This window comes from Fringilla coelebs (genome assembly GCF_963513975.1).
Source record: "Fringilla coelebs genome assembly, chromosome: 5".
NCBI classification, from domain to species: domain Eukaryota; kingdom Metazoa; phylum Chordata; class Aves; order Passeriformes; family Fringillidae; genus Fringilla; species Fringilla coelebs.
In genome coordinates this window covers 34,133,568-34,205,656 of record NC_140033.1, presented here as the reverse complement: position 1 = coordinate 34,205,656, position 72,089 = coordinate 34,133,568, and the positions used below count along the sequence as shown (strand labels likewise).

At 41.9% G+C, this 72,089-nt stretch overlaps 1 protein-coding gene across 1 annotated transcript; it reads right to left on the bottom strand.

The window, feature by feature from the left end:
* Positions 1–30,390: 30,390 nt before the first annotated feature.
* DYRK2 (dual specificity tyrosine phosphorylation regulated kinase 2) lies at positions 30,391–45,527 on the bottom strand. The gene is made up of 3 exons (XM_084206467.1): positions 45,243–45,527; positions 44,364–44,500; positions 30,391–36,135 (listed from the first exon to the last, which is right to left on the bottom strand). Exons 1-3 carry the CDS (start codon positions 45,295–45,297, stop codon positions 34,534–34,536), a joined length of 1,794 nt encoding a protein of 597 aa, XP_084062593.1. The 5' UTR covers positions 45,298–45,527; the 3' UTR covers positions 30,391–34,533.
* Between the last annotated feature and the right edge of the window lie 26,562 nt (positions 45,528–72,089).

Genomic DNA, 72,089 nt, shown 5'->3' with positions numbered 1-72,089 from the left:
CACAGCAGCCAAACCACAGCTGCCATGTGAGCAGGAGCTGTGACAGAGTGGGTCTGCTGGGACGTACCTCCAAGTTTACTGACAAGGGAAAAACTGAGCTAATGATCAATTCTTGCCAGATCCTGTCAGTAGAGGAATTGTGACTCTCTGATCAGCTTCATTCAAAGTTGTTGGTAGATGAAGCAAAGTCAGCAATGCATTTTGACTTAATCTATCATTTGTAGCAAGAAGACCTGCTCAGAGAGCAGTAACACCTCCAAGTCCTTACTGTGATGGGGGGAGTACAGAAGCAGTAGCTGAGCAGCTGAGCCCTGAGCACTGCTCTGGTTTCACAGCCACTCTGGAGCAGGAAGCCTTGTGCTGAGGCAAGAGAGCAATTAGGGACTGATCAAGACATTTTAAGCAGAGGTCGAGAGAGGGGTTGCTTAAGCATCCTTCTGTAGACATCTGCAGTTCTCACCCACAGCAGACCAAGCTGTTCACAGCTATCTCTTTGTCCCTAATGTACTCACCTACAGGCCCCAGCTCCCCTCCCACCTCCATATCCAACATGAAGCAGATCTTGGCCCCAGCACAGACAGAGGAGCACACAGATTGGCACAACCTAAACACCTGATGTTTTACCCACCTTCCCAAGCTCTACAGCCTGTGACATCAGGCTTGGGTTGGGAAGCTCTCCATGAGGCCATTGCAAGAAAGATGAGCACTGGGCTGTTGTTATTGAAACTGATGAATATTTTGACCTTTTAATTCCATTTCATCTCTACATCTGAGACATAAAAGGCATCCTGCAGAGGAGTTCCTGGTGGATAAAAGAATTGAATACACGCACTCCTACATTTGTGCATTTGAATGTACTGGCTGGCTTTTTCCACACCAGAGACATGCTGTCCTTGAAAATTACGGTGATTCATCTCAATTCAATTTACACATAGACATTTTAAACCCACTCATTTGCCCTCCATCATGCAGACACTTGCAATCACATTATAATTCTTCAAAACATAGAGTGGTCCTTGGTTCTTTCTGGCTTCCTGGCTTACCTCTTGGAAATTTTATGTTCTCTAATATTAGGTGAATGGTATATTTGGTCCCTTTCTCTTTTAAATCCTGAAGTCCAATTACAGCAATATAATATAATATTTAAAAAAAAGATTTGTATGGATTTTCCTACACTGCCACAGAAAGCACACTTGCTCAGTCTTGGATGTGAGAAAGGGTCCTGCCACACAGATGCGGAGCTTGGCAAATAACTTTTATAGACTGACAGGGAGTGTAAGGGCAGGTGAGCCACATTGGATATAAAGTCATCTGTTGTTCCAGACAAGAAAGATTTGACCATTATCAGCCTGCATAATCTCCCAGGGATATATGTTTAGGAAGCCTTAGTCCCTCAGCTATTCTGAGTCTGGAAGATTTTCAGGTTTTTTTAAAAAAAGCTTCTTCTACCCCTTCATATTACCTGAGACTTCTCACAACCATAGAAAAGCACATCAATACTGGGATAAAATTCCTCAGCTTATCCATGAGGCAGGATACTGCGATCCTCATCATCTCAGCTCTGTGATGTCTGGAGGACCATGGAGCACAAGGAAGGCTGTGGAACTTGCCCAGGGTGATGGCCAGGCTCCTTCTGTGGCAGCCCTTGCAGAACACTCCCTCTCAGGGCACCAGGCCCACCTGGACATACACAATGAGACCCCACACCAGAGCTGGCAATGTGATGAACAGGGATGGGTGCTTGGAGGGTCACTGGGAAGGTGGGACCAAAGCCCTTCAGTAAGAGCCAGGCCTTGCTGCTCTCACAAGGAAAAGGTTTCATGCTAGGCAGAGATGACATCTTGCTCTCTCTAGAGCTGCCTCACAAGATTTGCCTTCCTGAAATATAAAGGTTAGGCATATTTTTGAACAAGGAGGACAATTACACCAGGTAAAGGAAATGCACATGCTGCCAGATGGCTCAAATATTGTGCAAACAAAGAGTGGAGCTTATCCACGCGTTATTTATAATCTGCAGACTGTAATGAGAGGCTGCTCAGTCTGGCCAGTGAAAGGCACGGAGAAATCCAGTTGGAGTCCTGAAAAGATGAGTTCAGGTGAAGATTCATGAGGTAGCAAGACAAGAGAAAGGAGATCGTACAGCGGCTAAGGAGGCTTTAGGCTGCAGGTTCATTATGTGATGGCAGAGAGGGGAAAGGAAGGGCTTTACCCAGTTCTCAGCACTATTCCAACACAGGTTTTACTGCCTTCCCCAAAACTATTTGGACCAAAAATGAACTTTCTGTTAACTACAACATCTCTTGTTCCTTCCACTCTCAAATCCCTGAAGTTCATTGACAGCCATGAATGTTACTTTGATTGTACCTCCATTTCTGAGTAATGCCTACCCTAATGTGTTCTAGTGACTTTAGTTGCTCCACCATGTCTCTGCCCTCCCTGTAGTATCTGGTTTCACATCCTTCTCAAGCAGATCAGGTTCCTTTGTTTTGTTTCCAAGGTGCCTGGTGTTTATGTGTGCAAATATTTCCGTTGGTTCTTTGTGATCAGCACTGAATTTGGGCAACGAAAACTCAGTTGACATGGAAAACTGTTAATTTAATTTTCAAGTATGAGATGTGATTGATGAGGATAGATAATCCTGCTAGGAAAAAAAGGTGCCACTTTGTCTTGTTACCATCTTAGGGATAAGCACTTTCCTACACTTACAGCTGGCGGCTGGCAGTCTCGCTTCTGGATGTCACAAATGTACAGAAATCCAATGTATTTACTTCAAGGCTCAGCTGGGGGAGGCTGAGCTGACAAGCACAAAACCTTACACCAAATTACCTCAATTTCAGGCTTCAGGGCCATGAATGGAGTTGTTTGGGGAGCTGTATATAAGGTACACATATGAGGAACTGACCTGTGAGTGCATGTCTGTGGGCAGTGCTGTATCTTCACTCTTTTAACAACTCACAAACCTTTCAGAGGTTGAAGTCTGCCAGTTTGCACTTAGCTAAACAGAAATGTAAGCCTAAGCAGGTCCATTCTGGTCTGTCTTTATAGATAACGACAAAATGAAACCTTTCTCTCTTTTACTGTCACTAATAAAACACTACAATCATCAGGCTATTTTTTATGCATGTGCTCATTTTACAGCTGTATGACATTTTTATGAGAGGACTCAGGGACACCCACACGTTGATCCAAGGTAGGGAAAGCATGCCACCAAGCAGTGCACACTTTCTTTTCCATGCCTGCAAACAGACCTCATTTTTGTAATGGAAAAATCAGTCATGGAGATCAGGAAGCAACAACCTGACCTGCTCAGACTTTCACCTTCTGGACTCCAGCCCAAACTGTAAGACATTCATTACTGAGCTGGGGCAGGTGCCCTTCCCCCACGCCCACAGTGCCATCCGTTCAAAGCCTTCCTGGTGCTGACGCCTATCACAGCAGCTGGCTGGACAAGGCACCTTCCACACTGGAGCGACTAATAATGTTATTCTGTGACAAAAAGCAGCAGATCAGGCTTGTCTCTCTCATGGATTTTGGTGCACACTGTGGACCCTGCAGAAGTGTATTCTTTTTGCTGTAAGAACTCCTTTCTGCATTCCTGTGGTTAGAGGGAACACAGGTAGCAGCTGTTACGTATGGCTGAGATGATGCATGGTTATTTGTATGAGGAGCTGAGACTCAGGCAATTTACTTACTGTTTGTTTGAAGATAGGAAAGGTGAATTAAAGTTGTTCCCCTTTTGTAATCAAGCCAGCCACCTTTGTCATCAAAAACTATAACAGGAGCCTGCTGCAAAAGTTTGGATTTGCATACATACGTTACTTAAATCCAATCCCGGTGAAAACCTATCGTATATTACACATGAACTTAAAGACCTAACTGGTTTGCCTCAACCCATAAGCAAAAGTCTCCTCCCTCTCAGCAGGTTGAATATGTTTTTCTTACTTACGGCAAGCTTTTCTCTGTGAAATTTAATTTTCAGACTTTTTAAAGTCCTCATCAAAAGAAAACCTTATCATGGCTGTTGATATATATAAAAAAGATAAATATATAAAATTTTGGCTTATGCTCCCAGACCTATACGACTTTCATGACCATCACAACTAACTTTTGCTTCAGAAGTAAAGTAAATAATACAACTGACATTTATTAGGGTGAGCTTGAAAGTGACTTTAATAAAAGTGACTTTGAGATAAGCTTTAGGCATTGGTATAAATGCCAGTGATGCAACTGAATGAAAAATAAAGCAATTTGGGATTTTTGCTTATTTTATTCTTCTCCCTGAAAAGAGGAGAATACAGAGCTCTTCAATAGTAAGACAGAGACATGATATTTATCAGATGCCATAATAATTACCTCTTACCATAAGTAAAAATCTCAAGGCAACTAAGGCTCTAAGAATATTATTTTTAACCTGTGTTTTAATAGATGAATTAGTATAAATACATGGCAGTTAGGGTGAATTGTTTCTTTAGGCAGCAAAGGTAAATTGTTTCTTAAACCAGAAATTTTAGCTTTATTTGGTTCCATTTCAAATTTACATCCTCGTGTGCTTTTTACAAACCTATTAAAACTGTCCAGACTACAGTTTGTTAGATACAAACCTATTCAAATTGTTCTCCACAGACCACGTAACCTTTCCATTTTACACAAAAAAATGGGAAAAAGCAACTTATATTGCTACTACATCTACTAGCTGCCAGAACAAAAAAAAAAAAAAAAAAAAAAAAAAAAAAAAAAAGCAGCTAGTCAATGAAGATTGCCTCAGGAGGTGACAGGTGGAGTGGAAAAACTGTATTGCAGGAGGCATCTTCTAGATGGCAAAAGGTCAAACTCTTAAATTAAAACTTAGTTAAACATAAACCAGAGTCCAGGAACAAATAGGAGAAGAAAAAGGAGAGTATTAGTCTAGAAGGTTTTAACTATATTTTAGCCAGACTAAGATGACATGAAGGTGAAAATGCAAGGACTGATTGAAGAGATGGATAACTGTGATAACTGTGGATATGTGATAGTATAAAACTAGGAACAGTCAGTGAAGGATAACAATATTCAAATATGCTTGAGAATGTCACAAAACCAGCTGGAACATGTGCCACACCCTAGGCCAGGACATCTGAGGGGTCCTCACCAATCACTCAGTCCCAGACTTCATGTGGACTCCAGGCTCCTCAAACCTGTGCATCACAATCACCCAGGTCTTTGGGGAAGGAGGATATGGACCCACATGTACAAAATGGATTCTTCTATTAGTACAATTCTCTTCCAGATTTCATAAAGAGCTTTTAGGATGCTGATAGATATTCCTGAGACCCTAGCAAAGTGAGCACACAGACACAGTGCTTTGAACCAGTCCTGTTTCTTGGACCAGTCCTTAACTTCTCGGACACCTGGTTTCCCTAAAACCAGGGAATTTCCCTAAATGCAGGGAAATAACCTTTCCTCTCCTATTTTGCAGGGCTGTCCTTTCAGCAAACTGCTTTGGGACACAAGATTTCAGATACAGCAGCATGTGTTGAAGATGTGCATCCACACACCCACACACCCACCAGCACTTTAAACTCAAACTTTTAAGGTTTGGGTTTCCTTCTGATAGCACCATCCCAGAAGAAAACAGTGCTTTGTTTGGTAAGGAGCAAATACTAGCACAAGGGTAGAGAGCTCTAGGGAAAAACTCCCAAACAATCCCATTTTGGAATATTGTTATAGAACAATTTGAACACGCAGTAATTTTGGAATGTGATTTGCCTCTTTGTGAGAATGATCACATAGAGTCTTGGGCAGACAGTCCTTGAAATTTTTTGGCTGTCTAGATGCTTTTGCATCAGAGTAAAGGGAAAACAGTGAAGAGAAGCTTCTGAATACTTAAGGACATACAGGCACTCAGAGACAGGTTCCTCCTACCTGCATCCTCCATGCACTAGGCATTGACACAGGGCTAGCCTACTGTACCTACAGGGTTGTACAGGGCAATTAAAATGATCTCTCCCTGCACATGGTCTGGAAATCTGCTTGCCCTGCAGACTTGTTATGCCCTCAGCCATCATCTCCCAGTGCCCCTCCACAATCCCCTGCCACAAGAAGGGCAGATAAGTTTGGTGCATCAAGAGGGGCTCACTGAGCAGGGAGGTGGAGGGATGAGCACAGTGGCACAGCTGGCACTCCAGAGAGTCCGTAAAGCAAAAGTCAGGTCACTCACAGTGCTCAGGGCTTGGATTCTCAGCACTTTGGTTTTTAAATCTCAGAGCAAAACCTGTGACTCCTGTCCCTTGCTAATGGATACTTTACACTGGAATATGGTGTTCTGTATTCCTGCTTCTTTGCACCATGCTGCCATTCTCTGGGTTGAAAGAAAAGGTAGTCCTCTCTACACAAACGAAGCAGATTTAAAACAATTTAAAAGGAAATCACGATTATAAAACAAGAAAGAACTTATCTGTTCCTCTGTACAGCCTGGGATAATATGACTGAAGGGACGTGGACACAGGTCTGGGAATGTTTTTAGCAGAAATACTTGCTAGGATGTCAAAAAAAGAATAGCCCAAAATGGCAAGTGTTTGATGGTTTTTGTTTTGCTTTGTTTTATTTTTCCAAAGGGTTCCTCTTAAAAAGAAAATGGTTTGAAGAAAATCTGCAATTCCCCCACTCAACCTTTCAATTTTTGTCAGCTTTCTCACATACAACATAATTCTTTTTGTTGTCCATGTTTAGTCATTTTTGCTCTAAAGTGAAGCAAGCTCAGACCAAGCTACCTGCAGACAGAACAATCCAGTCTTCAGCAATCTCAACCTTGACATGGATTTTCAGCCTAAAGTACTCCCTTCAGCATTTATTTCACTCAGCCTTTAGCAAGGTGCAGTTTTAGCTGGTGTAGTGCTTCCTTTCCAAAGCATACAGTTGTAAAAGACTGAGTACCACTGAGCTGGTAGTTTTTGCTCCCTAGAAACTGAGCATCTCTTTTTGTGGCAGCACACAAGTCACTTCAGCAGTATTCAAAGCAGCAAAAAAATCAGCAGGAAATTCTTGCTGTGTTTCTCTCATCATTGATCCTCAGTGGCTAAACAGGCCCCCCCACCCATTTTTTTTTTTAGCACTATTTCTACTCAGTTGCAGGATAGTGCATTTGAGGACTTCTCATCATGGCCCACATATGCCCTTCCTTTCCTTCTCCTGTCTCCACAGTCTTCTGGTATTCCTGATGGTAGTCCTGTATCAGAGATGGTGATGCCCCCTCCACAAACCCATTTCCCCCTTCCCTTTGTTCTCTCTGATGCCTCTCTGAAGGGTGTTGTACTCACAGCTGACAGGTTTGGGAGATGTTTAGACACATGGTCTTTTGTAGAACTCATAGAGTGGCTTGGATTGGAAGCCTCCTTTTAAAGATTATTTAATTCCAATTCCCCAGTTGTCATGGAAACCCATGGAGGGGCGTCCTCCTGCAACATCCCAAAAAGAAAGGCTGCAGAAATAGGAATCGCTCCCATTTCTTCCTCTCACACTTTCCTGCAAAGAACCATCATGAAAGAATAGAGAACAAGCCAACAGCACTTTTATGCAAGCACTGGTATAGCTTGTTTGGGGGCTGGCTTCTATGCCAGCCCCTGCACTTCACTGAGTTCACGTGCATTCAGTGATTTATGGCAAACTTCAAGTTAAGATTATAAATGCAAGATGAGAGAGCAGTCACCCTTTCAATGGGTAACAAATCACACAGTATTCATTTTTTGTCCCTTTATCCCTTAACCCAAGATTAGTAGTAAAACAACACTCAGAAAGGCATTTAACTGGGTGCCTTTATTTAACAGCTCACAGGAGATGAACAACCACTAAACAAAAAGTTTGTGGCACTGTTCAGCGACAGCTGTCAGAAAGGAGGGGAAAACCCTTGAGACTCTTCCCCTGCAAGTTGCTATTTGTAGCCCACTCTGTGTTTGGTCTTGCAAGGCTGTGATTAAATGTTGTGAAAGACAGGCAGTGCTAAGCAACAGGGGACAACACACAGGGAGCCAGCCCCCAGGTTGGAACAGACTCTGAGCTGTGAACTCAACATTTCCAGCTTTCGAGGAGCTTTGAATTTTCTCAGACAAAGATTAGTAACCAAGCATGCTTCTTAAAATGGCTTAAAGCTAGCAAGGCTGAATCATAAAGATCTTTGATGCCTAAACAGAGCCTTCCTTCCCATCCACAGCTGTGCATGCAAAAGATGATAAATTAAATTAGCTATTGTTTCTCCAACTGCCCTGACTAAGAGTATGATTTTGGGAAAAAAACCAAACCAAAACAACACCGGAATCAAACAATTAAACAAAACCAGTCCCATTTTTATATTTGTATACATACACTGAAAAGAAAAATTCCTTTCTATTTGTTCATTGTTCCTTCCCTACTCCCATAACAATTAATGAATATACATCAACTAGCTGAATAATCTGTTCTCCAATATTTTTTGATTTTTGGCTTAGTGCTGATATACTTGGCATGAATCACACTAATTTAGAAGTTATTTGGATGTTCTAGCTTGCCATTATTCCATTACTTTTTAAAGTGAAATCCCAAAAAAATTATTAGTGCTCCAAGGAGAGGCTCTGTTGCAAACAGTGAGACTGTTACATTCTAAAAGAATAGCTCACAATGCCCTTGCCCAGAGAAAACATGCAGATTGAAGCTGGATGGTTCATTCCTCCTTGCCAGATTCTTGGGCTACCACTAAAGTACAAAGAAGGAAGCATCAGCTTTGCTATTTCAGAAGGAGGCATCAGCTTTGCATTTGAGGATTTCTCATAAGTAGCCCCCAAATCCCAGTAAATTACTATTACAAGTCAAAGGGATCTCCTGGGGAACAGAAATGGAGCCGGAAAATCAAAATGCAAAGGTTCTTCAGCGAGGACAAAGAGCAAGGTAGCCAAAGGCTGCAGAGGAAAGGTGCTGATGGGTTCAGTGTTCACCATTTCAGCAACAACCTTCTGCAGAAGAAGGGCTGCAAAGCAGATGAAAGCTGCTCTGAATTGTGAGAGGGCGGAGGAGAGTCCCTTCCCCAGAGGGCTGGCCATAGAGCTACAATTCCCCACCCTTCTCCAGGAGGATTTCACACCTCTCAGGAACCTTAGATACATCTCCCAGATCAGTTTTCTTTTGCTGGGATACAAGCAGTCCTTCACTTATATTCTTGGCAGGAAGGCTTGCTTCATTAACAAGTGTTTAAAAAGAAGCAGCAGATGCTCTCCTCCTTCAGCACATAACAACAGCAAATAGCATAATCAGGGGCTAATTACAAGACTGATTTCCACTGTCTAATTTAAGACATGGAGCAGGTAATGGCATGTACTGCAAAACATGTGCCATAGTTTGTGTGCTGATCATTCCATGCCATAAACTCCTGCAAGGCAAACCTTTTTCAACAGCATTTCTCAATCCTGAAAGGCTGTGAGAGACAAAATAATATCCTTATTTTGCCTGGAACAAAATCCAAGTTCTGAACACATAATCCACAGTCCACAGGCTGAGAAGAGCAGAAAAGCAAGAGGACTAGTCAAACTTGCAGGATTCATTGTGAAAATGTCAGCAACCACACAGTTTGTTCCAATGGCAACAAGCTCAAACAGGGCATTTAAACATTGTGATTTTACCCTCATTTTGTGGTGTAAACTGTGTCACAAATTAAACTATGGCAGAAACAGAAAGGGTATCACAAAAGGAAGGCAACCAAAGCTGTCCTTTAAATACTGCTCTGAATGAAGAAATGTGGAAGACAAGGAGCAGTTTCAATGGGAAGTATCTGAGGTTGCTGAATAGAAATGGACAATGAAATAATAAACAAAATAAAACCTGAGCATAAGACATTTCTGGTACAATGAATCAAATAGGGGCAAGGAGGCACAACATTTTTGAAGCTTATCAGGCCACACTGAACAGCCAGCTCATCCCTGGATTGATACCAGCATGCCCAACACCACCAAGCAGAGGGATCTGCATAAAATGCATGGGATCTGCTGCAAGAAACAGAAATTCATTGCTTGCAACCTAGCAGAGAAGCTGAGGGATGGTAACTTCACTGTGGAAGTTGAAGGGTGTGCAAAAATAAATAAATGCTACTTAGAAAGGAAAGCTTTGAGGTCTTGTTTTATTCTTAAACAATACAGTGTTTCAATAGTTTGGGGCCTATTCCTCTGAACTTTAGCTTAATTTCAGCTTCTTCCACAGAAAACTTTTTGTCCTACCTCTCAAACCCCCTTGGGATACAATTCCTGTCTTGTCATCATATTTAAAGCTTACTGTCACTCCACCACCAGGAGCATCCTCAGTCACCTGAATCTCCACTTCTCCATGAGCCCATGTTTTCCCTCTCTGCTTCTCCCCCTACCATCAGAAAAACCTGCTTCATGATTTATGAAAGCTACTTTCATTCAGCCACCTCAAAGCATGCTTTCCTCACAAACTACCCAGAATGAGCAATCTGAGGAAGGATGGTCATGCAGCAAGATGGTCCTTCCACTCCCACACTGCCCCTCCTCCTGTTTCCTTTTGTTTTGCACATCACATGTCCTTGAAGACCAAGACTGTGACTTTCTACATGTGACACTGCATGGGACTCTGCCATGAGTGGCTTAATTAAGTGCCCTTGAATGAAAATACTAGTAGCAGTACATTTCTAAAAATGAGACTTATGGAAAAACTCCCCTTGCCTTTTACAATCACTTTACTACCTGGATCTAAATATATTAAGAATTTATATTTTCTTTCACTAGAGTTTGTGAAAAACTTTAGAATTTGGAATCACAACAAAGTATGTGCCCATGACGTGTGTGTATGTTCCTATACAGTCTCAAAATGCTTAGGTTTGCAGATTCTCTTATTAAAAACTAAGACCAGTTTTTAATAAAGATTTCTCATCAGAATTCACCAATATCATGCATTGATTTTAATATTTATTTAGAACAACTGTGACCTTTCAGAGGCTCATTCAAGAGCTTATTACATTTTTCTAACCAAAATGAAATTGCTTTCATTTTAAGGCTTTATTGTTGCTACAAAGATGAGGAATGGTAGGGTACAGTCAACTGAAGTATGGCAGAATGCAATAAATATGGCTTAGTGTAGAGGCTGACTGAAGGGACCCACGATGCACAGCACTGAATGAAAGCAAGCATTTTCAAATGGGAAGAATAACTAGCAAAGGTCTTCCAGCAAGTGAAAGAACCAGGGAAGGTGTGCTCTGGGTACTGAACTTGCCTCCATCACCTTCCAAAAGCTAAGAAGGGAGAGGAAGGGCAAAAGCTTTCTTCTGAGGATCTGCTGTGGAAGCAGAATGAGAGGATGCACATGCCACCAGTTTGAGCAAGCTTTATGGACACCCTGGTGTCAGCATGTCCCGGGTAGGTTTGTGCCAGCATTGCTTAATTAGTGTTCGCAATGAGGGGTTTCTTTCGATGTTTTTGAAAAATTCAATTTGATTTCCTCTTTCTTTCAAAATGCAATATCCTAGGAGATCTGAGGCAGCCTGGCAGAAAGGCTGCCAGCTTTCTGGCTCTGTTTTGGCAGAGGTTTGCTGACACATTTATTCAAAACCTTTTAGTTTTCCTGCAACAGTGCTGGGTGGCTCTAACAAAGAAATCCAGCTTTCCTTGCTACTCTCCAGTGATATGCAGATCTCTATGGAAATACAGAGGGAACATACACTTATTCAAGAGCAGAGACTGTGATTCTTTTTTCTGAACACTTTTTAAGGAATCTTTTCTGGAAAAAAAGCTTTTGTCCCTGGAGAAGTTTTTGTTGTTGTGGGAAGCAGGCGATACCTTGACCTCACCTCTGGCTCATTCTGTCAGTGCAGCAGCTGGAGCCTCCTTCAGCCAGAGGGAACTGTTTCACTCCTGGCCTGGCCTGGGGAACTGCAAGCATATTTATTTACTGAATACGAATAATCTCCGTGTGTTATGCAGTTTGACTATCTAATGTCAGTACTCACTCGGCACAGAAGGTAATAACTTGAAGAGACCCATCCCTGCCAAATCTAACAATCAAAAATTCACTTCCTCTTCCATATTACAAACTAAATCCTGGATTTTAAAAAGCTCATCTGTCTATCAGGATATTTACCACATTCTGTATTCATCCCAATGGCCGCTGTGCAGTTACTTATCAAAGCATTAGTCTGTAAAATGGTAAAGAAAAATCCATTTAATTTTGACCTTTAAAGAAAGGGGGGAATGCTTAAGTGGCAGACTGGATTGCAAAAGGGACAGAGAGCCTTCGCCCTTTGGACTGCCATCTGAAATGAGTAGCTTGTGGAGGTCTTGGTGAGCTCAATCAAATCTGCAGCAGACAGCTGTCTAGACTGCACCAGGCAGATTGCTACGAGGGCTGTGAGGGTTACAGTCCATCTCTCCCTGGCTCCTTCCTGGGGACTGACTGCTCCAGTCTGAGATGAGGCTCTTTGGCTTAGCTGGGCTGCACTTCTACTGCAAGGGAGCAGGGTGGATTTACTGAGAAGCTGTAAGGTATCAGCCTCTGAAAAAATGCAGAGCTGGGGCTACTGCACTTACTTTCCAGGGCTCAGCCTAGGGATCAAGAAAGATCACAAGGAGAGCCTATGTGAAGGGACATAGTGAGAGGTTATTGCCAGAATTGTTATTACCTTCTTCCATTTCAAAGCATGAGACTTAATTTCCTCCTTACACCTCTGATACAATTTTTCAGTGTTCAGCACTCTGTGGGGACTGTTGATATATAAATAACTAATTAGATAAGGCTCCATTTATCCAAGAAAGCCACAGCCTCCTGAAGGCAGGCTCACATCAGAGCAGAGCCTGCATGAGCCGTATAATGCACTCCTGAAAGAAAGCCAGGCCAAGCCCTGTATCACTTTGTTGACTGAAGGCATACTTTTCCAAAAAAATCAAAGCTGAAGTTGGATTCCCGAGCCTGTGTTTGAGCTTCAGAAGTGCAGCTGGATTTTCAGCCTACCAATACCCTTGAAGTTAGCGTGTGTTCCAAGTGTGCTGGAAGTCAGAGGAGTTATGTAGGAGCCAAGGTCTGGCAGCATGGCCAAAATGTCCAGAATGCTCTTCAGTGTTTCAGAGGTATGCAGGAAGCCTTAGCTAAAAATCCCAGCCAAGACACGGGTGTTTTTCTTGCCTTCCCCAATACATGAAGGATTTTGGTGAAAACAATCCTCAGACTTTCTTGTGCCCATGTTGCCCTGAAAATTGTCCACCATGCTGGTGAATTGAGTATAGAGTTTGGCCTCTATTTCAGGCTTGATTATGTTTCAGACTCAGCCCCGGGACTTTAGGCACAGAGGGTGGGAAAGGAGAGAGACAGGAAAGCATTAACTAAAGCAAAGAATTAGAAGAAAACTCTGGCAGCTACCAAGCTAGATTTGCCATATATTTCTCTGTCAGAGAAGGGATTAAAAACATAAAAACAACCAAAATCTACAAAATCAGCCTTGAGAAAGCCTGTCTCCAATTATGCCCTCTCTGTTGCCAGAAAACATTACAGTGAGTGAGAGGAAAAAATTCCCTAGCCCTAAAATGAGAAAAAAAATGGCTCTGATCATTTGTGAGGATTGAAGGTTGACAAGGAAGCAGCAGAGTCTTTCTTAGATCTTTAAGACAGGTCTATGACACAGGAATATCTGAAATCAAGGACAATTTCTGTCTCTGTCTCAGTCCTCAGCAACGAACACAAATCAAATGGTATTAGACTCAAACAACGTCTGCCCAGAGAGGTTTTTAAAAGGATCCGGAGGTGGGAGAGTGTCTCCAGACAACCTACAAAGACCACCTTTCAGAGAAGTTTTGGGAAAGAAGGGACATGCTTTGGTTTGCAGAAGGACCAACAGCAGAGAGACATCCTGTGCCTTCAGTACAAAAACCCCTGTGCTGTCACAGCTTACCCAAAGCAGCTGCCCAGGATCAGGGCTTATGGGTGAGAGCTTTATAGATGAGCAGACGAAGATCCTTCTGCTGACTCTCAATTTATTCTGGTTAAGAAGGTTATCTCTGATAGATACACTCTTTTCTGCATAGGCACTGAACATTTACTCAGCTATGAATAGCCCCCACATGCCTAGTGTACTGCAGTGGCTCTTGGCACACTGCATTCTCATATCCCTTGAATATCCTCTACACATTTTTTAATTCACTTTATTCACCATAATGAGGATGTTTCCTCATCAAGACAAAGAGCAAGGAAGTTAAAGGCCGAAGAAATGTAAACCAACTCTGTCATAGCAAAATAAAAATAAATTGTGTCTAGAGCTGGACACAGCTGGACTGCAGACTCTGCACTGGGAGCTGTCACAGGGGAATCTGTAGGGATCCCATGTGTCCACTTGGTATACTGAACTAAAGTCAGCCCCAAGAAGGCAGGTCTACCCTCCAGTGATCTGTAAGATGAAGTGTGTGCAATAGTTGAAACGGGCCAAGACCTGACAGTATGTTCTTCCTGACACTCCTCAGAAGAGCAGATGGGAATATCCATTATTTGCAGAAGGTGGGCTGGTGGGCAGACGGGTTTCACACCAGGACTGCAGCTGCTGTGTTCCCTTCCCTGCACAGAGGTGTGTGATGGCCAACGCAGTCCCAGCTTAGGGCTAGCACTGGGCCTGATGTGGGACAGATGGGCTGGGAGAACGAGCCATGTCATGGAGCACCGGTCTGGCAGCAGTCACTGCAGCTGGATGAGCGCAGAGAGATATCTTGTGGTGCTCACAGAAGTGCTGCAAGGACTGCCCTGGCTAAAGGCACCCCTCTCCTTAGTGAGATGTGAAATTTGGGGCAGACGTCGGCAAAGCACCAGCAGCTGCTGCCAAGTATCCTTTAAGCCATTCTGAAAAGGGTTCATTTGGCATAAAGAGGATGGTTTTATCTGTCCTTTCAGCCCTTATCTTCTTCATTCGGTCTGCTAGAAAAGTTGACAAGCTGCTCAAATGGCCTCGGCAGTTCTGTGACACAGGTGACATTACTGGACTGAAACCAACAGCTAATTTTCAAACAGTCCAAGTAACCCTACTGTGTAAGAACTTCCAACTCCACCAGTACAGAAGCAGCTGATGGAGCCTGGTGCCACATTGCATACAAACATCCAGCATGTTTGTCCGAACAGTGGACATGAGTTGCAACAAAAGAAATTCTAACTAGACATTAGGGGAAAAAATTCACCACAGGATGAACAAACACTAGACTGGGTATCCAGAGGGGCTGTAGAGCCTCCATCCTTGAAGATATTCAAAACCCAAGAAAAAAAATGAGCAGTGTAATATAAGTTAAACTAGGTCTGTGCAGGAGATTGGCACAGACAATCTCCCAAGGTCCATCCAACATAAATTATTGTCATTCTTCTATAACTTCTTGAAGACTTAAGATAAAATTACCTAGGCCTAAAGTAGACAGCTTGGGGGTGTTGGGAGTTCCTACAAGAAAGCATGTCTTGAGAGTCACAGCACTGGTGAGTACTTAACCAGTCCAAAGGCACATGACAAGAAGGTCCTAGAAAGCTATTTTCTCCTGAAAGTTTGAAAGATTATGTCAGATAGAGTGAATTTTGGCACTTTTACATGAAACTTGTGCACAGGCATGGCTGTTGTCAGAATCTATCCAGACAGGTTATCCCCCTGTACAATGCGAGGGCAAATCAGAGCCTGCGAGATGCACCACGAGTGATGCCAAACCAGCACGGCAAGTATTATAATAATGCATATAGAACTGTGTACAGGACTCACAGAATTACAGTTACTAAACGCCTTAATTACAAACCACAGCATGAACAGCCCCTAGATGATGAAATCCATTCCAGCAGATCTGTGCCAGGAGGCTGACTGGGACCTTGATCTGAGCTGTTATGAGCAAATCACAGCAGTGTTTTATTACTCTCACCACCCTCAAAAGATACAGTTCAGCTGCTGAAATGATTTCAGTGCTCAAAGGGTGAGAGAATTTTCTTTTCTTCTGCAATTAAGAAATATAAAAAATAAAAGATGTTGTGTGCAATTTTCTCATTGCTACTGACATTGGATTCGTGTTGTACTGGTCTACAGTGTATCCACCTATAAGAAGGCCTAAGTTTAGGGAAAAACAGCTTTGTCAGATATATTCTGGCAAAAAAATTCTAAACTTCTAGACATGCCAATAAATCACAGAGAGTTATTGTTTTATTGGTGCTGACTGTCTAATATTTTAAACCACTTCTTATGTAAAAATGTAAAGGCATGTTGCGAGAGGATAGTTATATAGACTGTACAAGTCATGGAAATAATTGTGTTGCATTTTACATTTGATAGCAAAGCAACTAGATATCTGAATGATAGAAAAGTCTCCCAAATTGTTTCTTGCCATTAGAGAATTATATTCCATGTGATTTTTTGTACTAGCCTTACCATCACAGTATCTTTAAAAAGTGGTTCATATCTTCCATAATGTTGCTTTCCCTTTCCTTATCCTCTCCTGAGTGAGGATTATATAATCCTGCCTCCTGCTATGTCCTGAGGATCATTACTTCTGCTGTTGCCTTATACCTTACATTTACATTAGAGAAGCAAAAACCCCTTGGAGTGTCCTGCAAGCAGGTCACCCAGCTGGGTTTGGAAGGACTCAGGGAAGCTGAAGGGAAATGCTTGGGCTTGGAGGGGTGCAAGTGGAGCAAGTGGAGCCTGTCCAAGCTCCTGTGCTGTCTGTCACCCTGGGGCAGTGAACACCATGACTCCAGTGCTGGCGGCCGTCCTACAGAGATGAAGAAGTAGGTAAGACTAATTGGATGTTACCCATTTAAAGCTTCACATGAAGCACTTTCTTTTCACATTGAAAACAAGCACATGCTGAGTATGATACCTGTGGAGGAGTCTGATTTAACAGATAAATGCTTACAAACAGTTCAATATAAGACACAAGAGTAATGCTGTTATTACTCTGAAACACAGTCCAAACCCTGAACCCTAATTGACTGCTTTGCAGAATGACATGCAAAGCCTCTCAAGTACACATCAAACCAACCCTGAAGAGAAGAAAAATGTAATGAAATTATGCTATTGAGGGTGTGTGTGTGTGTGTGTGTGTGTGTGTGTGCCACACAAGCCAGTGCGCTACACCACTCTGCAGGCCACTTCAAAAACCTAGCTTTTTCAAGGCACTCCAAGAACACCATTCCAGATAAAATGTTGCACCACATTGCAATGTGGATTTTTATTGTAGCAGCCTTCAGGAGCAGCAAAAGATACTGAGAGAATCTGCAGTGCAGTTAAAACTACTCAATAACTATTACAGCACTTTATTAGAGCCTTCCTTAAAGGAGTCTTCTGTTAAACATTTGAAATATAATGTATTGTCTTAGATAAATATGTAATATGAATTGGGAGTTACTAATGCATCATCAAAAATCTATTCCAGCAAGAGTGGTTACCTTATTAATTAGAACTAGCAATCCTGAAGATTCTGTTATTTATATGATTTTAATTTAGTTCCAATTCTAAACAAAAGTTTAATTGTAGCTGCACCTAATTCATCCAGAGAATGAAAGGGCCCATTTAACAAAGGACATTCTGCCTTCATTAAAAGATTACAAAGTGAACTAGGAATTGATGATATTTTACTGTATTGTTCCAAATCACAGGGGACTTGCATCAGATATTCTCCATAACGTTTAAGGAAACCAATTCTGGAACCACAGTAAATGAATCCATAAATTACACTTTAATATCTCAAAGTGCTGCCTTTCTCAGATGGAATTTGTCACTCCCAGGATCAATATGGAGAGTACAAGGTTAGACAAACTTTATGGAGAGCAATTCATGAGATTGCATCATTATACATATCAGCATGTCACGTTGCCAGTGTATCCATATCCAAGGGAGCACACATCCCATTCTTGGAGTGAGGTCTAGCTATAAAAATCTGCTACAGGTTACTCCTGTTTTTCAGAGGAAATAATGGAAATTAATTTTTTTTAGAAACTTGACAAATGTGTGGAGAAAAGCCACACCCATAAAAATGATTGAAGCACTTAAGACTGTTGATTGGCTCTCGTGGTCTCAGTGCAGAAAAATCAAAATGAACACTCCTATTTAGCACCAACTTAGTGAACAAATATCTCTCTCTGGAGAATTTGACTAGCAAAATTGCCCTCCAGTAATGTCCAGATAACATCAGCAAATGAACAGCTTATTTAAACCACACAGAGGGAAAGGATTTGTGCCATCCCTTTGTTTTACTACCCCAGCAGCAGGAGCAGAGTGCCATGAGGGATTTATTCATGGGGAGTATCAGGTTTGTGACAGGCACTCTCCTACTGGGGCTCAGACTGAAGGCATTCTGAGTGGGTAATACCACACAGGAATTCTGTGTGGGTAATGCCACACAGGCATTCTGTGTGGGAAATGCCACAGCAGCTTTGATGAGGACACTGGGACCTGCTGCACTGACACTGAAAGTCAGAGAGCTGAGAGCAAGGGAGACCTATATAGAAACAAAAGATTGATCCTATGCTGCAGCTAGGAAGTGCCAGTACATATCCATGTGTCTGGCCCTGAAAAGGAAGAGCAGCATTTTATTTTCCCCCAACAAGTAAAGGAAAGGAGAGAGTATCCAGGTATGGAGAGGGAAAACAAGAAAAATCCTTGTTTCCTCTATTATAATTTTGTAGTAGAATTCTCCCTGTCAGCAAGAGCCGTGGTCCAGCAGTAGCCTGTGGCTGCTGGGAATCCTTTGCTTGCATTGCAAGCATTAGGGGATTTTTACTGTGGGCTGGACATAGTCCATGTCCTCCAGGATTCCCTGCCCATGGCTTGGGGATCCTGGTTGGAGGACACCTGCCTCACACTGATAATAAGGGGCATCTTTCTGCCAGCCATTTCTCACTTCAGAGGGTCTCACACTGAGGCCAGCCTGTTTTCTCCTCCAACTCATTCCGCTGGGTTATTTCTGCTTGTTTTGGTTTGAGTGATTTGCAAGCAATGATTCAGTGCCTGCTTGCCTGAGGGCTCCCTGGCCAAGCTGAGGAGCAGGAGTGCAGTGTAGGTTGAGGTTAGTCTTATGGAAAGGAGCAGCCTGGGGGGACCTTGACCCCTGCCCCATACAGTGCAGGATCCTGCCACCCCGCTGTTCCACCAGGGCTGCACTAACCCTCCTGCCTTGCTCTTCAAGGGGAGTGTGAATTAACGGGGCAGACAGCAACCGGCCCCACTGGGCATTGCAGCAGATGTGCAACAGCTGGCACTGTGCTCGCTCAGGGTACAAGGGCTGAAAGTTTCTGTTCTTTGTCTGCATGTACACCTGTAAAATTCTCAGTCAGGGCTGCGCTTACTGCACAAAAAGCCTTGAGAAAAGCTCACTGGTAGGTCCCCAGCAAGCACTCTGCTACTCACACTCTGCTACTTGCTCAGTCAAGAAAACATGCTCCTCTTCATCAGCAGCTGACATCCCTTACACAGGCCTCAGCTGCCTCATGCTTTCTAAAAAATGGTGCAGCAGCTTTTCCTCCTTTATTTTCTAGGCTATATTGCCAGGGAAGTGATGCTTACTTTACCCAGCAGATTAAATGGAGTGGTCTTGAAGAATTCAGAGTTAAAACGGCGGCTTGGTTGCTCTCACTGTAGAAACAGCCTGGACACAGTTTTAGCCACAGGCTGCAGGCATTTATTTGTCACGTCATTGCTTCTCATCTGGCTCTGGAAATTGCATATAACTGACAGGAGAGGCAGGCTTTTTTGTCTTAAAGAGGGAAAAAAGCCCTACAGAGTCCCTTGAGGTTTTCCAGCATCTTTTAATGCTACCTGGACCCAGCATGAATCCAGTAATAAGAGAGAGCATTAATCCTGTGATCAGCACAATTCACCATAGTATTCTTCTATTTATTTTTGGAAACTGGTATTTTACCACATGCACATCCTTTTTCCCTAAATCACAGCAAAATCTCTGCACATAAGAATCACATTTTTACTTGTTGTCAGATCAGAAAAGAGAAATGCCTCCCTGTGAAAAGGTGCAAGCACACAAGGGGAAAAAGAGAAAGCGGCAAACTCCCTGCCTTTGACATAGTTAGCATACAGAAATGTAACATTTTAAGTGGTTTATTTTCTGATTCTCCTCCCCCATTTTGCTGAAAGGAGATTTTCTCTGAGTTACTCAGCTAAATAATTGAAATAGTTAAAGCATCTCTCCTTTTACTCTCATAGTTGCAATCTACATGTGATTATGAAGGAAAATAAAAGTATTTTGGGGTTTTTTTCTGGATCTGGATAGAAAGGAAACCTTTGATCTAAGACAATATTAAACTTTCCAGAAAAGAAAGTTGCACAGATTTAGGGAACACAAAACTTACAGTGTAGATAACATTTTATATGTTGCAGACAGCAGTTCTCAGCCACCAAAAAATGAATCCAGAATAGCACAAAACGGAGCAGATTGGCCTGTAGAAGCTATTCTGGGGACTGTGAAGTATACACAGTCAATCTTGGGGGCAGGCAAGTTTGGCTCTGAAAGCCAGCCTCTGGGAGACTAAATTTGGATACACAAAATTAGAGACCATTTTTGAAAATGTAAGACTGGGTGGAAAATTTTGTACTGTACATAAGCCACATGCCATTTTCACAGTCTTACAACAACTCACTCCTAAGCCCGTGTTTATTCGAACACCAAGTTTGGTCTGGATGAAGTTATTTGACTAGTCAGAGTTCACAAAGTAAGGCAAACATAAAACCCAAACACATACAGTTGCAGAATTATAGCCTGGTCACCTTGTGCTAGGCAAGCTCAAAAAGAGCTTCACCAAGAAATGCTTTTTGAAGCAGCGACAGAGAAACAGACATTACATTTGCTTAGGTGGAGCACCACAGTTTTTCCTTTGGGAACTCTGAGCTGCATGGGCCATGATGGCTTTCCTCCTCCTGGAACACCTGCCTCCGAGATGAGCTGCACAGAGGCACCAGGTGATGCAGGGTGACTTGGCCCAGTCAGCAGGGAATGCTTTTAGCACCCCATGGATTAGTCCCTGGCACCTGTGGGAGCCAGAACCATGTCCCATGTAGGCACTTCTGTCCTTCCCTGACAGACAGACGTGTCCTGACTCAGACACATGAAATATTTTGGGGAAGTGAATCGACTCCTAACTGCGGGCAAGTGACTGAGCTGATCACTGAGAAGACATTCTTCTACTGTGATTATATGATACATGCTATGACCACAGGGACCCGTGACAGCTCACTCTCCTTTGCTGCTACCCAGCACCTCTCTGGCACTGTTATCCAGCATCAGTTTCAGTTACTGACTTCCTCAGCAACATGCTTCCTTTTTTTTTATTTCTTGTATCTCTCTTACTTTGGTTCCAGCTAGTAGGAACAATTTTGTATTCTCCATTTACATTTAATTTGCCTGTATTTCCCCCCTGCATAGTTTGCACAAAAACAATCTGTCAATTTCTCCCTCAGAGAGTTAACACTCAGGCTGTCTTCAATTTCTTTTGACCCCTACTATAAAATTCATTTTGATGAATTATTTATCTCTGGAGCTCCCCAAAGAATTATCGTTTGTATCTTCTATAGTTTCTGCCTGTCACTGGCTACTACTGAATTACATCAGCTGGACAGCAGCTGTCAGTAACCAAACCATGTTCCTCCTCCACCCTGGCTTTTTGCATCACCCAATGTACACAAACCAGCCTACTCCTAGAGCAGGTTGCTTTACAAGCCTGGTCCTTGCCCATTTTGAAGGCTAAAGTCAAGTTGATTTTTTTTCCTATTAACCTTGGCATGAAAGGCAGCAAAAAAGAAAACGTAGATATTAAGTGGAGAAATAAGACAAATAATGCAAAAACCAAAATCTATTCTAGCCTTGGACCAGAATTTAGTTGCACCTGGCTATGCTCATTGTCAAACAGAAACATCTTTATTCTCCTAAACTGATTTAATCTAAACAGTATCTTTGGGAAGCAAATGCACCTGCAAGCTCCCTAAGCCCTCCTTGAAAAATAAAGCAAAGACCCTTGGGTGTGAATATTGACTTATTCAGCAGTGGGCCTTGGTTGTCATCTCCTGTGTCATTTGTGAAGCCAGACCATAATATTGTCATGTTTTCCTGTCACCATACAAAGGGAATTCTTTTGGGTTTGAGGTCCTCATTGTGACATCTCAGAGCAATTAGAAGCTTTACAGAAGCCTTTTGAACATGATTTCTAATCCACCCTGGCAATAAGAAATATTTATGCATATTAAGCTAAACAGACAATAAAATCTTAGTAGGATTTGAGTTTTAGTCAGATAAAACCTCTCTGTACAGAAAATTCAAATGTAGATATGCTTCATTTGTTTAACTGTTTTTTTTCCAGCAAAATGTCTGTGTGTCTGAAAATGAAAGCTCTGTCTGAAATTTTTGCAGAGTTTTTAGTTTCATATTTAAACTGACTTCCTCTGACTTCTTTCACTTTTAATCTGTTTTCATCTTTCACTTTTAATCTGTTTTCTTCATTCTCCAGGATCCTGTGAAAAAAAAAAAAGAAGCAGCAAGTGCTGAAAAGAAATGAAAAAAATTGTAAAGTGCAGGAATAAAACCAAAAGAAAAGCTAAGATTTTAAAATTCCTTTTGATAATATTTCTAAATAAATATTCAAAATGTCCTTGAAAAAAAATTTTTTTCCCAACTTTAATTCAGTCATCCATAATAGTGTCTTGTGCTTCCATTCACTGCACTCTCTTAGCTTGTCCAGGAAACTTTGTATTGAAGGAAAGAGCAGAAAAAATCCCAAGCAGAAGCCTTTCTTTGCAAGAAGAGCCCATTCCTAGTTCACTGTTAAGCAGCATGAAGAGGACAGGCAGTGAACACCTACACTGAAGCTCCCTCCTGGTCATCAATGCATCTTTGCTTTTTTTGGAGAAATGCCTACACTTGGGATGAACATAGCACAGCACAGACAGCACTAAGGGCCAATACCATCTAAACATACCACCTGTGAAGACAAGCCTTCAAAACTTGTCTTAAACTCATTTGTGAATCCTACTCAAGCCTGAAACTTGGCACAGCCAACCCATCTGACCAGCTGCAACCCTTCCAGGAGTGGCACAGGAGTGGGACTGGGCAGAGGCAGGGGCCAGCCCATACGTGGCTTTCTCATGACCCACGATAAGAGCCTGCAGGGCAAAGTTCAGCCTCATTATCAGCTCCTCACAGGCACTCAACTCACCCCAGCAACCTTAAATTTCCTGCTTTCTATGGCTGCTTTCTTCTTATCTTCCTTCCCTGTGTCTTTTTAGAGTAGAAGAGTGTACCTGAGCCCTCAGCAAAAGACATTTCAATGCAAGACAGTCAGGTATGGCTCAGCAAGTCCCACCACTTCTGACTTGATGTCTCTGCATGAAGCAGCTCTCAATTAGGTGTGTAGAAAAACAGGACTTTTAGGTCAAATAGTGCTATTTCACATCATCTGGTAGCACTGAAGACACTAAATGCCCTGAAAACCTTGGCACTATTGCTACATGCCCTGCAAATTCAGTAGTCTTGGAGTTAAACCTGCTTTCCTTTTGTAATCTGCCCATTTTAAGTTCATAGGAATTGTTCTGTGGATTTAGCATTTACAACACTTCTTTCTGTAACTAGAAACATATTTCAGTAAAAGTCAGAAAATTTAACTTGTAATAACAATTCTAGGAGAGAGTATTTGAGGAAAAACAGCAGCTGAAATCATGAGACTTGGCAACATAAGTTTTTTTTCTGGTGTAATGGCAACACCTTAATGTACCAATGTTGATTAGAGCCAACTGCATCACATCTGAAACATATCTCTGAAAAATGAATGCTGACTATGATTATTTTTTCCTTACAATCACGTAATTTCTAATGTTTTCCTAAAAGTTCCGGCTGCTCAGATTACATTCACTCATGAGAATCATGAGGTTTCCTTTCTCACAATAAAGCAACGGAAATCTACTAGAGCAAAGCCAAGTAGAGACATACCAGCCAAGAGAAATCTTACTGTGACTTGCATCTCATCATCTGTGCACAGCACAAGGAAGGAGAGGCAGGGGGGCAGCCAAACAACTGAAGAACAGCCTGAATGGAGCTGCTGGCATGACACACAGAAGAAAAATCCTGGGATGCTCTGGGCGAAGTGTGGCAGTGGGCAGGGAGGGGTGTTTTTCATACTGTGCATATCCCTGGTGGGACTACCAGCAGGATGTCAGCCACAGCTCCAAGAAAGCTGAAGCTAGAACAGGTGCAGACATCTAGTAAGACAAGCATGGGGAGTTAGTTTCACTGATGAGACAAATTTAGCTTAATAGCACTAGCCTAGCAAAGGAAAGGCTGAGGCGGATACAATTACACTTTATAAATATATGTCCAAATACCACCATGGAAGGAGAATCATTCAAACCATAAGACAATGTTGACACAAGAGCAAATAGCATGAAAAAAAAATCATCAACTATTTTAAGCTAAAAGCACATTTGTAACCATCAGAGAAACGGTGTTTTATAGCAGTCTTTCAACGGAAGCAGTAGGTGCTAGTAAGCTAACTACTTTTGTAGTAAACAGTACATTTAGATAAAGGATTTTATGAAATGGTATCTGCTGTGACAGAGGATGCCCTTTAGGCCCTATGCTCCCAGAAAAGTTCTGCTTTTCTTGGTTGGAAGATAGAAAAGAAATATACAAATGTAAAACTCTGAAAGCTGAGATCCATGAGGGAGATGAAATAGTACTTCACAGGTAACTTCTATTTTTAATCTCCTGAGTTTATGCGCTTGTATCTGTTTTTTTTTCATACATAGGGCACTCATGGCTCAAGCAGGTGATTGTGTTTTGATAGTAAAGTCCAATGCAATAGAGAGTTGGATGAAATCTCGAAGAGGAAGAAAAATGATGCCTTGTTTATTACTTACTGTACTTTATTGCAACCACCATACTCCCAGTCTCTCCAACCTGCCCATCTACAGAAAGGGTAGCTCACAAGGAATTTATCTGCCCAGCAGACACCTCACATACCCACCTCAGCCAAAGTCCACCTCAGCAGACACAATCCACCTCAGGCAAGGGAAAACCAAAACACTGGGAACAGAGTCTTGTATTGATCCTCTGCTGCAGCTGAGATGTATTGTGCACCCAACACCTTCCTGGCTAGAATACTCCAGGTGCCTGTTATGTCATAATTTCATCAGAGGAGAAAAAACCCCATTTGTATCTCCTCGAAGGCCCATAGCAGCCATTTTTTTCTGTTTCTAACCTTGCCCACTCCAGAACTAGATGATTTTTGGCAATCAGATCAAGTGTCTTCTACCAGGTGAGGCAAGGCTTCTGCTTTGCATCCTTCAAAGGCAGAGGCACACTTGCCTTCAGCTTCTTTTCACAGAGAGTTTATTCAGGGGCTCTAACAAGGCTGCCAGCACCACTACTCCCACGTAACAGACTGCCAATAACTGCATGGGTAAGTGTTCTGCTGATGGCCTTTGGAGCGAACACCTGGAACTCCTGTACTCATTGGCCATAAAGATAATTCGTCTGAGTCACTGTGAGGAAGGAGGGAAATTGGGGTTGCAAGGTATTTGCTTTGAGAAGGCACCAGTGTACTTTTCTGTCAGCTCCTCTGGCATTGATTTGCTGCAGGCAATTCTCATTCAACAGACGAAGAGTGCTGGCAGGAGTTACCTCCTGATTATAAATTGTTTAGTCAATCAAAATATAGCTCCTAAGCTACGTAAAGATCTTATTTCTTCTCAGGAGCTTTATATGGACAAAACATGGGAATGCTGTAGCAGGAGGAGGGAAAAAGCTTTATTTAAAAGTGTCAAATATGAAAGCTTCAGGATCTTGTTGTGGCGTAACTTAAAGTAACTTAGGTACTTGTCAAAGCTAATTAAGACAGGCCATCTGCAAATGCTTGTGATTTGAAACATTCCCCCCTGTGCCAATGGAACAGTGTGTTACAGCTTCCTCACATCCCACCCTGACAGGTGCTAAGCTGTTCTGCCTGATGCTACCAGTCCCAGGATAGGGAGAATTTTCCTCTTCCTCCTGCAGCATGACAGCAGTCACCTAAGCATGAAACTTCAGCTCTGCTGTGCACCCAAGGACAGACAGGGAAAATGTCCCTGCCTCTACATACTGTTTGGGACAGTAGCCACCTCTTTACAGGTGCACAGCTGGGCCCCCACCAGTGGGCTGCAGCACCCTGCTGGGTACCCTGTGGCAGCAACTTCGCCTTGGAAGCACCAGACCAGCTGTTCCCTGCTTTTGGCAAGAAATTTGCCCACAGAGCTGTAAGCAGTGATGGGCTAGCTCAGGAGGAATGAGAGCCGCTCATTCCCACTCCAACAGGGCACAGAGATAGGTTCTGGCAGGACTGGGAGGTGTCTGTGGAGGAGCAGGTCCAGTGGGAAAGAACAGTTCACAGGACTGAAACCCAGGCAAGGAGAGTGCGGTCTCCTGTGCGGTGCGCATGGCCCTTGAGGTACAAATGTTTCGTTTCTCCTTAGCAACACCGCTCAGTGGCTTTGTCCCTGAAGTGTTCTTGGTACCTGGAGGAAGCCAGAAGTGCTGGAGGAGCGCCAGCCTCCCAGGGTAGCCAACAGCAAAGCCATCTGTGAGCAGCACAGACAGGGCCATCAGTCGAGGGCTGTCCTGGGCAAAGCACCCTCTGCACACACCTTCGGAAAAACCCCTCAAATCTTAAAGGGCATTTTATAAGTGTCATTTATAAGTTGGATGAGACAAGTACTAGGATGTTTAGGAATCCATTTTTAATTCCAGCTGTGGACTTTACAAACTCAGGATTTCTTTCTCAGCTGAAGTTTAGGAACCAAAGTTAAGCACATGGACTCAGGCTTTAACCACAAAGGAATTATTTCAGTTGCCAAGCAGGGTAAGCTACAAAACAGTTAATTGATGAAGGTCCACTTCAGAAAATGTGACATGACCACCTCTCATGGGGTGACACCTGACTGCTGCTCACTCAACACCCTTTGCCTCCAGCAGGAAAGTTGAGGTTCACTGTGTGCACCCCCATAGTGAAATGAGTACAGTGAGAAATGGCTTTGATGTGTGTGTAATGCAAAAGTGACTTACACTGAAACTTCAAAGAGGCAAAGGGAAAACAAAGCTACATCTCTTTTTTTTTTTTTTTTTTTTTTTTTGTAAAGCACTACAAAGAATGCCTGCAGAATTTCTGGGTTTGTTTTTCAAAGAGTCATATATGTGCACACACATGCATACCTATACATATACTTTGTATACACATACACATTCCTTAAATCTGGGTCCTGCTTATCCATCAGGAGCTGATATTAGAGCAGATGTCTATACCTAGATGGTTTGAGGAAAGCATATTTGTAGTGTCTGCAAGAACCCACAGTTGGGGTAAAAATAATTAAATGTGGAATTTTTACTGCCGCAATTTTTACTGAAGCTGAAATAAAATTATTATTATTATTTTTGTTATTATTATTATTATTATTATTATGTCTTTATTCAGACCACTTTTATTAAAGAGATAGTCTTAAATTAATCAGCATGATTCTTGAAACCTGCTCAAAAGTCTTTATAAAATGATTGTCAATTGCTTTTCTGCAATTTTCTGCAAAAATGGACATTTCTCTCCCATTCTGTGTTCAATCACAGTTTAACAGTTCACAGCAATGCTTTGCATTTAGACAAATGGATTTTGCATTTAGCCTTAAATGCATTTTGGGTGCTGTGATTTTTCTGGTCAGATGGCCTCCTCTCTGAATGAGAACCTTTGGATTTCCCAGTGCCCATGCTAGTGATAAAATATTTCACTGTTCACAGCTGCTCCAGACAATATCTTTAGGTACCTAAGGTATGCATAGCTACATGCAGCTTGCAGATAACCAAACCACAGTAAAGAAAAGTCTGCAAAAGAGGAAACAGTTCCCACTCTGTTAGCAGGAACACTGTATTGCCACTTCCCACAGTGTTATGCAGAGTTTCCAGTACAAGAATTTCTCAACAAAACCTTCCCATCTCTATCCCTGATATTCTCAAAAAAGATGTCATGACCTTCCACTGTAGTCTCATTTTCCCCCCTCAAAGGGACGGACACAGCCATTTCATTCTGCAGCACCTGGCATTTCCACCAAACTTCATGCAGAAATTAAACAAGATTAACAGCCAGTGTGGATCCAGCAGCTGGAGGTGAACGTGCTTTCCCTGTCTTAGGAGTTTGGTACTGAGTTACACTTTCTGTTTATTGCTGGGAAAAAGCTAAAGAACCATTGTTTTTGCAGTTACTCCCTAACCCAATGTGTTTGATAGTTGGCAGAGATCCGAGACTCACCACAGCCAGAGGCTGGAAAGCACTTCTTAAAAACAAACAAATGAACAAGCAAGCAAACAGCAGACAAAATCAAAGAGGGAAAATGACACAGAGAAACCCCATTTGCAAGAGTGGCGGAAGATTTCTGCAAAGGAACAGAAACCAGTTCTACCAATGCTTTTTTAACTCTGATAAAGCATATCTGATGGCTGAGAGATGTCTAGTACCACGCACTCAAGAAAAAGAGAAGGAATCTTCTTCCTCTCAGGAAAAATATAGAACATAAGATTATGCTAGCAGCATAACAGCACTATAAATCACATTTCAAAAAGAAATGTATAATAATATTTATAAAGTTCTAGCTACAGAAAATATTCTTTAATGCTATCCTTTAATTTTTAGCTTAGAGTTTAAATGACAGGCTTTTAAAATAATGTTTTTCCACTGAATTAATAGTTTATCAATGGTTTAAGACACTGAGAAGCATTTAAGACTTCCCCATTCTCAACCTGATACTGCTGAAATTCTTAAACCTCCATGGATCCCCAGAAGGATCATGTTTACCCAAAACTTGGCCCTATTTGTCTTACCAGTAGTGCCTTTCTCCCCCTCTCCATACCAACTCCTGACCATAGGGCAGCCCTATACAGACACATTCCACAGTACCTTTTTCTTAAGTTTTGAGCAAGAGTAAAATTCCTGCTGGATCTTTCAGTAAGGAGATCTTTAAAACCAGGGACGAGACAGCATTTTGAAGAGAAGCAACAGCATCTGTAAGTGAACAACACGGTACCTCAAGATCATTACACTTCTTGCATTCTTTACTGAGTTTTCTGTAAAAACAAGAGATACACAGCTGATATCCAAAGGTAGACAGATTTCTCACAAAAGGAAGCACTGTGGAGATAACAGCAACTACAGACTGTCATTCAGGGTGGGCTTCCAAGGGTTCCATTTTAGGGAGGGATCTGAGTCTCTTAAAGACTAGAAAGGAAGTACTGGCAGAAGGCAACACAAATTCCCCACCAGAGCTCCGGGGAGTCTCAGTGAATGGCACAGGCCAAAAGCCAACTTCCAGACAACTGAAATGAAGTGAGAAGGTCCCGATCCTTCAAATAAGAAAACAAAGGCGACAAAATAGTGCAAAAGGTGGCGAGAGGATTAGAGAGCTGGAGTGAGTTAGTTAAACTTCTTTTAATTAAAAAGTTTAACTAACTAAAACCAAAGAAAGGCCTTTGTCCTCAGAAGAACACAACCACAAACAAATAGGCCACAAAGATGTAATTTTTGGCTCACTGTTCTTTGGGGCTGTAAACTATATCTGTCTATACTTAATATTGATGGGGTTTGTGGTCTAAAATCTCCCAACTATGCTCAATAGGAAACACTAAAAAAGTCCAGTTAAAATCCCTTGATTTCAGCCTGGGCTCACCCAAACCAGAAAGCTTTTCAGAGAAACTGCTCTGCGTGCATGTGCACACAGACATCACCAAGTAGAGAATGTCCCCAATCACCTACGAGGCAGCTCTGTGCTAAATGGTGAAATTCCTCTGGACGTATTCATGAACAGAACTTAGCTCAGTCTAGCCTGTTTAGTATGTTCTCATTATCCTGGGACTTCACAAAGTCTGACAAGCTCTGAAAACTCAGTCTGACACAAACATTAGTGCAGAAATCTGGGTCTTTTAAAAGCAGATTTAAGAAAAAGAATACACACTGTACATGTCACAATCAAGTATTTCTTATAAAATCAGACCTACTGTTATTTGAAAAAATCTGTCAAAAGCAGCTAAAAAAAGTTAGAACAGCCACAAAATTCCTGCCAAAGATCTTTTCTCTGTAATAGGGAGCAAATAAAAATACAAAATATATTACTTTCCAAGTCCTGAGAAGAACTTTAGAAACCACAGGGCAAAAGCAGCCTTTGGGCAATATTCAAGGCTGTCAAGACACATAAAGCAGTGGAAGAGTCATCCTCCAGCAATGGGTGATTGCTATATACAGATACCAGCAAGAAAGTTCGGGGACAAAGGCACTGCTGCCACTGACTGAGCAGGCTAGGACAAGGCCTTTCCACATTTAAGAAATGTCAGCATTCCAAGGGCTCTCTTTACAATTACAAAAAACCCCAAAGTACAGTGGACAGAATCAAAGTAGGACATAAAATTTTATTCTGAAATGATCTCTGGCCACAACAATAAAATGTAACAAATATTCACTAGAACAGTCTTAACTCCTGTCATCAGCTGTACAATACATACAGTATCATAAAACTGGCCACTAGGATTAAAACCCACTACAACATCTTTAATGTTAAGTGGCAACAGCAGCATCTCACAGAAAATTATACATAAATATATACACAGTCCACATTCAATCATTTTTCACATGTTTTCAGTACACACAGTTGCAGCATATTACAGTCACGTGTCTAAGTCATTGCCCAATAAAAACCCAAGCTACTGCTTAGACGCAATTGTAGCAGTTGAACTGAATAATTACAATTTGTAGCAGAGATGTACAAGCCCCTAGAAACAATAATTCGCAAATGTTATTTTATTCAAATGCTACCATAGCATTACACTGGGCAATATTCTAATCTTTGCTGACTGTAAAAAGAGTTCTTTCTGCATTTATCACAAGTATTACTGATGGAAAAAAAATTAACAAATGGAGAGCATTAAATAATGCACACCCTTGCTTAAAGATTTTAATATTGCCCGATGCTACTTATGTCTTTTAAGTGTTTTCAACATTCCCATGAAGTCATTTATAACTCCAAACCACCCACCAAGTTAAAAGTGGCTTAAGTGCCTTGCACCCAAATTGTAAAAATCCCTGGTCACTTTTATAAGAGCCAGGCACATATAAAAGGAATGCACTTTGGTTCATACCAAATGCCCTGGGATTAAATCACACTATAAAACTAAAGAGTTTGAGGTAAATTTTTACAAATACAGTTGATTTCTGTCTAGTGTCACTATAACAAAAAAAATATTTAAAAAAAAATCAATTTGATGTTAAAGTACTACCAATGAGGAAGGGCCATCTTTAACCCCTTAATGTGACGGTACTACAAGAACAGAGTGTCCTCTCCACCCTAGCAGTGTGATTGCCTTATTGTTTCTATTAAGGCCTCGATCATCTACAGGATGTTTTAAGACAGGTATAGCACTTAAAAATAGATTTCCTCCCTACTAAGCAGTATTCCAAGGGTTAAAGAGGCCAAGATGCATTTATAACAAAAGGCACATTGTTAACACCAAGGGCACAATCCATCCTCTATCCTTAATCTACACATCTTGCATCACTCTCTTGTTCCAACATTGAAGTGGTAATGAACACACCAGTGGTGCAAGAAACTGAGCCAAGTGAGACTGCAACCAAAGACAACACTGTGCTGTTACTAAATCCGAAAATAGCTCAGACATCCCCAGACAATGGTAACATGTGAGACTAAGCACTGTTTCCAAGCCAACTTCTACCAGCCTAATTATCAGAGCCCTTAGAATAAAATCACATCAAAGCAAGAGGCAACGTCCTTCCCCCCTCCCCCCCCCTTTTTTTACAGGTATAAATAAGCTACAATAAAATGCAGCTACATCACTTAAAAACCTTGATGTAGCTGCTCTTTTAGTATAGAGGAAGTTCCACTGTATCTGGGTTAAAAAAATAGCTCTTCACACTATAGTTTGGCCTTTAAGTTTCCGGTAGCATTTATGAAGAAGGTGGATCATAAATGCATTATTGGCATTAAGAACTGGTTACATGAAAAAGAAAATTTAGTGGTTGTAGCCCATTAATGACCCATGAATATCACGAATGTTTTCACCTTAAGTTGCCACAAAAGGCAGGAACATGTATCAATGTCTGCTTTAAAAAATATCAAGGGAGATGATTCTTCTTTCACCCTTAACATCAGCATCCCTATTTCCCAACTTTTGCAGGAAGAGATAAAGTAGAAAGGAGCGGTAAAGCCAAGCAGGTGGTGGAGGAAGTAAAGATTCCCTGTTACTGTAGAAAAATACATAGTATTGTATTCCCACAGTCATGAGAATTAGTTAATTCTACATTAAAATTAATATATCTCTTTTCCAGACTTAGAATTTACTGACCATAATTTACTGGATATTAATATTCTAAACCCCACTTTTCTTAGAAGTATTATATTTCATTTTTAACATGATTTCACACATGTTTACATATTGCACTTACACATATTGTATAAAGTTGTGAACAGTTAACGTGAAATAATTTGACTAGAGGCAAGAAATTATATTTTTATTTTAAAAAGAAAGAAAAATGGTTGATTGACAGTCTAATTTTTACATTTATCAATCAACAAATAACATCCTCTACTCAGAAATTATTTTGGAGCTTCTTTAGGTGTTGACTTTTTGGCAAGAAGTTCAGCGATATGTTTCCTGAGAATTCTGTCATTTTTTTCTTTATATCCCTCCCCCAGTCTTACATTAAATTAAAAAATAAAACGAACCAACAAACAAAAATTAAGCTGTAAGTGGTAAATTAACCAATATGAAGGAGAACTTAACCGGAAACTTTCTTGGCCTCTCAGGGGACCATGCTTTAAGTAATTTTCATAATTTGTACAAGTAACTCAGTAAAATCTGTGCATATAAATGTTGTTTATAAGTAAAGTTACTGAGGTTTAATGCAATCCATTCTAGTATGTCTTGTTCTAACATAAACCCTTATGGATTGTTCTACTTCGTTTAAAATTCCCTTTTCATATGTTTTATACATCCAATGTAGACCACAGCCATTGTACGCATTAAAATATTGATCTAGATTTCAAACTGTTCCTGTTGAAAACATGCTACAACATGTGAATACCTCTCTCGTAGGTCTAGATACTATTCTTTAGTAGACCATCTTTCTTCCATGAATGCAGTTGAAAGTAAAAAAGAAAAACCAAGCATTAGCACACGCACACGTGAACAAATCTACACATATCTCTAATTGTTCTTTCAGAGTTCATTTTCATCTACAAATGCCAAAGATTAAATCAAATCCCAAGCACTTAGCTTTCCTTTGATAATTTTCCCCTATTAGAAACTATCTAGGATTGTGTCTTCCAACTGAAAACCTTTCCACTGAGGATCTTTCCTTCTACAGTTAAGCTGTCTAAGGTGAAGTATTCCTCTACAGGAAGCAATGTAGTAACATCGTGTTTGCCCCTACATGCAGATTTGATCTGAAGTGTAAATGTACCACAGAAGTCACAGTCGCTCGAACATTGTCAGAGGAAATAAAAGCAACCTTGAAATCCATGTAGTTTAACAGTCTGAAAGTTACAGTATAAAACTGACAGAATGAGCACTTCTGCCTATGTGATTTTGGGAGATCAAGCTGCACATTAGAAAAAAACAGAAGAGAAGAGATGGGGGAAAAAACCAAAAAAGAAAAAAGGAGAACCTGTGTGAATGCTCAATGTTACAAACCTGAAATGAAGTTCAGAACAATTTTGCTTTACCATCTAAACAGCCACTTTCAAATTCAGAGAAACAGACATATTGCCGTTTTCATGTTTTCCAAGACCACCCAATCCTCTCACTCTACCACGTGGCATGCAAAGTAAGACTCATTTTAGCCCCGGTGTTCCGGTGTTATTTTTTGCATTATGTTTAAATGATCATTTTAATCAAAGCCCATAACTTTTAAATAGAGAAAGTATTCCATAGGAGGTGACAGTATCTTTAGTGATACCATGACTTTCTCTGGGCTGCCACATAAAAAATGACAATAGAACATGCTATGGCTCCACTTTAAACTACGAGTTTACAAGTGCTTAACTGTATTCTTTGAGTATTCTCCCTGGAGTCCAGTCATAGATGTGAGTGTGCACAGAATCCAGACCAAACCCATAAAATCCAAAAGGTAGTCTTTCAAATTTACCCCAGGTTAAAACTAATATGAACCATGGAAGAGAAAGGTTAATACCTTTGATACCACGCTGCAATGCATGACAGTCATGTTGTAACCAGTGGCCTGCCACTGATGTTTATTACTGTGTCACACTAGTTACAGTAAGGCTAATTGTACTGTAGAAGACAAACATTTTAAAAAATAAGTATAAAAACTTAAAGCATTGTCCCCGTATTTTTATAAAAACAAAATTAACATTTAAAATTACATTTAAAATGAGTGCTGAAAGATACAAATGAATAGATTTATTGAGCAAATAAAAATGCATAACTGAGCTAATTTTTCATACAAATAAGGCTCAGCCACATTGTATCTCTCATATTAACAGCATTGGGTTTTTCAAACTCAGCTAACGAGTTTTGGCAACACTGTTCTTTGCTGAATATTCCCATTGGCATCTGTCATCTGTGCCAAATTAGTCCTCAGTTTTGAAGCTGAGCTTGAAGTCGGAGGTAACTTGGAAATTGAAGTTATAGCACCAGTACTATCTGAAATTCTCTTTGCTGAGGCCTTTTCCCCAGTTGGAGGTTTTGGCAACCGTCTCCTTAGCCAGGGATGCCGCAAAGCCTGGCTGGGTGTCAAACGGGCAGCAGGATCCCATTCTAAACACTGTTTTAAGAAGTCAAGGAAGAGGGGATCATCACACCCCTTTAACGCGTTACCCCACTCTCTGCTCTCTGGTGGGCCACGCAGTTTTCCCCTCCGAGAGCGTCCACCATTAAGTACTACAGAGCCATCAGACAAGGTTGTGATGCTGCAATAGCGGGGATAACCCTTAGAGCTCACAAAGTTTTTCGCTCGCTTGGCTGTCTCTAAGAGTTTTGGAGAAGGCATGCCCAATAGTTCAATCATACAAGCCAGCTGATCTCCTTCATCTTCTCCAGGTAAAAGTGGATAACCGGTCAGAAGCTCTGCTAGGATACAGCCCAAGCTCCACATATCTATGGGCATCCCATAACGAGCACCGAGGATGACTTCGGGTGCACGATAAAACCGTGACTGAATGTAAGTGTAGACGCGCTGATGCTCGTAACAACTTGAGCCAAAATCAATCACTTTAATACCACTTCTACCCTGTTGTTTCAACAGAATGTTCTCAGGTTTAAGGTCACAGTGAATGATTCTGTTTTTGTGCAAAGCATCCAAGCACTGTAAAATTGAGTGGGCAAACTTCCGAACCAAAGGCAGGCTAAAGCCCTGAAACTTGTTTTTCTTTATTAATTCATAAAGGTTCATGCTCAGCAACTCAAATGTCATGCAGATATGGCTGCGGAATGTGAAGTTTTCCAACATGTGAATAACATTCATGTTGTTATCCTTATCTTGCTTCCGAAGGTGTTCCAGGATCTTAATTTCTTCCGCAGCTTGGCGGTGGAAACGTTTTTCATTTCTCACCATTTTTAGTGCCACGTGCTGATGCATCTTGTGATCGTAGGCCTTCACCACCTGCCCAAAGCTTCCTTTCCCTATAACTTTCAGGACTTCATACCTGTATGCAATATGATCATGGGGTACTTGAATGTAAGACCCTTGTTCATCATCATACCCACAGTTGTTTGAACCACCAACCACACCTTGCCGCTTCTTTGCATTTGGACCCAAGAAGTATATTTCAGGGTAGCTAAAAATCTCATGATGCTCAAAAGCTGTTAATTTTTGCATGTATTGCTTCATTGCTTGCTCTGGTGTGATAACAGAGGCTTTCACCTTCCCTGTTCCATCTGCAGATTTTAAAGAGCTGGAGCTCCCTTGTCGCCTGTGGGCACTCTCTGTCTGTCTGTCCTGTACCACTGGCAATCCAGATTTGCCTAGCGTTGTAAGTCCATTTGGCTGCGTTGTCAGAACCGTTCTCTTGTTACTATTATCTTCAAAGAGCTGCTGAACCTGGATTTGTCCATGGCTACCAACATGTAGGTGCTCATTCATTGTGTGCTTACTGCCTCCAACCTAAAATTGAAAATAAATACATACCCAGTTAACAAGAAAGACATGAACTCCATGCTTCAACATTCACTCTGCAACCCTCCATTCCGCCTAAATCATCTCAGAATGAAGTGTCTTCTCAGATGTCAATTGTTTGCAGAGAATCTAAAAAATACAGCATGTATACTGTAGCATAGCAGTATAATAATAATAGCATGCTTGGATGCTATTAAATTTCCTGATTCTTTTTTCTCTAACGCTATTTTCATGACTCTCCAAAATGACTGCAACAAGGCAATCACAAGCATGCTACCATGAGAAGCCAACAATACTTCTAAGGAATCTTCAAGGCAGCAGACCTGTAACATCAAGATGCATGCTTGAGGGGCATCAGACTTCAAAAAAGATAGTAACAGTTTTACAGAGGCTGAAGATAACTTACAATGCCTGTAAGAACTTACATGGCTTATGCTCTCATCACCTGTTCTCGGAAATCAAGATTTTAACTTGTTCCTAAATTTGCTGTATATCAAAGGTTACAGATACATTTTTAAGCAATAAGGAATGTGTTGTGACACACACAAAGAGGAAAAGAACCCACACATTTCTGAAGTTCAAAAATGCAACTTACTGCTTGCAATTGAGACAGTCACAAGCCAGCAAAACATTCCAATCAATGAAGAATAAAGCATATCCTTTAGTCCTTTAGCACTTTCCCAAACCAGTCTAACAATAACTTTTAACCAAAATGAGATTTGGGGCCTTATGCAGACTTGAGTAAAGAGCAAATCTTTGCCTTGAGGAACATACCATAACTTTATTTTATAGGAATGGAAAAAAAGCATTAATAGATTTTAGAAATTAGATTTGTTCTTGACAGTGTGTACATGGGAATAAACAGCAGCATTCAGCATTTTCAAGCAAACAAACAGCAAAGTACTGGGGTGTGAAAACAGGTATTGCTCCAAACCTGTTATTTTTAAGAAGAAACAAGAAATTTACAAGCATAACTGCCACTAAAATAGCTGTCCTTAGAATTCCTCATTTGCTCTCAAGTAGAGGATAATTAGTTTGTCTTCTGCCTGGTCTTACACAAATGTGGGAAGAATTCCCCTGCTGTCTCTCCAGCTGATTCACCAGTCTTAATATTTATGTCAAATTACTAACGAAAAGTTCACTGATACTGTCAGAGAGATGATCAAGCCAGGGCTGAGAACGCTTTTCATCTGAACTGTATTTTTTCTAGGCAGCTAAGGATAACACATCCCTTGTTCACTTAAGGTTGCTGAAATAAAATCAGAAAATGACAGTTGTGTGATGTGATATGAGGCAATGAAATCTGTGCTGCAACAGCAGAAGTGCTTCCTAATGAGAAAACCCAGACATGCAAGGCAGACTCGAGCATACTTTGTGCTTCTGTTAAGGCATCAGTCTGATACAGCAGACGCGTATTTTTGTAAATTCACTAACTTGTTCCCAAAGACTTGCCAGCTGGACACCAGCTTCACCTTTGGACAGTATATTGAAATTTGCAGCTCTGGAACTCATATAATGTAAGAACAAGGCCTCTTGGGGTCTGCTTCTGCCAAGTTGACTGCTCTTCTGATTCCATTTTGACTGATGTTCATTCATCATTGCAGTTTGACCGTGTATGCTTGTTTGCAGAGAAATTTAGGCTCGCACTATCAAATTTGATCAATCTCATAGAAAGCACTACCACACAATCACAATTCAGAGCAAAGATGTTTGTAACATTTAAGCACAATGAATATATACAGGAAATCAACAAAAACTCCCTCCTTAGTTTGATGCCTCAAAAGCACCAGAAATTAAATCATTAAGAGGACATATCATGCCTACAGGCAGTTCCTTCAGGTCAAGTTTGAGGCATACTGCAGTAGCAGCTTCCTGAAGGTTGCCCTGATGCTGTATATAAACAGCAGTTACTGCAAAGAAAAAAAATAGTTGCCCCAAGAGCTGCTAAATCACCTATTTCAGAAGAACCAGATCTAGTTAGTAAGATGTGTCATAGGTCCAGCACTGGAGAGCTGTGCAAGAAAGGCATAATGAAGCAGCAGAGTAAACATACAATTCCAAAGACTCAAGCTAGGAAACTCTAGGTACAAAAATTTATTCTCCAACACTAACTGAACAAAAGCAGAACATATCTAGACAAACCAGGAGTAGGCAATACTAATGTAGACAATGAAGAAAGAAGAACGCTGCAAAAGTAATTCTTAAGAACTTTTTAACCCAAGTACTCATTGCCACAGCTCAAATCTTGAATTTTTTTTCCCCTCACGTCACCTGTTTTCACAGTTAACTACTTTCCACCCTTCCTAAGCACTGCTTGCTTCAATATATCTACTGATAAGTTCTTCAGGGCTTGGGGAAAAAACCATATATTTATTCTGTCTTAACAAAGACTAAAAGCTTTTTTTTTCTAAAAGTGTGTTTGTGAACACATTCTAAAGTGTAAACTGCGTAGCTCTGCTTCCTGCATCTTCAGGCACATTCATGGTTTTTCAAGCAGCAGAAAGAAATTACCAGCAGTATTCCAACTTCAACCCAAATCCTAAGTGACTGGTTTTGCCAGTTTCAGTCAGTTGCTTGGGAATGCAAATGCAGATGCAGACAGTAGCACTGGTTTTCTTTGTAGAAAATACCACATTATCACAGGCTCTATTCCAAAAGCTGCACAGGAGAAGAGAGTCCACTCTTTCAAAAAAGCCCAACAGGAGTTATAGAGCTATCAGACACAATACAACCAAAAAGTACATATCAAGAACTTTCCCCATCTATTTCCAGCCTGGATGAGGGCTGGATTTGCACCAGTCTTTTGCTCTACCTATCTACTTCTGGCTACTTGGGTGTCTGAGATTGCTGTCAGGCTCAGGCTTGCACTGCTCACAAGCTCCACAGGCTTCACAAGCAACACTGTAAGTTTCTGAACCACAACTAATGGGCTTGGCAAACTACAAAAGACTACAGCCTTCTTAGTCCAATACCGAACTCTTCTTAGTACGCAAAAGCTCCATCAGCCTTTCAACCGAAACTGCATGCCTGAGAGGTTTACAACACCTCTATTTTGCTTCTGCAGATAGACCCGTAAATTGCAGAACCAACAACCTACACAACTGACCACCTGCATGCACTTATGAAGCTTACTGATTATATATTGTGTTGTTTGTGCTCAAACCCATCCACACCTTCTAAGATTTACATATTTTTGTAGCACACATAATCAAAAAGCTACTGTTGTAAGTCTAGAAAATATATTGAAATAACTGGAGAGCTTGAACCCATCTTCCTGAATCTTCTGACACCATCAGTTACATAACAGCAAATATCACAACGCAATGTTTCTTATCTTTCTTAGTAGTTTCTCATAACTGCAAAATCACCATTAAGATCTTACTTTTACTTTGGTACGTTCATTTTACGGAAGTTGATGACTATGCCAAAAACACTCACCTAATCTTTGAAGCAAAACAAAACAAAACTACACCCTAAACTATGATCAATAAACAAATAAGCAATAAAACTTTAATTTGAGGGTGGTATTATTTGGGTTTCTTTTGCCTTACTATACTTAGGCAACAGACCTGTAACAACAGGGAAGTAGCAGAAAAATGAATCCAGCCTGCTAACAAGGTGGCAAACCCATTTACAATTCCTCTGCAGTACACTCACTCAATGCATTCATCTGTTTCAAGACTTTTTACAAGACTGCTTATAGGACTGAACCCCACAGGAGCATGTACCTCTTCTCAACTTCATCCTCCAAATACATCAAAATGTTATGTAATCGTATCATATTTCATCTTTGTAACAGTCACTTCGTGTGATTATTAGCACCCTATCTATCCAAGACAGACACATGATTCAGCTATATCTTATAATTTTATTTTGAGCAAAATCACAGAAAAAAGATTTTGCTGTCAATCAAAATCTAAAAAGGTTTGTAAAATTAATCTTAATAATAGAGCAATCATGATGGCCTGCTGAAATACTGCACAGGAATAAGATGTCATTATCTGCTATTACTTTGCACAGATGAGGACAAAGGGAGAAACAGTGTTCTAAAGTAGTAACTTAATTAAAGAATAATTGTTACACTATATGCCCCTTTCTTCACAGCATTTCTGGGTGTGCCAGTTTCAGCCTACTGTGTCAAACACACAAGAGGCATATGGTATCAGGTGCAGCATGCTTCACTGCCTATTTTGTTGACTACAAAACAAAAGCCTGAGCAAAGATACAAAAGGCCTTCTTTTTCCTTGATAAACTAATTCAGCAACATTCCTCCATTCAGAACTAAAAATACTTGCTAATTAGTACAAGGATAATAATACTGGATTATCCCTAATGGTTTTATCATGAGTATAGGTTTTATACACCAAAAAAGACTAAGCCTTTGTTGAGCTTGGGGCTCAATGAGAGTGGTAGAAGGAACACACCATTCGGATTTTTGCTGTTGTTGTATCTGGTCCATACAAGCTTATTTTTTTGAAAAGTTAAACATAACTTCATGTAGCAAATATTTTCATAGACTGAACTATGCTTCAAGAGTGATAATGACTCTTAAATTTTTTAATTCTGTTAGGGGTGCAGTGAGTTTGAATACTTCTGGAACACCCTGCATTTATTACACATTATGAAACTCAAAAGGACAGCCAATGTACACTAAACTGAACTCCTTGGGTCAGGTGAACTATACAAATATGAGAGATGTGCCCTAAAGTACTGCAGTTCCACAGCACCACAGTCACCAGCTACTGGAGCCCAAATTTCACTGCTGACCCACACAACCCTTGAAAGTTAAGACAGCCTCATATTACCCCCAGATACAAATTTTAAATAGAGGAAGAAACATCCAAAGAAAATGAGATGTAGTAAAATCCAGGTCATGACTGCATAGTTACTTCCACTCAAATGTGACAGCATTTCTGTGGTAATTTAATACACGAAAACACCACAATAAGAAGGTATTTGCTTTGGTTTTACCTGCTTTAAAGCAGATGACAACAGCAAAAATTAGCAGCATGGGACCTACCAGGGCTTTGCATTAACAGAGTCCAGGAATCTCTGTTCCATTACAATTTAAGTCAATTAAAAAAAATTAAATTCAAAAAAATCAAGACTAACACAATGACTGATGCAAAAGTATACGGGTAAACATTCAATGCTGGTGGCAAAAGAAAACAGGCTTGCTGTACAGAAATCTTAGAAAGGGCTTGAAGGAGGGAGGGCACTGAATCTGCATTGTAAATGGGTTGTTTTACAGTACTAGACAGGAGGATAAAAACATTAATACTGGTATACTGCAAGAGAAACAGAAACAGTGCAGAATGCAGGAATACATGCCAAGCAAGAAAGAACAGAGACAGAGCTATGCAGAAGACAGAGATGAGTCTGGAAAAAGGAACTCACAGACAGGTTGTGATTTATACAAGCAGAGCAGCAGGCAAGCAAGATAATCTCTACTGCAGCATGTCAACTGGATGTTAGAAGACCATAATGAAATAGGAGAGAGCGAATGGAAAAAGGTTCCAATCATCACAGCAAGAATTTAAGGCTTCCAAAGAGAAAGCACTGACTTGGGAAAGGAAAATGAAGAGGACAAGGGGTTGGAAACAGGTTCATGTTTTCCACCACAAGGCAAAGAAGACAGCTAGGGATGGAAGCATACACAAATAAGCCTAGGATGAAGGCACGTTAAAAAAAAAATAAACAAAACCTTTCCCTAGTAGAACACACAACCCCGCCTGCTTAGCAACAAAGGCTGCTGCGCTTGCAAAGACTGCCACCAAAACCTCTGTCCCATTTTATGAAGCTTGTGTAAAACATCATCTTCTCCCCTTCTACCCATGCTATTTATAATCTACCAAACAAGGAAATTTCACTTGACAGTAGGAGACCACAGTTTCAGCAGAGGCTAGATCACACAAGCCAGAAATATGACTTCTTCCCTATCTGCATTAAAAAAAACCCTTCAGCTTAAACAAAACATAACTTCTACCTCAGTTTGTCTCACAATTAGTATACATACTATGCACACTTACATATAAACACCAGCAGCTCACCCACTTAAGCACACCATACATTCTGAAAGTTTGAAACACAAACAGAAATACCCTGGTTTTAGCTATTACAGAAGCCACATAGATACAAACAGAGATGAAAACAGGATAGGCAAATGGACAGAAGAAGGAAAATAATTTAAGAAAACTGAAAGGACCCATTTTAAACAGGTCTGATTGGAGGAAGTGGTGGGATGCAAAACCAATGGTTTCAATCTGTCAGTGTCAGCTGAGGTCAGTAGGCCTAAGTTTACAGAACGGATACTGCCCCCCCCCCCCTTTTTATCAGGTTAAAATCCAGCATTCTGGTGTCATATCTGATCCTTACCACAAAAAGGTATGTTAGAGAACCACAAAATAACCACCTACAAAGGCCCTATGAGGCATTCCTGTAATAGCACCCAATGCTAAAAAACCACTGTAGAGTAGGCTCTTTATCACAAAGGAAAGACAGACTTTGAAACAGTCAGAATCTAGAGGGACATGATCCATACCATATAATGCTTGATCATTCCTAGGTGTTTCCATAACTACACATTTATATGCTACATATAAACACAGGCATACATACACAATCACATACTTGTCAAGATACTTGGAATACAGAAATATAACACTTGAACATCCTGAACACCCCTTGAATGCTTTTATAAAGACTGCCTCTTTACATACATACATACATACATACATACATACATACATACATACATCAAAAACCACAGACACTATATATAATACATATACACAAAATCTTTGTATAAGAATACCAAAATTCTGTACTTCCAAAATTAGTAAGTAGTCACAGAGAAACAGCTGGACCACCATGCTTTCACAAATCCTAAATTAAGTCTGGGCTCTGTTATTTGTGAGCCCTACTGTAAATGCACTTGCATGATTGGTGCCCAGGCTGTTTGTACTAGGTTCCTTCTTCTATGATTTTATTTAAACAAACCCCTAAGCTGTTGCCCCAACTCTAAAATCAAGCAGCACTTAACTGGTATACAAATGTGAAAAAAATTGGCCTTTTATACTAACAAACAATTCAAACATGTACTCTAGCTACATAAATATACAATGGAGTTGATCTCAAGTATGCAGCTCCACCTTGAATTTGCAGAATACTCCTCACTCCTTTTGAGAATACCCTATATATATATATACATCTTGACTTTTTATTTAACTTAAGACAATTCTTGCTATAAATGGATTTGAGTAAGATGTTTTACCCCTGAAGTTACATGGAAAGTCCCCAAAACACTTATGTCTAAATGTAGTTTCAGCTTCCACTAGCCCATAATCACATTACCATTTAAAGCTCTGCCATATGTTGACAAAGATAGTATGCGAGCATCCACAAAGAACTCATTAATTCTATGAAAAGTATGCCATCAATGCCTTTCAGGGTCAGTATGAAATCTTTCAGAATTTAAAAGGAAATGTATGCAATAAAAATTTCAGATATTTAGTGTTAACATGACAGTATATAGATCCCTCTCTCTACTCTGTAATGCCTTCAGGACAGAGATACCTCCTCTTACCCATATATAGTGGCATACTTGGGAAGTTTCATTCCTAGTAGATTAACTAGGAGTGGGAGATAACGTGAGATATCACAGAACCGGAAAATAACACCCTTTTTGTGCCATCAGCGGTTATTTCTTTATAGGTACACTACTGCAGCAATAAAGGCAGATTCATCCAATCACTGTCCCTGAGCACTGCGATAGCTATCTCTAGGGAAGACTGCGATCGGCCTGAGCTGATCAGACATCTGAAGGGGAGAGCAGCCTTCATTTTTCACCACAGTTCATACGACATTTCAATCACAGGGACTGACCTAAACTCAAAAAATGTATTCACCAGAATATCTTCCCTATGCGAGTGTGAAAGATCGAATTCGTCTCTGAAAATGAGACACAAAACCAGACTGAAGGGGGGGGGGGGTGGGAAGCTGGGGAGGGAGAAAGCAATGTGTGCAGTTACAGGGTCCCAGCCTCACAACAAGCATGCACATTTCATCGGAGCCTGCAGAAATCAACCGCACGTTGCTCCAGCACCATGCCTCGGGGGCCCATGCGCTGGGGACACCTGGCGAGCAGCGCCGCGAGACCCCGGGGCCAGAGGGCCCTTCCCCGCACCCCGTCCACACCCTCCCCTGCCCGGGCTCACCGTGTGGGAAGCGTTGCTGGCCCTGAGCGGCGGCAATGCGAGGGGCGATGGCGGACCGGTCCCAGCTCCTGCCCGGGAGACCCCGGCTCCGGTGCCCGGGGAAGACGGCAGCGGGCGGCCGCTGTCCCCTGCCCTGCCTGCGGAGAGCAGAGGGGTGAGCGCGGCGGGCAGCTGGAGCCCGTCGGGGCGGCGGCGGCCCCAGCGCTCGGCCGGCACCGCCGCCCGTCTTGCTTTAGGCAGAAGCCATTAAAAGCTAATCACCGCCGCGGCGCACACACGCACCGATCCGGCTAATAGCGCGGGCGGGCCGTGCTCGCCCGGCTAAGCCCTTCATCTGAGATTAACCCGCCACCGGCAGGCGTCTAACCGGGAGAACGAGCCGGCTCTGCTCCGCGCACGCCTCGGGGCTGGACGGATGCCCGCGCCTCCCGCCTCCCCCCGAGCCGTCTGGCCCGGCGAAATCCCGGCGCCGCCGGGGACCCGCCAGGAGTTCACAAGTCTGCCGCGGAAAGAGGCGGCGAGCACCGCTGCCCCTTGTCAAACGCAGCCGCTCCGGCACCCGCGGCGATCCCCAGTTCTCCCTGGGTCGTTTCCCTATGTGATTTCTCTCGGGCCCCCGCTCACCCCGCCCCGCTCCCCCGAGGCGAACTCGCCTCCCCGCACTACAGCGGCTCGTCAGAGCCCCAGCGCGCAGCCCCCGACGGCCCCCCGGGCTCGGCTGCCGCGGGGGGAGGGCGGATCATTGTTCGACACACACGGCACCTCTGCGGCGGCGGCCGCGGGGCCCCCGAGCCCCCCCCACCTCCGTTCCCCTCCGCCGGGCCTCCGCAGCCCGGCCCAGCGGTGGCGGTCGCGGCCGCCCTCGCTCGTTCTCCTTACCGGCTGGATAGGCAGCACCAGCGGCGGTGCTAGCCGAGGGTTTTCTGGTTAACATGGCCGCTGGAGAGGAGGGAGAGGAAAAGGCATGTCAGGGTGGCACTCCTCCGCTGCTCCTCGGCCTCTCCGGGCGGCGTCTGCCTCTCTTCTCCGATCAGCTACACCCAGACCCAGACACGTCCTGCGCTGCATCCCCCTGGCCCCGGGCCGGCCGGACAGACCCTCCAACGGCCCGCCGTCGCCTCCCGCCGCAGCCGCAGCAGCAGCCGCGCCGCCGCCGCAGCCCCCGGCCCAAGCTCATCACCTCCCCCGCCCCCGCCCCGGTCGCCCCGGTCCCCTCGCACGGAGGAGGGGGCAGCAGCAGGCGGCCGGACAAGACCCTCCTCCTCGCGCGGCGGAGCGGGGACAAACAGCGCACAGGATCGGCAGTCCCCGCCCCGTCGGCCGCGTGCCCTCCTTCCGTCCCTCCCCGCCGCTCCCTCCTGTTCCCTACCGCTCCGCCGCCGCGGAGGCGGCGCGGCCCGCGGCTCCCCCCGGGCGCCGCACGTCCGCCCGCCCGCCCTCCCATCCGCACAACGGCCCCGCCGCCCGCGCGCCCCGCCCGCACAACGGCCCCGCCGCCCGGCCGCGGGGCCGGGGCGCGCCCGCCCGTTGGGCAGCGCGGCCGCACAGCCATGTTGGCCCCGGGCAGGGCGGCGCGGCGCGGGCACAGCGACGGGGAGCGGCTCCGGCCGGGCCCGGCCTGGCAGCGCCCCTGTGCGCGAGGGGCAGCGGCGATGCCCGCGGGGAAATCGGCGTGTGTGGGGCAGAGGAGCCGGGGGATGGCCAGCTCGTCAGGCGGTGGGGACCACTGTGTCAGACCGGAAAGACAAAGGTGGCCCCGTGGAACGAGGGGTAAATAACTTGAAACGCACAGTGTTTAAGTGAAAACTTTTTTTTTTTTAAGAAAAGGGGGAAAGAAGCTTTTGGGATTGTCCTGGAGGCGTAAGTGTCTCAGCCTAGAATGAGAGTGCGAGGGGCGTTATTGGCCTTGTTTTCCAAACTGCGCGACGTGCTTTGTGGAGTACAATGCTTTGAATTCCTGGTTTGTCAGCTCGAACGTCATCGCTGCCAAAAATAGAAGACTAAGCATTTGCCCCGCTTGGAACCGCGTTGAAGTGAACTGTCCTACCTATGCTCAGCCCTTTTTGAAGTCCATACAGACCTCGCAGGTTTTTCTTTTGAAACAACTGGTAGATGTATAGACAGACCTCCCTTCATCCCCTTCCACAGAAAAATTAATCTCCCCTTTCCCTATGTCTAAGCAAGAAATAAAACTAAATAAATCCATGCCTTTGCCTCTTCCAGCGCCGCAGATACACTCATAAGCAAAGACGTTTCCTGTACTGATACGAAGAAATAAACAATTTCCCTAACCCGACCTGTCACATAGAGAAAACAATCACACCCACCTCATCTTTTCCCTCCACTGTAGCTGAAAGAAAGCTTTGTCTTCCGCAATATCCCCCCAGATGTCCGCAGGCACTCCCCATGTCCCTTCCCATTGGCTGCCAGGTGTATAAATGATGGTTCTTGATTACTTTCTGTATTTTTTCATCATTTTCACAAGCCGTGCATGCACATCAAAGGTATCTGCATATCAAACACTCTGATAACATTAGTCTTCTGAGATACCTTAAATGTTTCAGGAATGTCAGAGAGAAAAAAAAAAATAGATACCTTCTTAGTTAGTCCAGGGAGGGGTGGAGGGGAAGCTTGTTCATGCTCAGGCTGGATAAAAAACTGGAATTGATACCAATTATCTTTTCACAAGGCTTCCAGGAGTTCTTTATCTTGAATGATGTGTCTTTTCTGACTGTCAGCATCACAGATGGTTTCATGCATGTTCAGAGGTTGCACCTTAACACTGAGATAAGACAAAGCCCTCTAAATTGTCCTGATTCAACCCCTTTCCAGTCGAGTACACCATCCACAGTATGCTTTCCACAGTTTATTCAAACACTCTTGGACTGCTATGAAGACTATGTAAAAAATGGAGCTAGTCTATCACATAGTAAACAGTATTTAAATTAACTCAGTGGGAACACATTACAGAGGTGCCTGTCCAGCTATTTTTTTTCTAAGACTGCTTGCGTGCGCTGTAAGCATTAATCTTGAATCCTGTGAGTGGCCTTGGGCCTGCTTGGATGCCTTTCTTTCTCTGTCTCTTTCTCCATCTCCTGACATTTGCTGTCAAGGATGGTACCTGATGGAGTCTGAATTGCAACTCAAGGGCAAGCCCACCTTGGTTCTTTCTGAATGCAATGCAGGAAACTTCAGTTTAAAAGCCCCTTTCATGCAGAATTTAGATTGATAAAGAGGAGGAACATGCTAATATAATTGCAAAATACCATGGCGGCAAATAGCAATGCCTTTAACAGCTCTCTTTAAAATCATAGAGGCAGATATACAAAGAAAAGAAGAAAGCAAAACCTAAATACTCAAAGACAAAGCAAAGGTTAATTATTTCATGGCCAAGCCTTACACAGAAATCTGAACTATTTCCTGTTGAGTGTCCACGAGACTCTTCTTTGTGATACTGACCATACTGAGCATATTGGCACATCCCAGACCAGTGCTACATAGGATGAGATCAACAGGCTTCAGTTCCCAGGACAGAAATAAGTGTTAGGCACCTGACAGGAGAAAGTGTACAGTGCTCAGAAATTAGAGAGCAAAGTGAGTCAGGATTTGATTGGTTCTTTTTCCTCAGCTTTTATTACTCAAAGGTTTGAACTAACCTGTAACAATAGATTAGTCTTTCCTTTCTTGCAAACAAATCCACTGAGTATTCATGAGTGACAGACTACTTGTAATCATGGAATAATTTAGGTTGGAAGGGACTTTTAAAGCCATCTTGTCCAACCCCCTGCAATGAGCAGGGACAGTTTCAACTAGATCAGGTTGCTCAGAGCTCTATCCAACTGAACCTTGAATGTTTTCAGGGATGGAGCATCCTCACATCTCTAGTGGTACCAACTGTGCCAGTGTTTCATCATCCTTGTAAAAGATTTCTTCCTCGTATCTAGTCTAAATCTATCCCCGCTGAGTATAAAAGTTGTACCCCTTGTCCTGTTGCGACAGGTCCTACCAAAAAGGTTGTCCCCATCATTCTTTTAAGTCCACTTTAAGTGTCAAAAGGCCACAATAAGGTTTCCCTGGAACCTTTTCTTCTCCAGGCTGAACAGCCCTGCCTGTCTCAGCCTGTCTTCACAGTGGAGGTACTCCATTCCTCTGGTCATTTTTGTGGTCTTCCCCCGGACCCACTCCAACAGGCCCAGCTGGTACTTACAAGGGACTTGTAAGGTAGTGTCATCAAAGCAGTTGTTTTTAGGAGAAATATCTGAAAACTTTATTTCCAGACAGGTATCCAAGCAGGCCTGTTGACTGGAAAGTGCCAGCTCAGTGGGACAGAGGCAGTAACTGGTTCTGTACCATGCTGGGCACCTAAGGAATAAGGTGATGGGGCAGTTAGAAGTGCTGGGGACAGTCAGAAGGCTGCTTGCCACAGCTGTTTTGGAGAGGTTTAGGTTGGTTTGTTACAGATATCATCCTCCCATGATAAACTGCACCAACGGTTCCGGTACAAAAACTAACAACTATTTGGTAAAAATAAAGTGGCAAAACCACAAACATTAAATTACAAAATTAAAATTCATTTAAAAAAAAAAGCCCAACAGAACCAGAGCATTCTAGAATAAAACCTGCTAACTGTAATACTTTGTCTAAAAGCGTTCCTGCCCACATAGAACATTAAAATGCATTATTGAAGATATTATTCTAGTAGTGTGGAGAGACACAGAGCATGCTGTGTTTCTTGAGCCATTCAGTCAGGCCCTTGTGACCAAGACAGATATTAATTCTAAGCAGACTGTGAGGGGTTGCTGAGGTCTGTTTGTCGGGCTGCCTGGGGACCCAGTTCATATCTAGTTGCCTTGTTAGAGCACTGTACCTCCTTAGCAGCCCTGTGAGATCTCCTATGCCAGTCCACTTACCTCTTCAAAGTGGACGGGTTAAGGTTTAATTAAGTGGGGCTTTGCTATGTAGTTGTAGGGCAAGCAAAGTTGTAGGGCAGGCAAGTTGTAGGGCTGGCTGGTCAGTCACAAAGCATCTCTGCCACTGTGGTATTAGCAAATGCCCATGTGGTCAGGCAGCAGGGAATTCCTGAGAAGCCATGCATGTCCAAAGCTGCGATGATGACGCTGTGGGGCTCCCACAGTGACAAGTGCAACGACTGCTCAGCACCTTGCTATGCTTTGTCCATTCTCACCAGGCACAGCAAACTATTTTGGCTGTAGATAAATCACACTAGGTAAAGCAAATACAGGGCTCCTCAAACATCAGGGGGTTGAAGGACATGGCACTTAGTGGCATGGCTTAGTGATAGACTTGGAACTGTTAGATTAGCTTTTGGATTTGTTTAACTTAAGGGTCTTTTCCAACCTAAATGATTCTGTGATTCTGTGAAAAGTAGAAGTCAGACAAGCCTAGAACACAGAAAGTAAAGTGTGGTTTTCTGCCACCTTTTAATCATCCTCTCCTACTAATCAGAATTTGCATGAAGGAGGATCTTTACTAATTCTCAACATGTTTTAAAAGGTTCTTGTGAAGCAGACCTTAAATGCTGAGCTGGAGATATTAAAACAGTAGAATATGTCTCACCAATAATTAAACATGAATCCAAGCCTGTTGTCTCAGCCAGTAATATGTATTTAAAAAGTAAACTCTTAAGCCAGTAAATGGTTGCTTCAGGATGGTGTGAACACAATCAGCGCCAGGTTCTTGTTAATTTGTTGTGGATAATTTAGGCATGAGCAGGACTGTGTATACTACAGTGTTGTCTTTCAGCAGATCATTCTGAGAGCAGTGTAGGCACTTTAAAATACAGCAACCTACAAATACTAGCACTGCAGATGGAAAGCACACCAGTCAGGACTCAACTAGCTCTCAAACTTGCACTTCACTATGTGGTGCACATATAAGGTTTGCAACTCCACCCTCTCTCTGCCATTCCCAGAAACAAAAAATTCCCAGCAGAGCATCTTCAGCTTAGAATAAAATTGTATTTCAATGCAGTTATAAAAGGTAAACTTATGTATTCAGAGCAAGAGTGCAGAGAGTTACTGCCACAAGTCAACTTGCTAGTACATATTCATACTGACATGAGAGTATATGAAGCTAAACTGGCTTGCCAGGTTCAGATGTTTGTTGGCCTTCATTCCAGTGTGTGTTCTGTTTAGCTTAAACTTCATTCTGTGTTCAAGGGTTTAAGAACTGCTCTTTAAGAACACATAATTCACAATTTCTATTACAGCACTAAGATACAACAAAGGATGTTTTGGTGGTCAGTGAGTACACCCTAAAAAGAAACTCTGAGATTCTGTAAAGCTGTAAACATACAAATAATTTTTACTCTTCTGCTATTACAGCTATTTTGTGGGAGATTGTCTCACAATATATTTTTATTTTAGTGCTGTCAAATTAAGCATATTAAGTAAAATGCTTTTCCTTTTCACCAGACTATGCCAATGTTTCTAAATGTCTGTATTATAAATTTCCCATATAACATCTGGATTCTTATAGTATTAATATCATTAGAACATTAGAGTTACTCCTTTGTGTATACTCCCAGCATGTGTAATGGGAGGAGAAATATTCCTGTTTTCCTGTCTCATCCAGTAAAAGCAATACTGATGGAGTCATTGGAGTAGCATTAATATAAAACTGATCTCAGGAAAAAAGCCTAATGGTGGTTGAATCTTTTCAGCTGATGCACACCCTTCTTTATGCACTCAGTAGAAAAGTGAACCTCTGGAAGAAGAAAAGAAAAATTATGTGTCATTGGCTCTTCTTCTGTAGACCCTTCCCACCATGTTGTGAAGCTTCTCTGTTGCCCCAGCTACACAAATAAGGAAGATGTGATAATTGCAGACATAAATTAAAACTACTGACTCTCCTGTCACTTGAATGTTAGTCTTTGCTAAGGTCCCATAAAACAACTGTTACTGCAAGTTTAGTTTGCAGATGATACCTAGGATTTCTACCAAGCTGTTTCAGAGAGAAACCACAAACTTGTTAAACCTTATGTCATTTCTGAATTCAGTTTCCTATTTTAACCACCTTGAAAGTCAATATAGAAGCTCTTTCTTGCACTCATTGTGTGGGCTACTCTGTTTCAAAACCAGCTGTTCACACATGGGGTTAGTTCCAGCTGTTGAAACACTGGTAACCTTTGCTTGTCCAGTTCCGCATGTGAAATGAAACAGACTTAACTTTAGAGGGTTTGTGGGACTCAGCTACTCTTCACAGCAGTGTTTCATAGAAGCTAGTTTTTAATTCTCTCAGGTGCTGAGAAGTTTCAGCTCCTCTGAATCAGAGAGCCCAATATCTCATAGGGTGTACTGAAATTGAGAAATTACATATCTCACTCACTTGTAGTAAAGCTCATTAAAATTATTAAAATTATGAAAACACAAAACTGAGGCATAATTAAAAGATAATGGGTCAGAGGAACTCAGAATCCAGAAGGAACTCTGACCAAGTTATTTTCCTCACCCAGGCTTTCTCTGGGCAGAATTTATTTATAGTAAAAGGAAAATGAATCATTAAGTCCCAGGGTCTGAGCATTATATTATTAACTACTATAATCTACTGTCAGGATTTACATGGTGACTTTTGAGCTAGACCATGAGCCACCTGCTGAAAAGCAAAATTAAGGCTACATGCTGGGAAAGCGCTTTCTCATTAAAATATAATCAAGGTTTGTTAGGGCAACAAAAAAGGAACCAACCTGATGTGCTAAATTAAACTCAGTGAGAACCGAAGGTATCAGACAGCTGTGAAGAGTTCTTCAGCTCCCTCTTTTGCAGGATGTAAACCCTACATGGGCTAACCATGGGAAACACAGACTGCATCTCTTGAATGTATGTGAAAGAAGCCCCTGGCCATGTTTCCTACAAATAGTATGTGCAACTTTGTGCAACATGTGATACTTTTTCTTCTGTAATGAGCCTCCTTACCTTTCTCCATTGATCGCAGAAGTGTAAAAAAGAATTTCAAGTGAGCGTGGTCGGGCTGATATTTGGGTAACAAGAAGGGATGTGCAGGTATGTATTTATAGTGTGGAGAGAAAGTTAAGAGGAATCTTCTCAGTGTTCCTTTCTGTATCTTAATACTGTTCCTTTGGTGTGGAAGTACCCTAAGCTGTCCAGCCTCTCATTTACACTGCTGTGTGAATGCTTGGAGGATGTGTGTATTCAGGTGTGAAGGGTGGGAAAAGAAGAGTAGAAAATACATTATGTGAAAATGAAACAGAGGCTTTAATTTACTATCATCATTTTTAATTTCCTTCCAAAGGAATAAATGTGCATATTAACACACAAATAGTTCACAATAAATTCAGAAAATTGAAACTTAAAATCATTGTATAATTTGGAAAATTAAGTAAACAAATGAAAATTCCTGGAGGCATTCTACAGACAGAGAAAAAGAGAAAAGAGGCCCAAGGGGGCACTTCAGTATGTGTGCTATTTTATTAGTAAAATTAATCCCAGTGATTTCAAAAAGACCATTCACACACAGTTCCACCTTTAATTAGGATCCCAGCTTTAAATTATAGAACACTTTTTTTTTGCTTAGCTGAGATATTAATTTTAATTTGCAGAAAGGCAGAGGTTGCTACCCACACGTAACTCCCTATAAATCGATTTACTTGTGTATGAAATGGGTAGCATTAACATGAGGGGCTAGGCCTAATAAGTAGGCAGCTCATAAAAGGAGATCACACGTGGCAGAAAAAATAGGTGCCAATGCCCATTCTAGTGGCTGGCAAAGTGTGCTGGGGTGTTAAAACAGAGACAGAAACCATAAGTGACACAAATACCCAGGAGATTTCCCCCTGCATGAGCTGGCCAATTCAAGAACATCTGAAGGTTCTCTAGAGAAAAAGAGTCACTGTCATCACAGAGTTCTCTTCTATACAGTAAAATAATGGCAGAAACACTCATTTGGCAAAATTCAGTCTGTTGGATCTTCAGCCTCTGAAGGTGGGCAACAAACTACAAGCTGTTGAATCTGGAAACAGGAATTCATGACTCACTGGGTCAGAAAGAGAAAGTGTTTCAAAGAGAAATTAAAGATGAGAAAGACTACTGCTGTGAGGTTAGACTTTAGAAGTATGTTTTTAATGTTGCATAAAGCACAGTAATATTCTGTCTCCCCAGTCCAGTCACACAATATGCAAAGTTCTGGTGAGTATTTTGAATCAGGTGAGTATTTTCAAATAGTGTTTAACTTCAGTTTGTAAAGGCTAATGATCTGTTTCTGTAAACATAAAACACACTGGAAAACAGGCAGTAAAAAGCCAAGAAAGGAAGAAAACAAGAGTAGGAAACATAACATGAAAAAGATTATGAAAAGCACATATTAAAAAAAGAGGATGAAGTAAAGCAGCTAAACACAATCATCTTTTATTTTCTGACATTAGCTTCCTGGTAGTGTGACCTTTGCCTTTTTCTGTCTCTCCATTCAGTGCTGTTTCCACTTGTGCTCTCCTCTTTTAATTCAATGTTTCATCTCCTTTTGGTCTTTGTTTGCCCTCTTAGTATTGTCTTTCTGTCAGTGAGGAGGCTGCAGATGGGCCACACCTGTCTGTCTCCCAACAAGTGATGCCATCACAGGGCTGTTCTCTTCCAGGAATTAGTGGGTGAAGATTGGAATCCTGCTGTTTGCTGGGCATCAGCTAAGGAAAAGGAGAGCTCAAAGTGCGAGAGAATGACTAGACAGTGTCAGTGGTCTTAAGAGTGCTGAGCAAAGTTTCAGGGAGTTTTTCCTGAATGAAAATAACTTGCCTCTTCAGTTTCTTTCCTGAGGACTCTGTGCTAGGCCTGCCCCTTGAACTGCAGAATTTGTGTCTGGGACATTTACCTATGAGAGTTGCTGCAGCACAAGAGGGAGCACAGGGGAATGGGAACCCAGCTACAGACATCCTGTTGGCGAGGGAATTGGGGCTCTGATAGGTAAATTTAAAAAAAAAAAAGTAAATTCAAATTTTCTAATTAACTGATTTACTGAAAGCTCTTCAGGTCAGCCAATTTTTGCTAAATCCATATTTTGTTTTATTTTATTGTCTATTTTTCTCCAGGTCCTTTTTCCCCCACCCAACTTAATAGATTTATCCAGTCTGCAATTGTATGGTTGAGTTCTTTCCACATGCTCAAGTCCTCTTCTTCCATTGCTACGCTTTTTGTTGGCATGGAGGACTATAAAATGAATGCTACTCTTGCAGCTGGGTGTTCATTGTTGCAATGACATCTTCTCAGTTAGCCTTCTGGCTAAGATTTTCACCTTGCACTTCAATTGCTCTGCTCAGTAAGGCACACCAAGCTTCTTGTCACTGTAAGATAAGCAGGATAGCATAAAGGATTCCACATTCCCAAGAAACACTTGTTGCAAATTGACAACAATTCAGAGCATCTCAAAATGGCATAGTCAAAGAAATTAATTCCTGAACCACTATACACATAAAGATTCATTCAGACAGCAAAAAGATGTCTTCTCCTTCTGGAAGTTTTAATGGGGTGCTAGGCTGGTAACGTACCTAAACTGCAGCTTCAGGAGTATGTACTAAATATTCTACTTCTGAGATGTAACACAGGCCATGCAATGTGAGGTTACAACATGTGCCTAACTAAGACATCTTCACTACCTGGGGAGTGCCACTGGACAGAGAGGTAATATATATTCTGCTAAAATGAAAGTGAAAACATTTTTTTCATATCAAGTGCTCCTCTCTGGCTTTTTAATGAAGTAATTCAGTATTGATATTTGCCACTAACTTTTTCTTTTTTTTTTTCATTTTAGAGATGGAAGTCTCTGTTGGCAAACTGCCAGAATCACAGGATGCAAACCAGAGGACCAGAGGCACAGGAGCTGATAGAAGGGGACCACAAATCTCCCAAGGATAGATGATTATTATTATAATGTATTTTAAAAAATAATTTTCCTCTTTTGGCTTTTAGCCAAACTTGTTTGCTGCCTCCAAGACATAAAATAGAAACTCCACACTGCTCCACACTTTTTCCAAACTCCTGCAAGAATGCAAAATTTCCTAGGGTTTTCCTGTGGCATTCATTTCAGAAGAGCTTTCCCTTTTCAGACTTAAAGTTGAAGTACAAAGAGGTATGCACACTGCTTCATATATGTGCATATTTAATTTTTTCCATTGAAAGATAAGTGATCGAAATGTGTTGATCCCTTGAGAAATAAGGTTTCTGAGTAAATATTCAACTGTCACACCATTAGATGTGCTGAAACAGCACCAGTTGAATACAACAACTCTCCCTGCTCACTTTGAGGGAGTTAATAGCAGTGGAGAGGAACTTGTTTGACAAGAAGGCCATTCATAGTAGCCATCAATATCAGGCAGGACACCTGACTGCTTCATGGTCTTTACAGAGGAAGACAGAAATGCTTAGAAGTTTTGCTATGCAGATTAGTACAGAGAGAAGAAAATTCCTATATTTATTTTTACCTATCTGAAAATTTGAACCCCATGCCACTGTGGAGCAAAATTCTCCATGATCTACATGAGAGGGTAACTGAGGATCAACAGAATATCTCATCCATGAAACATGACATCCTTTGAACACATCCCCAGGAAACATTTGCTTGGGGAAAAAAAACAACAGCTAACCTCAAGCAAGCAGATCTTGCAGAAGGAGGCCTTTTTATTTCCCATGTTGCCCAAGCACTGTGATGTGAAATCTTTGAAATGACAGTAGCTACAAAAGACAGGAGCTCAGGCAAAGAACATGCCCTAGGGACATATTGTTGCTCCAGCAGCTGTGAGGAAGACATCAGCTTAGAAAACAGCACCCCACACAGCACCTCTGCCACAAGCATCCAATGGAAGAAGGCAAACCTAATTCCCAGAAAGCCATGCTATCTACAATCGATGCACTTACTAGTAACCTGTGGAAGTTAGTTGTATGTCTGTTAGTTGTATAAATGCTGTTCATTCAACTCACTGACTAAAACAAAATTGCTTTGACCACTCATATAAAAGCTTACGGCATTGGGACGTCAGGTGCCTCACTGAACTCTGGACTTCACATATTTGTTCTCAAACATTGCCCTTTCTTTGAGTGCTGTATATTTTATCCAGAAAATAACGCTGAGGTCCAGTTTTCTTTAAGAGCAGATTTAGAATATGACAACTTCTGCTTTTGAAAGTAGATTGCTTTAGACACCTCTGGGTCTTGCTTTAAATAGAAATCACCCATGCAGTATGCTTGTCAACTTGGGCCAGACATGTCATACAAGGGTTGGTTGCATTTGGGATTTTTTTCTTTTCTTCACCTAGATATAAGCAAACCTTAATGTAGAAACTTGAAAAGCAACCAGACTACTGTCATCTTCAGTTGAGAGAAAGAAACAGAAGCACAAGACTCTGCTTGAGTTCTTCTTTCCCATATGGCTCATAAGTCAAAACTGCCATTTTCTTCTCCTGAAGTTATTCTAAAGGTAATTTCTATTTTGATGCAGATCCTGGAGGAATAGGTAGAACATCCTGGCATTGCTTTTTTCATAGCAGAAGAATGACCTGTTATGACACTGACTTATATGTACCAGACATCATGGGAAAGATGGAATTCTCTGTGCCCTGAACGGGAGTGTTCAATAGCAGCATGGTTCTGGTAGAGCTTTAGATAAATGTGCTCTCCATCCAGGTCTAATTAGGAAACACTGCTTTGCTGTGCTGTCCCCAGTGATACCAGACCTGATGAACAGAACTACATTTCTACAGCCTACATCTTTAAAACCTGTTTCCAGTCAGTGGTTTGGTGCTTCTTAATCGGTTCATAGCACATATAGTCAGTGCTTGCAAAAAAATTTAGATTTGTGTCTTTCAGGGTTGCATGTTTCCTTTGAGACTGACACTAATTTTAGCAGAGCCCTGGGCAAGAATAACTTGAATGTTGCAAGCCTGCATTGGGCTCTCTCCTCAACAGTGCTGTGGAGGGAGGATGTTTGCACATCCATGACAAGCCCTAACCTTTCCTCCCACTCTCAGCTTCTGTGACATTGCCCCCTCAGGCTATGATTGCCCCATCTTTTCATTTTTGAGGCTTTGCAGACTTTGATGCTGTTGCTGACAGTGCTGAAAGCCAGGAGCAGAGGAAGGATGTGGTAAGGAAGAATGATGAGTTGAGATTGAGAGGGAAACCAGGGAATTCAGTATTTGACATGGCCTGTCAGTATCAAGTGAGTGCACAGCATGGATAAGGAGGTGTGGACTGAAGGAATAGGTGGAAATACTTGTGGAGCAGAGCTCTGGGAAGATGGATCTCTTCATGAATAACTAGACTGCACACCACAGTTCAGGTTTCCTATTCCATTAGAATACCAAGGAGTCTTTGTCAGTTTCTGGAGACTTTTTCACTGCTTATTTGGTACCCTTTACATATGCAAAATGAAGGAATCTGGCAGGCACAAACGAGATTGTCAGAAAGAAATTACTACTTTGTGGAAGAATGAATTGATACCCTAAACACAACAAGCTGGGAGAATGGGTCAGTAAGACTCATTCTCACTTTTCATGTGAAGGAAACAAACTACTTGGATCTCCAGGAATCTCCAGTCACACACAAGTGACACAAAAAGTTGACAGCTCTATTTGGTAATTTAGATTCTCCTGTAGGTTTTGTCTTTCTAGCCCATCTGTCAAAACAATACAAAATGGTGAAGTGGGAGCATTTAAAGCTGTAGACAAGACTTAGTCAAGTCTGTGCTACCTGGTGACTTTTATCTCCTTTCTATTACATGTTCTTTCACTAAGCAAGCTGTCCTAATCAATGTTCTTATATCAGAGTCTTGTCCTTGTTCTGTGTTTGAAAACCAACTGAGATATCCTTCATGTAACCAATCTATCAGCCAGATCTAGATCAACCATTCTATTTTCAGCCCACAGGCATTTTTCTTGTTAGACAGCTTCTGCATCTAGACCGTCTCTTCAAAGTCCACCTTGTACAACAGCAGCTGAATGGTGAGCAAGAGAAATGGAGCTATTGTCAGAGATGGAGACAACTGCAAAAGTGAGTCAAGAGAGTATTCTCCAGCAGAAGCTCTAAATCTATGAAATGGGTCAAAATGGAAATTAACCTAGAACTCTCAGCATCTACGTGGGACGAGTGCCCATCAGCACATGGATTTCAAAGCTGTTCCAAGATGCAGTTTCATAGATTTTGAATTCTACATAAGCCCTGTGTGTTGAACTTCAGTGACTATCCCCATTTGTACAATACTTTGACTTTATTTCTGAATTTGTCTAGCTTCAGCTTCCAGCTATTAGTTCTCATCTGAAGCACTTTGTGTCTGATTTGAGTTCCCTGTATTAACAAAATTCAGCTCCCCACCTAGATTATCAAAGGCTTCTCTTACATTTGTATTGCAAACCATTTTTGTGAGCTAAGTAGACAAAGTAAGATTTATTATGCATACAGTCAATAAAAAAATAAATATTTCAAGACCAAAAAATAAAATATTCCAGGATATATTTATTTTTTTCAGAATGAACAATAAGCATCCTCACTCCTTACTGCACTGGTCAGATTTTACTTGCTGACAGTAATTTGTGTTCTGATTGCTACTCTTTAGAGCAACCTAACATTCCTTCTATTGTTTGCAAAAATCAGGTTGCTTTGATTCTTGAGAAAAATTACTTAAGCTAAGAATGCAAAAAACACAAGCCAAAAAACTCATATATTTGTCTGACTGCGAGATTATATTTCATTATCCAAAGCAGAAAATAAATATGTAACTCAGAAAGTTAGAAGTGACAGAAATCTTGCCTCAAAGAGCTACTAGCCATTTAGTTGTGAGCATAACCTCATTCATTTTTGTAACCCTTAATTTGATTTCAAAAGAAATGTATGATGCTGTAGCTAATTTCATCCTGATACCAAAGCTAATTTATCTTGCCATTACATGCAGCATCACATAGCTGGAAAGATTATTTTATTTGGATACAGTTATGCAAAAGTGCTCATTTTATTCTGCATGTGTACAGGGTGTTTTCCCTGCAACTTAGAACCAGTTGATTCCATTCTGTGCCTCTCTTTTTTCAGGTCTGACCCTATTGCATTTTATTCTAAAGACAGCAACATTGGAGGTTTTAGGCACTACATTAAAAAACTCTCAATCAAGGAAAATAAAATCCTTATTTGTAAAAAATAAAGTTGTTTAGTAGTTATTTATATTTCGTATACCACAGTCAGACCAAAAAGATGTTGAGTGTAAAGGTGTAAAATATGTGATATGCATCATATAATTATGTAATTGGATAATGTACATTCAAAAAATTCCAGCCAATGAGAGGAAAAAGAACACATAAATGACACAAGCATCTTTCCAACACCAGAACATAAATCAAGAACAGCCTTTAAGAACTCTGTTAAGTAATATTTTTGTTTTCCACTCCTTCTAGAAAATCTTTATGTAACTGAGGTAGTTTTAGGTAAACAAAAGTACCAGAATACAAGAAAAACATTTTCTGCAGGTACTCACAAACTAAGAACAATCAAAAGCAGCAGCAGCAGTAGAAGCAACAAAAATAGAGAATGTCTATCAAAAAAATAGAGAATGTCTATCCTTCATGCTTCCAGAAGCTTTTAAAATGTAGAGTAAAATAGGGGTGAAATTCAAAACCAAGCGCTTAACAGGTGAAAAATATCTTAACACACCGCAATTGCTTGCCAGTGTTTGTGGACATGAATGGGACCAGACAAAGTACACCAAGACTACTTTGTGGGACTTCACACAACCATGGCAGTGAGAAAGAACTCACTCACAGAGGCTATAATCATTCTTTATTACCTTATTGAGACCTGTCTTCACAGCCAGGGGAGAGATTAATATCAATGGGAGTTAGGCTTGCAAGAGGTACACTGGGAAATATGAATTGAATTAAGATATGTGAAGGAGGGGAACAAATGTGTGTATTACAAAGCATTGCAGATCAGACAGTTACAAATTAATAATGTGGTATTGGCTATTCAGGCATTACTGGGAAATAAAGAGAAACCAGAGTCTCCCAATTGCTCAGGCCTCTCCTCTTCCTGTCAAATAAGCCAGGCATCAGCAAACCCCCAGACCCAGAAAAGCACCAGAGCTTCCCACACTTCGGGGGAAGGCTGAGAGCAGGAACGGAACAGAACACATGCTAACACACCCAGAGGGCACTTGTTGCATGAAAAAAAGATCCAGATGTCTCCTGAGGGAGTCACACTTTTTCTTGAAGGGTTGGAGTGTTTCTGATTGAGCTTGTCCTGGTCTGACCAGGCTTGGCAGGGGCAGGGAGCAGGGCTGTTGAGCCCTTGGGAGGCCCTGGAAGCAGTCTGTCAGATGGCCACAGGAACTCACGTGGCTCTGAGAGATGATTTTCCAAAAGCATGCTCGGTGCTTCTGTCATTTTGTCTGCTGGGGGTGGATAGGAAGACTTCTGCTTATCATTGAGTTTGTCTTTGGGGCTTTGGCCCAGCACACTTGTGCATCAGCAGTGGAAGAAGTAGATGGAGTGTGGTCCTAAGATTAGAGAGTCATAGGCTAGACATCAGAATGTTATGCTTCTACATGAAGTGGATCATTAGGGCTATTGATAGCAGTGACTACCAAGGAGATCCTTTCCATTTTATGTGGTTTTAAATTTGTTTCATATCTAGAACCTAGCCTTAGGAAAACAAAACCTGCCTGATTAAGCTATCACAGGTACATATACAGCAATTATGGTTCAGCTTCAGGCTACGTCTATCAGGTCTGAAGTTTTTTCTCCAAGTGTTGACTATGGAATTTCTTTTTCCTTGGATCTTCTGGTGCCAAAGTCTGTCAGTGTCAATCAGCACAAAGTGGCGCTGCTTGAGGAACCAGCATGACTAACTGGAGCATGGCAGTAGTATGTGTGTCGCTGGCTGAGTAATTGAAACTAGTATAAAGCAAAAATGTTCGCCAGTATTTGGTATTAAAAGTTGGTATAGGCAAAATTCAGCTTTGTAGCTTCATGCAGCCACTTTCTGGGAATGTCACAGTTAGAGGCTGTTTTGAGCACCATCTATTGAAAACCATGTCCTTTCCAGAATCTTCTTCAGGAAATAATTTTATTTGGATTGCTTCTGCTGTATTGGCCAACAATGTAAATTTTTGCCTGGAATAGATCGGACCTCTTTCACGGACCGGAAACAAGCGAAAGTTCCCCTGGGAGTTCTCTGTTTTTAACCCCCTGTGTTCTCAGAGGGGTATCCATGTCCTCAGTGGCCACACCAGGTGCCAATATTCAAATCTGAGCACCCATTGCTTTGACCACAACCTCCCAAAAAACTCTTCCTTTCCAAATCAGAACAATCCTGTATCTTCCTGATACAGAGATGGGAGTGCTGGAGTTTGTCTGCCAACATTAGCCATCTTAAAGTTTGGTTCCCACTGTAAGTTAGCTTTTTTTTTTGCCTTCTCTTATCAAGAAGTGATGCAGATATCTCTAGAGGATCTCACCAGTACCTGTGGTTTTTTCTCATTTAAAAAATTCTATTCAAAAGTGTCTCCGCAAGTATGAATCAGGAAATTCCAAACAGCAGTTTTGAGAAAAAGGTTGGTTTGATTTTGTTTAGGAAAGGAGTATCTTCTTCTTGAGCTTCATGGGTGACCGTATAAAATAGAGTAAAAAAAAAGAGCATAAATATAGCTCTGATGTTGGTTTGGAGGGAGGCTGTAACACTAGAAAATGACACTACTTCTATTACTATCTGGATGACACAGGGAAATGTCTTACTAAAAGGCAGCAGTTTTTCACAGAATTAAATATCAAAGATTAAAACTAATTTAGCAATTTATTTTGTAGCATAAAGTAGTTCTTAGCATACAGATAAAATCGTACATTTTTAAAACTAATGATAGTTTTTCAGGAGGCTGGCTGGGGAGTTTCATATCACAAGATATATTTAGCTAGATGCATTTTCTTCAGTAAAGCTGACAGTTTGTAAATTAGACCTATGTTCATGAACCAGCAATCATTTGTTAAAACTTTAACTTTCTATTTTTGCACATGAAGATTCTGACAAAGTTTTTGAAATCTGTTTTCTTTCTCATCTGTGTTTTTCAGGTTAGGCATATTGCATCTAAAGTCTGAAGAAGGTTTTCTGGGACAAGCTATCTGGGACATTTAATTTTATTTAAACTTACTGTTCCAGTCCTATTGTCTTAGTACAGCAAATGCTTGATAGTTATTCTATATGCATAAGCAAGACAATATCAGCCATTTCCCTGGTACAATATCAACTTGTAAAAGACAATTCTCCAGGCTGTTTAGCCTGGGATCAGGATTTAAATGTACTCTGATTGTGGACTGCTGCACACTTCCATCACTTCTGTGCACTGCTTCCACACATAGAGCAGTTACTGCTTCAGAGCAGCTGGTCATGCATGATTATAAGCAGATCTAGCTCTACTTTCATCTTGTCTAAAATCTTGACATATCCGTCCTCTGCTGAGAACGAGTGACGCAGCTCCATGGCAGTTCAAGTGTCATCACGCGGGCGTAGCAAGGCCCTCGTATCAGCATCAGGAGGAAATGTGTTGACACCTTGTTTACAACCATTCTCTGCGGACACCAGAACCTGCTTGCCTTTCACTCACATCTGTTTTACACTGGCACAATTCCACTGGGTTTACAGGTACTTTTCTTGATAGCCATCAGATTCTTAATTCTCTGGTTTTCCTCATTCTGGAGTTGAATGTCAGTTTAAGGTCTCAGACTTGAAAAGGCTTTGAATGACTTTTTGTGAAGTTGTTTTAAACATCAAAGTGTAAATTTAATAGTGTAGTTTTAAATTTTATAAAGAATGTTTAAAAGTGAAACTGTAAACATAATAAGGCATAAACCTGGTAATCATGTGGACCATAATTTTTTTTATCCTAGAGTGCTGAAGGTTAGCAGTTTGATCCAGCCTTCTCATATGGACTAGTGATTTCAATTTTAAGTCCTTGATATTGGATAGGATTAAAACTGAAGAGAATTTTTTTTCTCTCAGTGATTAAAATATTTTATTTTTAAAGTTTTATCGTATGGGTGAGGCGCATCTAGAAATAAGCAGCAAAAATACAGATTCCTCTGTATCTTTGTTGTCACAAACTTCAGAAGCTTCAGCACCTGTTAACCATCTGCTTGTTGTCTTTTACTTTCCAATTGGTCCCAGACAAACCAGTAGTACTCACCTGAGTGCCTTAATACCACTCTTGCTACAGCTTTTGGGGTTTCTGTCTTTATTCTTTCAGATGTTGTGTTTGCCAGTCACAGAAATCTATGATTTCACCGCAGCAAGTATCCTTCTCTTTCTCTCATGTTGCCTTTCCACATTCTTTCTGCTCTTCTGACACCTTCAATTCCTCTTTCATAAGGTCTGTTCCTTTGTGCATTTTTTCACCCCTCTCTTTTTTTGTTTTTTGATTTTCTTTTATCACAGCCATCCATATTATTGCTGCAGTATGGCTTTGGACCCATTCCTTCATCCCTCTCTATAGGATTGTCTTCATTATTTTGATAAAAGAAATCAGGGAGGAGGGACAAATGGGCACCCGAGTACATTCTCCACTAACATGAGTTCATTGTCTTCATCTTTTATGCATTGTAATACCTCTATTATTCTCTTCTGACTCATATAAACCATGCCTGGTAATACCATCTTCCTTCTGCATCTTGCCAACCCCATCATACCCTCAGTATGACCCTGGCTGTGAGTTTCCATGTCCTTGCATTCCACCAGAGAAAAGCTCTTTGCCCGTGTTTCATTTTGCCTTTTCTCTCATTGCTACAGTGGCATAGTCCAGAAGAAATCACATCCAGCAGTTTGCACTTCGGGCAGAAAAAGTGTTTTTCCACTTCTCCCTGCCCAGACAGGAATGCAAGTGAGGAATTTGCACAGCTCTGGCTGCAGCCTCCTACTCCTGTCCCCAGCAGCTGCTGCTGCCCCTTTGCCAGCTCCTTACCCAGCAGCCGGCTTTGCCAGGCTCCTCCTGCCTTTGAAACTCACCGATGCCCTCAGGCATCGCAGCCAGTAATTCACTTACAGCTCAGGGGACTGACAATATCTGCTTACCTATAAATATGTACACAGCACACGCTTACACATATAAATGTGTGCAGATTATTTTTTCCCGTGTGTTCATATGCATATATGCATGTCTATATGCTCACATGGAAGCCAGTGACATCCTGGTTCTCTCATTTCTGTCCATAGGGCATGTAAGCAGGATTTTTGGAAGTGCAGGCATGGCACACCAGTTTTACCTCCTGGTTTCAAATCTGTATCAGAGAAAAATTATACCTTTGCATGTGAATATGTATGTTTGCATCATATAGACTTGGCTGTAGCAAATTTTTCCAAATCCTTTTCATGTCCTGTATTTCCCTCACTCATTTTTTGAGGCAGGGCTTGGCTTTTCATACCTGTGGGCAGACCAGAGAGGCTCCAAACCCTGCTTGTGCTGGCAAAGTATGTTTTAAAAATAAATTATTTCTAAAAATACAACTTTCAAGAAGAATTAATGCAGATAGCTTCTGAGGTCCCGGGCTTTTCAGAACCCTCACGACTGGGTAGGGAAAAAAACTCAGCTGAGTACATTAAAAGTGTGTTAAATGCAGCTTTAAAATTGTTGTGCCGTGGCCAACATGCTGTAATTTTTCACAGGCATTGGTGTGCTGTGGGAAAGAAGGAGGAACACATTTCTTTGTGCAGGAGGCTGGGTGTTTCTCAGCAGCTCTCTCCTCTAGGCTGTTCCCCTACAAGCTTGACTCTTCGCCCGAGGCTGGCAAGAGGCAAGTCTCCTTCCCTTACATTCCTTGCTTTCTCTACAAAATCCACTGAGGAGCTCCACCCCTGCATTCTCACGCTTCTTAATGTGGCTATAAACAGCACCTTATTTGCTGCCAGATCAAGTTATCTGCATAGGTTATTTCAACCTAACTTTTGTGCCAATCCCATTTTAATTCAGCCAGAATACTGGCAACAAGCTTTTCCTTTCCTTGGATTGCAGGAATGCTGCCAAAAAAATTATTTCAGAAACAAGAAATGGTTTGATGTTAAAAGCCTGATCTCGAAAGAGATGACTACACTGAGAAAAAAAAAAAGCACAAGACTGTGCTTTTTTCAGCTGCATGGTCTTGAGGTTCATGTCTACTGGATCTTAATCCACTAACATCAGGGTTTCTGTGTAAAATTCCTTGTGTAGAAATAATTGATATCCTGATCAGGATCTCTTTTTGTTGGCCAAAATCCCAAGGCAGACTAGCACTTGCCCAAAACAATTTATTAGAAGCCTACGTACCAGGAGTCCTTAGCTAACAAAGCCAGAAGAAGAAGTAAACATCTATTTTAAACAAAACCTATTCAGCACTCCTGGGTATAACCTAGAGCCTGCAGATGTGACCACATCATAACTGATGGTTTCATGCATCTCCAAAAAATCCCAGGGAGTAAACTGACTCATTCCTGTTACCTCCAAAGCATCCCTGTCATCAGCAGAGACACTCCCTTTTGGCAATGAGAGTCTATAAGATTGCAGCTTCTTAACTGGGACATAGTTCTGCCCTCTTAAAACAGAACAAGAAGGGGACCCCAGGGTGAGAGGCAGCTGCATATCTGATTTCCAAAGCAGCTTGTGCAGGGGACAGAAAGTTGTGTGTTTGACCACTTGCATTCCAGGTGCACAGACTGAATAGTCTAGACTAAGTAGTGCACCTTGACCATGCCATTGGGACGCTCCACAGCTGAACTCCTCTCTCCTTACCTACCCTTGTTCATCAGCATGTTTTGCCTTATTTGTCTGTCATCTCTACTTTAAATGGGCTGCAAGCCATGAGTGCCCTTTTGTCTGACTTTCCCTGGTAAAGGCCTCTGTGGCTTTGTACAGCCATCACACCAAGAGCCCAAACCAGAAGGCTGCTAGGCTCTCCTTTCTATATCCAATCCATTGTTGCAATAATTAAAGAGAATCTGATTATGAGAATCAGGGTTAGTTCAGGTGACCTTTCTGTCAATGTGTTTCAGGTTTTTAAACAATTAGAAGCCACACTTAATACCTACAATTAACTCATACAATCAGTTCTCCTTTCTCATTTCTCTACCAGCTCCACCTTTGTTACATGCTCCCCTGCTTCAAGTTCATTTAAAAGCCCCGAGGGAGGGAGAAAAAGATATATTCTCACAGGTGTTTTTAGCACTCTGATGGGAGGAGGGGATCCTGTTTATGAACAAGGCTTGTGCTCTTATAATGCAAGTCAGTCAGATAAAGCAGTACTAAGCGTAATAAAGAACACTGTAACAGAGGGAAACAGTGGTGTTATTTGGGTGCTATTTTGGATTCATCTTCTTGCAGGTTTGAGTGATCTGAAAGTGCTAAACACTTGCAAGGTAATAGTGTAAGGTCATGCAGGAAAATGATGGTAAGAACTCTAATAAAACAATCTTTCCAGGAATCTTTATGGCCTGAAGGACTCTAGGGGCAAAGACAACCCACAGACAGGAGACAGGAGGTGCAGGCATGCCTTGTACTGTGGGCAGGAAAACAATGTGTGTCCTCTGCTGGAAGCCCTTGCCCTGGGGAAGATCAGCAGACACAGTGCACGCAGATTGTCAGTGAAGAAGCAGAGGGATTAGTTATGATAGCTGTACATTTGGATTTTCTCAGGGCTTAAGTATGGCAAAACTTAGATGGGCTTAATTGTTGGACCCTGACAAGCTGCTTCAGATAGGAGCTGCCAGTATGACCTCCTCTGAATTTGCCATCTAGCCACGTTTCACTCTGTGAGCTCTTGAAGTCTTTTATAGCTGTGCAGTAAGTCAAGGAACCTCAGGTGTTGAGTTTGGCTTCAGGACCTATCTGAGGCTCACTGTTCAAATGACTGATTCATGATTGTATTTTGGGCCTCGGCAACAAACAACTTGACTACTGACATTAGAGACCTGGGTGTTAGACTGTGGGATTACACTGCTGATGTTTTGACAGGACACTAAAGATGACAAAATTTAAGTAAAATTAAAAGAAATGCGTGTTTAACTGACTGATACAATGAACACCAATATGGGGGAAAAAAAGCAACTCAAATTGAAACAGGAAAATGAGAGGTTAAAAAGTAATTGGATAAACTACATGTGTCCAGATTGTCTTTGCCTGGTGAATTCTGCCCCAAAATAGTGAAGGAGTTGGCTGAGACAGCCTTAAGGCTGCTTTCAATTGTTTCAATAGAATTGTGGTAGAGCAGTGGGCATCCACAAGACTGAAAGGGGGCTAGGCTAACACCTACTCAAAGGGGAAGGCAAGTCACTGAATTGTCAGGCTGGAAAAAAAAGAACAATCAGTCTTTGTAACCATCTCAAAGAACACAAAGTGGTGAGTATCAGCCGAGATGGATCAGAGCAAATCTGATCTAATCCAGTCCAAACAACCTAATTTCACATGATGAAAAGTGGTCAGCTTACTGCCACTTCTCAAGCTGCTGTCAGCTGAGGCAGGCAACATATGCTTGACTCACCCCATTTGCAAAGCAGAGCTGTGTCTACAAATAAATGTATTAATTGATATATTTTTCTTCAGCATTCGTGGGAGGTAAAAAGGCACACAGATAACATCTGTTCAGAATTTTTAATTTTTTTATTTAGAGAACAGAAGATTTTCCCATCAGTTGCAGCAAAGAGAAAAAGAATAACCTGATCTCCACATGTATGATTCAAAAGAAAAAAACAGTCAAAGAAATATACTTAATCTGCAAGAGGAAGATCTCTCATTATATAGACCAAAACTCTCTGATCTTAAGGATCATTTAGTGTTGTATTAGATTGTGCAAATGCCATAATTTGTTCTCCTTAAGAACTGATGAGACAAACACCTGCTAAGACTCTCATGATTGTTCCTCATACTTCCCTTTACTCCCATACTTTCATTTTCTCTGGTTTTCCATGATTTAGAAATATTTGTGATCTCTCCTAGGGCTGGTGGAACAAACTAAATTCCTCTGTCAGAGGAGTGAGGTGCCTTGCACTTTGGGGAACTACCGAAACAGATGCCCAAGACAGTATTTCATAGCCTTCTTTCCTAGATTCAGTTCCCAGTTACAGCTAATTCAACTTCTCTGGCTTTCTTTTCTTTCGCTTTTGCAATGTGTAAATCTGCAGTAGCTGTCAGCCCCATGCCACGCAGAACACTGTGTTTAGGGCAGCTCCCTGGTGTTTGTGTTGGATGAATAAGGTGGAGGGATTCCGTGGACTGTAACACCTGGAGGAGGAAGCAGGTTCTCATGCAAGCACTGACCTTTTTTGGATGCGCAGGTATGTTCCATGGATGCTCAGCACACACTGCTTTGGAAAGCACTCCCTGCCTGCCATGTGAGTGCTACTGGCAGGACAGGGCAGCTCCAGTCAGGCAGGGAGCCCTGGGCAGAAGCTCCATGTTGTCACCATGGACCTTCAGCATCAGCTTCTTTTCTTATGTCTTTCTAAGAGAGGCCGAGAGAGCTAATGAACAACAGTTGGTGAAGAATAGAGCCAAGACAGCTGTAGGAGCTTGATCCAGCAATTTGTTTAGCCTGATACCAATTTCCCTCCCCCTTTATGGACTATTTTGGCCCTCACCCCCAAATTCAACGTATTGTTTTTTAAGGAGCAACAGGTTCAGTCAGAGGCTGGAACTCTGGGCCAAAAAAGTAAACAAGAAACACGTATGGCAAAACCTTGGCCTTTGGCATCTATCCTTTACTCTGCTGGGCAAATCTTTGTAAAATCAAATCTACTTCAGGATTAGCTAGAAACAGTCTCTAGAGATTAAGTGGTTGAGTTTCCTTCAGAAAATTCCAGCTGAGAGCCATGTAACTTCTATCCTACCAATTTCAATTGGAAATCGGATTGTAAAACAAGTAGCCCATTTAAAATTATTCTTTACATATTGGTCTTACAGCAGAAAATAATAGAAGAAAGAGTAATCCACAGAGACCAGCAAAGATTCTTCTGCAGCCTGGTGGAATTCCCATTAAAAGATGACAACTGTCCTGAGTTAGCAGTTGCTGTCTTTGGCAGGGAGAAGTTCATTTTACCAGTACAGCCCTGTCAATTGCCAAAGAGATCATTCAAAAAAGGGCTTAGTAACTGGCGTTTAGGTGAGAAGTAGTGCTGAGGAAGCTGAATAGAAGTGCTCTGCAGAAGGGAAATTGAAAACATGGAACAGGCTGTGCCAAGGGAAAAACCTGAAACAGGCTGTTCTGCTCAGCAGCAGGCAGAAATAATGGCTTGTAGAGAGGTAGGAGATGCCAAGAGCACATTAATTTTCCATTGCTGGAAGTGTACCTGCCAAAGACCGGCCCAAATAACCCCTTCTGGCCCTTACATGTTCCCAGGTAACAGTAAACTTTCATGTCTGAACTTGCTCTTTGTCTTAGAGTTCATCCTCTTCTCTCCTACCTTTTAAATTGTATTTGAAAGGTTTCTCTGAAGGGTGCTCAATTTATCAGTGACATTTATATTATCTACAGGGAAAACCAGAGTGTCAACAGCTGCTTCCACTCCTGATACACTCCTCTCTTTAGGCCTTCTGCTGATGACCTCTACAGTACACATGTTGAAATCTAAAATATTTGCATATGACGCTGTTCTTCTAATTAGTGCAAATGATGTTGCATGTCTTTCATAGCATCTCCTCTGAGCCAGCATAAGTGATCAGTTGTGGCAATAGATTTGTTTTCTTTCTTCCCTTCATTCTCTCTTTCATCCTGCTATGCTTGAATCTGTTTTTATTCTTGGCTGAAATCCCTTAAGTTTAGCACTGTCACATTTACTGAGTATCTCAGATTAAAACTTGATCATACTCTCTCCAGGGAACCAAGTAAATGTCTCTATAATAAGAGTGTGGCTAAAGCATGAGGAATAGTACATAACCTTCAACACTTTTCAGGTTGAAGCCGTGCTATTGAATTTGTCTAAGATGCAAGATCTCAGGTGCTGTTCCTCCAAGTGATCTTATACAAGGGTGAGCAGGTGGGTTGGAAGTAAAAGCAATGTAAGTGATTATGTTAGGGCTTGTGCTCTGGAAGGAGCTCAAAACCCCGCACCAGTTTGGCATTTTGTGAGCTGGAGCTTGATCTTTCTGGCTGTGACTCAGAGCCTGTCTGAACTCTAATTCGAGAGCCTGGAGCTCTGCTCTACCTTGGTCCCTGTAAACTCTCTGATCAACCTTGAAAAACCAGAATTGGCTCAACATTGGCAGGTGTCATGGGCAATACTGAATGGTTTTATAACTCTCCAGAAGGCTAAGAGAGAAAATAAGTAGATCTGAAATAGATGCCATTCCAGCTGCTCACTGAAAAGTGTTTTGTATGTTTTGTGACGCTTTCCTCAACACTGTGTAAATATGAAATCCCTCTGCCAGTAACCCTTAGAGGGAACTAAGCATTCTTACCCTCAGATGAGTAAATTGAGGCATGGAGGAGTGAGATGTCTGGAGCAGGGCAGTGCTGGAGGAGGAGGAGCAATCAGCAGCCTGCCTCCATCTGCCTGCTCTGAGCACCCCAGGTATGTGCTCTACCTCCCAGGCCTCTGTTGAAGCACAGTTTTTGATTAGGCTGGATTTAAAGCAGCTTGATCATCTTTTGCCTGTGGCAGAGCTTAGGGCAGCTCTGTCTCTATTCCTCTGCACACAGCAGCTTCCCAGTGCCATGGGTGGGCACTCTGGTGCCCAGGGTCAGGGTGATGGGCAGGCATGGTACAGCAGTGAGACAGCCGGGCTTTGCTGCTCCAGTTCAGCATTATAACGGCACAGAAGGTGCTGCCTGCTGCTTCTAGACCTTCCATTCTGCTCTGGCAGAAGCATATGGGTGATTTGGATCTTGATTTATAGGACAGACTTCAGTAAAGTCCATTTTAAAGGCTCTAGTTCAACTCACTTGTTTAAGTCAGCCAGAATTTTGTGAATTTTCTCATTTCTACACTCACTTGAAAATTTATCAGCAAATTCAGTCAACCTTTTTGTTCCTGTATAAGAATGTACTGACTGTGCTTTCATAAATTACAGCATGTGCTGCTTCACCAAGGTGAAAGTGTGGCAATGTTCTTTTTCAGGACTAATGCTTGGGCAATAATAATTTGTCGCTAGGCAATATTAAAATTTTCCTACAATCCTCTGTCTGCCTTGTCTTTGTCATGAAAGCTTCTTTTCCCGGTGCTTTATTCTGCCTTTTTCACCTCCACTTCACAGATGCACCTTTCAGCATCTGCATGTGGCCAGGCTGATGTGAGGGTTAGGGACTGAGCCCCCACTGCCCGGCCATGCCAGGACGCTTTGGGTGGCACAGGGCAGGGTGAGATGGCAGGGCCAGCTGGGTCCGTGGTGCTGCAGGGCTGTCTGCTGGGCCCTTCAGCCATCCAGGCTGACACAGCTAAGCCCCTTGCTGTCAGGGACAGCTGTCAGACCGTGCTGGCTTTTTGGTCACTGCCAGCCCAGGCCAGATTTAAGCTGATGTCCTGTGGATGGCCTTGGATGCCTCATCATCGCTCCTGCGAGGGACTTTCTCTTTGTTTTTTATACTGGAGTTTATTCTGCAGGGTAGGCAGTGCTGGTGCTGGCTGTAAGTAGGAGACTGAGCCAACCAGCTCAACATATTTTAGTCTTCAGGCTTTAATCAGAGCTCAGGGTCTGCACTGATGCCTGTAAAATACAAACAGAAGGGTGCGTTCAGCAGTCACTCCAAACCACATCCCTGCTTTTTCTAGTTCTGGCTGCAAA

Bases quoted from the DNA above. Each gene is read 5' to 3' on its own strand.
- DYRK2 (XM_084206467.1), bottom strand. From the start codon at position 45,297: ATGTTAACCAGAAAACCCTCGGCTAGCACCGCCGCTGGTGCTGCCTAT. The intron at 44,501-45,242 runs GTAAGGAGAACG...TGCTCTCCGCAG, and splicing joins TGGTGCTGCCTATCCAGCCG to GCAGGGCAGGGGACAGCGGC. The intron at 36,136-44,363 runs GTGAGCCCGGGC...TTTCAATTTTAG, and splicing joins CCAGCAACGCTTCCCACACG to GTTGGAGGCAGTAAGCACAC.